The following is a 60948-nucleotide window of genomic DNA, read 5'->3' on the forward strand; positions in this document are numbered from 1 at the left end:
TCAGTGAGACTAGTCTGTATTTTGAGTTAAGCACGTTTTAAAATATTCTGCTGATTCAGGGCCATAAATCTGTTACTGTATGGATTAAGAGAAAACACTATCATTAATTATTCATTAGCCAAGCTAATGGGAGGGTGGTATATCCTGGATATTGGTTAAAGCTGGATAAACTGGCTCAGTGGGAAGTATTCAGAAGCACTTAATTGGCTCTTTACAGGCTCAGCCAAAGTTCATCAGGATTTATGACCTATCTTCAAGATACTAACAAAAAATGAACCACAACTTTAGGGGTGCTTCAGACCATAACCCTGTCCAAACCCCTAAAGCCCAGGCCTGGAGGCCCCCAAAGAGCTTGGAAGGGGCTTCACTATCTCCTGTCTGTCTGAGTTAAGAGTAATACAGAATTAATAAATTCTTTGGTACCAAAGTTTTTCAGCATGATGTTTCTCCCAGCAGCCAGTGTTTGCAGTTCTAGGTATACTGGTCAGAAATACACAGCTGCCTCAGCCTAGAAAGGCTTATTTGACAAGATCTAGAGTATAGTTAGCCCTGGTAGCTACTCATCTTTTATATCTGACTTGACTACAAAAGAGCTCTCTCATGCAGCTTAGACTAACAATTCTTTAGACAAAAAACATACATACATTTGGAAAAATATATATATATATTTCTGCATCTGCAACTTGGTTAATCTGCAACCAGATAATAAACAGGCAAATGAGGACTGTAGCGATCATTTGCAAACCCCACATATTATAGATCAAACACATTAATCCTGCTTTTAATTGAGTTGCATTTTAAATCTTCCTGTTTGTCTTTATTTCTTGTGCAGTGTTTCTTTTAACCTTCTATCCATACCCTTTCTCTCAATGATAGGTTCATACAGCTCAAGAACAAAGTAAGCACATTTTCCAGGGTGTTTAGCACCCTGCTTAAGGTTCTAAACTCAACATCAGTGAGCAATTAACTCTGTGTATGTGTTTATAGTTTATCACATGAATAATTTGCTAAATTCATCTGTTTTGCATGACTGGTATTTTAATAGGAAAAAAAAATAAAATAAAATCAAAGTTTCTCAGGCTTGCAAAATACTTGTGTAAGCACTACTCCTCTAACCCAAATTTCAGTGTCTGTTTAATGTAAGAGAAGATTCTAAATATATCCAGTGCTGCAACTGTGATGGAAGAGGAAAATTCAATATAGGTCATGACCCAGAAGAGCGTTTTAGCATATGCTCCACTTAAAGCATATAAGGAATTCTGTTTCAGTAATGCTCAACCACTTGATTTCCATGGGATCATTTTAACTTCTTGAAACAATGCTTTTATGTGCCCGGATGCTATAAAGGAGGGTGGTGTACAAGAATGGGACTGCAACACAAACAAGCATGTGTACCACAGATACACGTTAACTCTGGGTCCCTCTCCACTGTGGTTTCCATCTCTGGTCCTCCATGTCAGCTACTTCAGACTTCCTTAAGCCACCTGTTTTGCACCAGCAGAGTAGGTTATTGACCTTTCCAACCTTGAAAGTAATTCTGAGATACTGCACTTGTTGAAGGAATGCAGATAAGAGGAGGCTATTCAGTATTGCCTCAGTTGGATGAAATTTACCCTTTGCTGAGTGGTCCCAAAAGACAGCCCATGAACAAATGCAAATGCATAGCATGGGTGGTAGCTGTGTGGTAAAACCTCTCTGCCAGCTCTCTGCCAGCTATACAATACAATACACAGGTATTTTGTAGATGTAATACCTGTCAGATGTGTGATGTTCCTATTGGGGATGCTTCTTCCCTCTGGCTAAAGTCCAGCAAAGAGACTGTATGGGCAAAAAAAAAGCATTTGATTGTCAGTGTTGGTTAGATTTCACAAAGCACATAAAATGGCAGCTGCAGTAACGGTGCATGTCTGTGCATGAATCTCTGATCTACAATAAAGGGGTGCATGTGGGTATTTTCAGGAGCATGACTTCCATAACACAACAATACCTTTCAGTGGGGTAAACCCTTTGTAAATACCAAAAACATTGGAACATCTTTATCAGCAGTAAAGAAAAAAAGCAAAACTGAGATGAAATAATTTTATGTTACGGGGTTTAAGTCTTGTCAAATAAAAGAAACATCAAGAATTCAACAGAAGACGGAAAACATAATAGCTATTTAATTTTCATTGTAAGATCAAACAGTTTTAATCACTTACAAACATGGCTATTTTATTTCAGATACACATGAATAGCTACAATATTAAGCCTGAAAACAGAAATGACAGAAGTAGCAAGACTGCTGGGAGCGGGATATGTGAAATGATCTGCCATAATCAACTAGAGTTTAAAGAACATTTAAAAACAGACACTGGTGGTTTAAGTGGTATACAAAATGCTTTGAAGTCAGGAGGAAGAGAGAAAAATATATGGTTTTTTTCTATTTTCCATATTCATCTATATATCCCTAATGAGAACAAAAATCTCTGGAGACAAACTGCAGATTAGGTCTGTAATCTAATACATACTTATTATAGTCTTAAGGTGGGGAGAATAAATACACCTTTGTGTCAGAGAGAAAGAAGCTATTTTGGAAAATTAAGAAATAGGTCTTTAATTTTAAAGCGATCATTACTTGGTACATCTGCTATTTATATTCATTGAAACTGTCAAAGAAGATTAGTTAGAATGAATACAATAACCATTAAAAAACTCAGAACAACAGATACATTCTTTAGTTCTCTTCCCATTTGGATGTGTAGAACATTGTTCAGAACATTCTGATGGACTACAGTAGAAAAAAAAGAAAAAAAAAGTAGTTCCATCTTAATGCCACCTAGATACAAGGGTGTGCAAAAGTCTTGTCTGTGCTGCTGCAGTAGCTACCACACTTGAGAACAGGGAACAACACAGGGAAACTCTGGAAAGTCTGTTGATGAGTTTCACTACTCCAGCAGTCCTTAAGTGTTAGGAATTACTGCTCTTTCCCTCTGCCTCTTGACTTTCCAGCAAGGCTTTGGATGATGGTACTTCTCCACCTTCTGCTCCTTCATCTAGAAAAAACACAGAATCCAATGTTTATACTACACACACTCTCAGAGCTTTTTAATTGCAGCCAAATATTTGGGTTTACTGATCACCACTATTTAGATTGGCTCATTATTACCACATTCATGGGTGCTTTGGAAAAGAAGATTAACTCAAAAGATAAAGAAATTGCAAAGGCATCATCCAAAAGCAATTTCCTATTGATGCTGATTTCCCTGCTCCTTGCATCTGCTGATCAATGTGTAAGAAACAGATTGGAGATAACTTTTCATTATTATTATTTTTTCTGGTTTATTTCCAAAGTCAGGTTAGAATATTGCATTCCTCTCAGCACTGCTTGGTTTCAGGTAGATAACATTACAATTTATGAACATGCCAGTTATCTGGCTGACCTTCCTCACCAAGAAATACTATGGAAAATTCATCCGGTTTTCACAAGATGAGGGGATGTGTGTATATATATATATTTATTTATTTTATTTTTTCCCTTGTATTCTGGCTTGGAAGGTCATTCTTCCATACATTACAGTGGAATGATTACATGAGTAGTACAAGTAAACGTGCCCTAGCATAAGTGATTTATGGTCAAGGTCATCATTAGGACAACAGAATTCAGCTCCATCTCTTTTGATGCTTGATTTCTGTCACTGAGAAATGAGAACTCCTCCTGCCTTGATTTCGTTGCAAAGTGTAATTATTTTCACACTATCTTCAAGTCCCACATGGCATTAACAATGGTAACAAACAGTTTGTATACACAAATCTAAGACAGACCGTAGCTTTTGCAGGCAAGGAGGGATCTGCTCAGCAAATCTGGTTGTACCATCTTCCAAGTTCTATCCACTTTAATAGTCATAATCTAAGGGGTACATTTTCAGCTATTTGCCCTGAAGACTTGCCGTTAAATATCACAAAGAGACAAAAGAATTATATATCTTGGTCTCTACATACCACAACAACGTATCAGCTAAAGCTCTTGGCAGAAACTGCTTGATGGTCTCAGCCTGCTCAGTGGTTTGGAGGCTTTAGAGATTTACACTGGTAAATTAAGAAATGAGTTATTTGCCATCCTTCACTATTACATAGCACAGCACTGCTGTGGAAGGGGAGATAGAGCAATCTCCTCTATTGGCTGCTTCTATGTGGGGTTGGATGTCCAATACCAGTGGAGTCTTGCAAACAGGGTAGAGGAAAACATACTTTGCTCAAGGAAATCTAATCTTGTACTTGGCAGCATTTAGGTGTGCAACAAGTGCTAAGCTGCTGAGTGCATCAAGTCAGTCATACACAGTCACCTAGAAAAAAAAAATCAGCAAACAAGTTTTTTGCAGAATTTTCCCCTAAAGCAGATTACAGGTGGCCAGTGTGGCCTCTTTGCTCTCAAAATTCTTGCAGACTCCTCTTTAACCTTTGGATCACCAGTGACAACAATCAATTGTTTAACGTGGTTCCACTACAGCCTCCTACCAGACCACCTTTGGGAAGTATCAGCCCTCCAAAACTAACACATCACCAGAGGTAGTTAGGCTACAGATAGCCTTAATTTCAGAATTAGGCTCTGACAGAAGTAGCTGGTGCCAAAATCTCTCCCATCCGTGTCAATGAGAACATGAATTTGGTGCAGCCTTCAGGGTACACAGCAATTTGTATCACACAGACAGGATCCTTGTGTATTCATAAAGAATACATGCATCTTATCGCAACCAGACAAATGGTATTAGCACATTCTGTTCCTGACCTTTCTCTCTGACAGCAAGTAACAGCGTTTTAGAAGGAAAGGAAATGCATGATCCAATGAGCGTTAGCTAAATTTGAAGCAAGATGGAGAGTCCTCCTCACCATTTCCCACAATCTTCACTGAATCTTTCACAGCAGAAAAAAATAGGGCATGCTTTATATAGCCACATGTTCCATCTTCACTTTTCTCATTTATCCAGCCTTTTTGCTCTGAGCTGGAAGTGGCTTTCATTTTGTTAATAGCTTATTTTTAAAGCCAGAGACAGGCAAAAGAGTTCCTTGTGTTCCAAAATGTTTCCCAAGCAAACAATTTCCCAGTCATAGCATTTGAACTTACAAACAAACTTTCTCTCCATTTTGACGAGTTCCCCTCATTTTGCTTGCTGGCTGATTGGAAGTTTAACTGACAAGAAAATGAGGCTGTAATTCCCATTCGGTACTTGTAGAATTCCCAATTCCCAACCCCAAAAAGCACCCAAGCAGGGCCCACTTGTCACAGTGTGACTAACTGTGTCCTGTATTCACTTTCTATTATCATTACTGCAGAGTGCTGATAACAGCCGCTGCTCCTTCCGGGCATGCTCTGGTACAGCTATATGCCGACGACAAAAGCAAAGGATAATTCCGTGCTCTAAATTGTTCTCCAAATCCTGGCAGTGCTGGTCCTTGCATTTGTAAGAAAGCATTGGTACATTTTGCTAATACTAATGTAGCTGTGTCATTTCTTTTTCTTTATACATTGGATGAACACCAGAAGAGGATTATTCTGTCTAGCGTGCTTATTATATGTTGTGCTGTAACATTTCTTTTAACAAGGCATTCACTCTTTCATGTTTATTTTTATTCAGGGAAAAAAAAAAAAAAAGGATCAGAGAGAAATTTTCCATGTTTTAAAAAGTATATAATTTCCAACTACTAAGCTTTCCAGAGACCAAAATGAAACAAACATGAGGCACCACTTATCTACCACTGCTGTATGTTTTGAGCTTTGTTTAACATGGTTTTGTGCACGTCCCTCAAGGTTCACTGCTCTAAACAATACAAAGGTTAGTTATACGTAATGTAGGAATGAATATTTCAGTGGATTGGACTGGCCAGTCCAAGAGCTTTACTTCCACAGCTTCTGACACTAATAACAACAGCAATTCCCATCTGCATCCCCTTTGATAAGGGAAACAGTTCCCTCTTGCTTGAGCCTGCTCCCTGTTCACCACATGCAACCTGTGCCAGGTGGAAGAGCTTTTTGAAATTAAAACAAAAAAACAGACAAACAAACATCATATTTGAAAATTAAATCATTAAACATTAAGTGCCTGTCTATACTTCGGAATGGATTTTCAGTGCTGAAGTCACACACAATTGGGGGGATCTTCCAGATTCCCCCAATTCTTCTCAGTACTGCCCTTCAGCCTAAGTATATCTGACCATCCTTGTTGTTTCCGCCCCCCTTTTTTATGTCCACCCTCTCCCCTTTATAAGTCCTTATTCCCTTTTTCAAAGGTAATGCCTCTTTCCAGCAGATCCCATTCAGATCCTTATTTCTCTCTCCTTCCCACATTCAAAGCCAGGAGGTGGTGATCCAGTCCCTTTGCATTCCTCCTGGAAATGCTGTTTCTACCTGCCCACCAGCACCACCCTACCTACTGCCCACCCTGCCTTCACCACCAGCAGTCCTTTGATGTGCCCAAGATGGGTTTGGATTACAGAACCCCAAAGACATGAGTATAAATGCAATGTTCAGAGCAAAAACAAATTGTAATCAAAGAACCCCCAACAACTTCATGGTGTTTTAGGAGGCTGTAAATTCAACACCCTGCAATTGCTTTAAGCAATATACAAGCAGGACATACAGGACATACATCCTGGAAATCCTTCCCGTAACCTGCTCGGATTCATGGGCCCTCCATTCCTTAGCACAGGCTCACTGCACTGTCCCTGCACCACTGCAGCTGTTACAATTGAGACCACCAGCAGCAGGGGTGTTTGTAAGAGCTGCAAAAGTGACAGGAATGAGAAAGAAAAAATTATTCCAAATCAGGACCTAAAAAAGTAGGGGCTAGCCATGCTCAGAGACAACCTATAATTCTCTTTTCACAGGCATCAGAAATCAGGCTTTTCTTCAGTCCACTCTGAGCAGTGAAAAGAATCTGACAATCTCTCTGAAAGTAAAAAGACAAACAAAACGAAACAGAACAAAAACAAATCTTCAAATGCAAAGCCACCATCGATTAGACCCGTGTTCATTAACAGAGCACTTACCAACCTAAAGACAGTGGCAAAACACAACACTGCTGTCAGATAGCAATGTCCAAAGCTTAGTAGCAGGAGTAAATCAGTGCAAACCCTACTCTTAATCTAAACGTCTGAGTTAGGATGACAGCTGTAATCGGATCAGCAGCACAGCTTACTGTCTTGTGCTACGTTATCTCAGTGCAGGAGGAGACCCTAATTTATAGCTGGTGTGATGGTTTTCCACTCTACCCAGCAATGTATTGTTTCTTCCTTTCTTCAGTGGAACTGGAATTCAGTTTCCAGCACCCTTCCACAACCTACTGCACAGAGAATCTGTGGGTGGATGTGGCAGACTCAGTCTGGGTTAAAATTAACTTGTCTTGTTAGGAGGTACAAGCGGTAACTGCTTTAGAAGGTTGAACTTAATCCTGAATGAAGACAGAGAGATTAGTATTGACATCAAAATTGCATGATGGCAGAATGCATAGAAATGTCTGATTCTGAGATGTGCAGGCATTACCTTCTGAAACGGAGAGCTCGGCCAGTTTGTGTGGCAGGTCTGAAGTCCCAGCACCAGCAGGAGAGCCCAAGATATCTGGCAAGGCGTTCCGGCGGCCCGACCTTCCTGATGCTGCAAAATCTGTGACCAGGGGCTCCACATCAGTCATTGCTGACTCCTTTCCTCATAGCAACATCTGCTCAAAAACATAAGAAGAAAACAGCTACAGCCTGGCAAAACAAAACAAAACAATGATGAAATCAGTCTGCTTCTTCGGGATGGACACTCATCAAACCTGCCGCTCAACAAAATCACAGCCACAGGCTTTGCCCCAGTGAGTCTGTTGTTAGTAAAGCCACATACCTCAATGTTGGGTGCTGAAGCTGTATGTGCCTGTGCATTTCCTTATGTTGCCATTTGCACACCCGAGGAACACAATGCACAGCTCTTGACCTACAGAAAACCTGCAAATAAAGTCAGCAACAGACCTTTCTGCCAGCCACTTGTATGCATTTTTATGACCACTCTTTATAAGTGGTTTTGCCACACAGCCACTGGAAAGGGAACTGAAACTCTGTTTAGTCATACTGTCTCTACAAAGCAGAACATGCCTTCTTTATTAGGAATCTTGTTTGGACTATTATTTAGAATCTTGTTAGAACAAATTCCTTTTGCAAAGGAGTAAATTATATAAAAAGAACCCTCAAAAAAAAAAAAAAAAAACTGCACAAAATTTCTTTATCCTGTATATACCAAGTCACTTGCTTTCCTCTGCTCCTACAGAAATGACTTGTTTGCTTGGTTTAACCTCAGCTTGTGCATGTGACTTTTACCTAACAAATAACCAAACCCTGGACTGAATAAAGCCAACAGTGTTCTGTTCCCTCAAGCCTGTCTCAAAGCCAATTGAATTGAAAGTGAAAACTCCTGCTGACCACAATGGGCTTTGGATCAGGAATAGATGCGTTTGCAGCATCACACCCCAGGGCACCAGCTTCTGTGAGAACACCTGGAGCAGAAGGTGGTGATACTTAGCTGCCTGTCACACACAGGGATAGTGTGTGAAAGCTCCCATTAGCAACTGTTTCATTAAGAATCACAGAAGGCTATCACACCAGAATTTTACACAATAATTTCCAGTAATTAACAGCGCAAATTATAATAATTGGCCATGAACTGTTCAATTAAAAGCAATACTTGCTCTGTATGAGTGCGGTTCTGTGTGCAGTACAAGAACAGGAATATTGTCTCTGTGTCACTCTGCTCAGCATGTGACGTAGAAAGGATACAGATCGGGTTGGAGACCTGCCTGATGGAAGAATATCAGGTTTTGATTGACAACTGCCTGTATGTAGAATGAGAGTTAGATAAGCAAAGTCTCATTTTTACTGTTCTTCATATAAGAACATCTTCATCATAGTTACCACTCTAAAATTCTGCTAAGGTTGGGAAAAAGCAGTGCTCTCACTTTGTGGATAGAAAAACTGAGGGAGATCTGTAGGCTGAACATTGCCTGTTCTGATGTGCAGGAAGGGAGGGGCAGAGCTTTGATTACTGATGCTGACCTTGTTTCCACCACAAAGAACATTTCCCTCTTCTCCCTCAAACTTCCTTCAGCTGCGTCACTCCAATTATGAGAATAAATATACTTATTTTTTTTTTTTGTATCTCTGAATGTGTTGTAATAAAAGAAATGAATCCTCCTTGGCAAGAAATGAGGTTTAAGTAAAATCTGCAAGTCTGAAGGATGACTTGAACTGGTAAACAAACCACTTTCTTCAACCGAAGTCAGTGACTAAAGGTTCTGACCCTGAGATTTGAAAGTTCTGTCTTGCATGAAAACAGCCAGGACAAGTCCAAATGAATCTTTCCCATAAGCAGCAAAAATATAAAAGTGATAAAAGACACTCAAGAATATGACTTTGAGAAAACATACAAGGTATGTGTATCACAATTCTGGTTTAGATAAGGCAATATGGTATGTTCATTAAAATGGGTGAGCTCAGCCCTGAACAAGAAATAACAAAATAAGGAGAATGAATCCAAATTTACAGACAGTCTCATGGCTTTTTGTAGGTGTTCATATTTACTTGACTGTAGGTCTCCTAAATATATTTCTCCACATGCTCACCAGAACAAGTAAGGACTGTAAGTTACAGAACAGAAAATCCTCAGCATCTTCCTTTGCTTGGAAAAGGCATTAAGATTTGTTCCTGATGCCAAAATATTGTTGTGGCTGCAGTGCTGCCCATCTCACTTCGACCACACAGTTGGTGGGCCAACACTGTTGTGAGGTGGCTGCTGTTCATCAAAAGATCTCCAGACTGACATGAGTTAAAACACCAGAGACTTTCTCAAACCTGCCTTGTCCATTTATTTTTTCCTCTTTTCTCCCTTGCAATTACTTTGTAAATGGAGAAAATCCACTCTACAACTACAGCAGTATCAAACCACCCTCTCCTGTAGCAAAGTTTCATCCTAGCCACCTTGGGCGCTTATGTCAAATCCCTCCCTTTTCTCTCCAACCCTTTCTCCCTGATGTAATCTCCCTTCAGTGCATAATGCTAGGCAACCCAGGAAGATGATGAAGGGCAGTCTGCCATCCTTCCATGTACATGAATTTTGATTTATTTGATTTTAAAAGCGTGCAGGGGCAAATCTTAGAACAGCTGTTGGACATGAAATCAGCCCATCATTATCTGTCAGGTGGGTGGGCATAATTGAAATGTAGCTATATAAAAATACCAATATACTGTCCTTTGTGTAGCAGTTACCATTATGTTATTATCTTCATTTTTTCTGTATTAAATCCTGGGTAACAGAGGCTGAGGAGAAGGCTGAGTTCAAAAGTTAAGGGCTACTTACTGAGGTAGCACACTTCTAAGTTTGGAGAGAAATGACTGAATACGGGACACTCTCTAAGTATATTTTAAAGATGAGACTACTCCAGCAGGCTTATAATTTACAATATGAATCAAAATTTAGGACCATTTAGGTTCATATAAATCAAAACTTAAGTCTACCTACAAACATGGAACAGACCATATTTAAAATACCTTACTATGGCACTGCAGCTAAATGGCATTTCTTTCTTTAATGTTCTAAGGATTTTGTTCAGTTTCATTCTGCTGCTCCCTTACAATAGTATTTTCTAAGTCCTACATCTAGGTATGGATATAAAGCTCTTCTGTTCTTCATCTGTGTCTGGCCTTATTTTTTTCACCATTTTCATCAGGTACTATCTTCCTGAAGCTGGCGTCCTCTCACACATGTTATGTGTACCATTTTTCATGCTTTCTCACAGAGTAAATAATAATCACAGTGTGCACAACATCAATTTTCCCAATTCCACTCCTCCCACCAGCAACATCTCCTTCAGCTTCACTGAGCTCATTTTGTTATAGGCTTATCCTAGATAAAGATATGTACATCTCACCAATGCCAGCACGCAGTTGTCTTTCTTAGCTTCCAAATTATTGTTGTCAAGTTCCTCCCATGTCACTGCTCACCAGGCTAATGGTATACAGTTTAAAGGAAGAGTGACAGATTGCTGGAGCAGAAGATTCCCTACTTCGCTGCCTCTCTCTTTTCCGAAGCAAAAACCAGGCAGCCCAGAAGCAGAAGGGACAGGGTGGGACATGAGTTGAGTGGGGAAAGTGGCTGTTTGCAGCAGGTCAACAGTAGGAAGGCAGATGGACTGCCAGAAGAACTCTCCTACTGAAACTAGGCACAAGGGCTTTGGCTGTCATTAAAATAAAAAGTAACACAACAAGTACTCCATCAGTATTTCATGGTACCAGATTAATTTTGCTGCTCATTCATGGGCCATGACACAGCACTAAGGGATTTCAGGAGTATAAAGTTAATCTTCTTGGATAACCCTCTGAAATTCCTGCAGGACGACAAAGGACGCACAGCAAGACCTCTCTGGTGCACAACGGGGAAGGAAGAAGTCTGCTTGTGCAAACTGGCTACCACCAAAAGTAAAATTTGATTAGTGTACCCATCAGATTTTCAAGTGAGTGTCTTCAGAAAAAGGATGGCAGGCAAAATAACAACTTTTTTTTTTTCTTTTTTTTCCTAAGCAAGACAACTAGTTTGTTAATCTTTGAATCTTCTTTTGTCAGCAGCATAGCCAGCTTCTCCGGGGAAAATGAGTCACAGATTTATTTAAATAAATGACAAAGGAAAAGAACAAATAAGTCTCCCAAAACAACTTGTATCGAGGATCAAGGCAAAAATGCTTTACAGTGTGTAGCCGTAGTACATTAAATGTCAGTGCTGTCTCTTGCTCACCTTATCTACTAAAAAGTAGATAAGTCACCACCATACACATTTGTGATAGTTCTTTTTTCTTCTCATCTTTTTACTGTCTTATACAAAGACAAAATACTGTTTTTGTTCTGCTTATAAGGACAAACTATTCTTCAGGAAATGTCAAAATGTTCCTGACATCCATGTTGTTGCAACTCCACATAGGAAACCGAACAACCAAACGCATCACTTTTTGCCACTCAGACTCTTCTCTCCTTTTGAAAACTTTTCTCTTAGGCCTTTGTCTGCACTATTGAATTGAACGGTACACTTCCCAAACACCTTTCCAGTCCTTTTGAATGCTCATTAGTGAGACCAGACTGGAAAACATGAAATCCTCTTAGAAACCCTTGAGAAATAGAATAGCCAAGTAATACTGTTAGAGCCAGATTGATTGATTTTGTGTCTTGATGGTCTCCTGCTGTAAGATATACTTCAGCATCTTGTTTTATTTAAGAAGAACTTCAGTTGTTTTATTTTTTGTTTTACTTTTAAGTAAGAGGAGCGTTCTTCAAGCACCTTTTTCACAAAAGTCTGTAGGCTCAAAAGTGTTCAAGTAAGGAGAACAGAAAACTTATTGAATGCAGTACTTCCCACTGTGCAACTGAGATGAAAACCACATCTCCTTGCTACACACTTGCCATGCTTCCACATCCTCTTCTGCGGCTGTTGCACCCTTGTGGCTTTGCCTGCTCTTCCCAAAGATGTCAGACTAGGAACATTGTCATACATGCTAATATAGTCTTTACACTTTATCCTGAAGCAGTACAGGACCACAGAAAAGGAAAAAAAAAAAAGTTAGGAGCAGTCATGATTTTAATGAAGACTGTCCAGAGATTATGATCGTGACTAATAATAACCTGACATTTGCATAACAATTTTTGTGAGGTCTCTGTTTGGTGTTTTTCCCCACCAATGAAATTTGCAACACACTTATTTGCCTAGTGGTGGGCAGCACACAAATATAAGCAAGCAGTCTTTAGGATTTCTATAGCATACACAGACGTCTTGACTGTTTTGGGCTTAGAATAAGAGACCACACATTTCTTAATAATTGGCATGGCAAAACAATATAGACAGAATAGACATATATAGACATATATAACAATATAGACAAAATACACAGAAGTTAAAAATGAAGCACTCAGGAAAAGGAGTAAATTCTTTAGCTTTTTTATTATTATTATTTATTTATTTATTTTTATTATATCACTGAAGTTGAAATGAGTTTCTGTTATTTTTCATGGCAGAAAGATGATTTGGCTTTCCAGTACCTCCAGAGATGCTAACAGGGAAATTAAACTATTTCCAGTCTCAGTGAATCTATAATGCAGAAGCATGTTTGGGTCTACAGACTTCCTACATCTTATGTCTCAGCCTGGGCTATTACAGCTCATACATGACATTCTTAACATGACGTCTGAAAGTTTGCTATGTTGTTTACATGTTTTCAATTTGTTTTCTTTGCAAAGTGAAAAAAGCTGGACACACATCTATGTTCTTCTGCTCTGGATGTGACCTACTCTATCTTCATGTACCAGGGGCAATATCATTTCTGATAATCTGAAGCAATGGCGTCCAGATGTTATTTTCAAAACTTATTATCACTTAGTCTCAAACCAGTCAGGTCGAGATAGCAGGTTCACACCATCCCTTCATTTCCTGTATTGGTCTTCTCAGAAGAAGCACTGAGTCAAAATCCAAGATCTTGCTCCTACTGTTCAGGTGCTCATCAGTTTGGGGTGCAGAATCTGAAAGGCTGGCCAAAACTGTAGGATAATGACAGGAGCTGACGATTTTTGCTCCTTGGTGACATACAATTTCTAGATATATCTTGTCTGTGCTTTCATTAGAAATGGTTCAAGATGGGGAATTAACTTTGTTAAATGTTAAGGACTACCACAATGATCTTCTGTCCAAATACAAAATATATTTTTTCTTAACTTCTGCTTTCTCTTGTACACAGTACCTGGATTTTCTGTTCACTTCCACATAGCTTATGTTATATGAAAGAGCAGAGAAAAAAGCTATGTAATGTATTAGTCATAATGCTTTTGTACTTATGGAGAACGTGCAGATGCTATGGTGAAGTTCACCTTCTGCAAACCTACACAGGGTAGAACAGGTTTATTGTGAGCTTTTAGACACTGAGTACACAGTGCTCTGATGTACAGAAAAACACATTACAAGAATAATAATAGCACTAAGTAACGGTACAAATTTCCCGTTGTGAAAGAAAATAAGGAAGAGGGGAAAGGGTCATGATACTGACAACCTAATCAGAAGTTATTTGCAGTAAGTAATAAATGAAGTGACATTAGCTGAAGGCAGTCAATACCAGGCAAGAGAGCAAGTCACTTTCCAAATGTCTCTGAGTGACCAAAAGCAATGACAGACACAAGTTATAGTCAAAAATACAGTTCAACAGGGAAAAAAGGCTGATGCATCAGCTATGCTGGGGAAACAAAAAAAAAAAAAAAAAGTCAAATGCATCCCCTACTATGAAATAGGAAATGAAGCTTGAAGCTCAGTGTGGGGTAGGGGAACAACCTTATTCCTCCTCTTATATTTTGGCCATTCATCCTCACAGTCTTCATTACCCATTGCAAAATGTATACATATCCCCTGTCATACACATATACTTTCTGATCTCTGCCACAGAGCCTCATATCCTTCCTGAAGATTTACACCTGGCCTGAAATCCTAGAGAAGTTTGTCTACCCACAGGCACATACTTTAGAAGTAAGTTAGGAATTACTTAGACATCAGATTTAACTACCTCAGTTTCCAGAGGCACTGGTAACTAAGATTGCAGTTATGTTGTATTTTTCATGATTTTTCATATTGCCACAGGAACACAAGGAAGTGAGTATCTTTACTGTACTGCCTAGTCTTGTTACTATGGTCACATGTGCACCACACCTTTCCTCTGTCCTCTCCCATCAGCTTGTTCCTCAGACTTTGAACTATGAATTCTTTGAGGGAAAACCAAAGGAGCTTTTCCCTCTGCCTCCATAGCCATTACCCCAGAATCCCAGGAACATTTCCTGAAGCACACACAAATGAATAGCTGTGGAAGCCAGCATACGCATACATCAGTACTACATTCTTTATGTGAATCAGGGAGTGATTTGGTCTCCGCTTGCTCTCTCTGTGGAAGAAAATTACTCCGACAAATCCACTTGAAGAGGCTCAGGCAGCAAACGGCTTATGGTATGCTGTGGTCTGCCCGCATAATGCCCTCTGGTAAGGCAAGTAGTGCAGTGCAATATAAAAAGAACAGAGAGAAGATGAATTTATAATTCAGCAGATTATAGGATATATGGGAACAGGACAATCTTATGCACTAAACCAACACACATATATACCCAAATTTGGTTACTGAAGAAGGCCCAAGTCCCTTCTGATCTTACAGGCACGAATGAGGAACATTTCCAACTAGACCAGAGTGAATCAAGGGTAGTGATATTCACAGGGAGGTTGGTAACAACACAGATCCTTGTGGAAGTGCTTACAAAAGGGAATAGTAAGGAATAGTCTCTTTCCTTGAGAGGAAGAGAAGTTGTCTTGTAGGAACACGTGGGCACAAATTGCTGAAAGACAGGAGCACAAGCATGGCAGAGAAGTAAGAGACTATAGGTGTGCTTGTACATCAGGAGAAAGAATGACTAACTGAGGTCTATCTGAGGTAAAGAAATTACCTGGCAAACTAAAGAGACGAGAAAGGGTAATTCTGAAAAATGACTGAGGAAGAGGGATGAAATCATGTAATGAGGAGTTTATTTGGATGGCAAGTAGGATGTAGGCAGGGAGGAAGAGACATGGTAAAGTCTGGGGAGAAGCCAGACTTATTGGAGGATATATACATCCAGCAGAGCCTATGGATTAGCAGCAAATTAGGTAGCAGTAAAACAGGCATGTATGTGCTTAAAAGTTTGTGTGTACAATTACCACAATAGGCCCACATACAGAAAACCTGAAGAGTCTGCACATGAGAGTTTAAAACACTACTTCAACATGCCACATGCTATGTCTTCTTAACTGAAGATTCAGTATTTGCAATGACCCCTGATGTTGTGAGGACTCCTCAAAACAAGTAGCTACAATGCGAGCTTCTGCACAGCAGGTCCCTGGCAAAAAGTCCCTGTCTGCTTCACATTCAGACTTCCCCAGGACTCTCGGAGGCAGAAGTGGGTTTGGTGAAAGAGCTACATTGCTGTCATGAAACTCAGTGTTTCTCTCCAGCTAGGCAGTAGGTGGTAACAGCCTGGCAGCAGGACACCTGGTTAAAAGGCTTTGAAGTCCCTAAGCCTTCAAAACATGGGTCTATTTCACTGAAAAAGCAAGGAAAGCTCTCAGAAGCACTTTACTGTTTTGTTTACGCCAATGACAGATGACTTTTGTTTTATTATCTTTGTCATGGCTAGGTAACATTCCATAATTATACTGAAAAACATAATCATATCTTATTTGTATGATTCTTCCTCCTTCAAACTTACAAGCTATATCTTTTAGCTTTTTGATAAACAACAAAGATTTGAAGTACTGATTTGATTGGTTTATGAGCACTTTTAAAAGATTAGTGTAAGGCTACATTTTGTCCTTGTTTACTGTCATGAAACTCAGGCAAATTCCAATAAACAGATAGGTATACATTGTGTAAAAGATGTAGGCAGTGCTCATATGGGCAATGCTAGGCCAACCTCAGATTGGTCTGAATCACACCTGGAGAACTCTGTGTCCTACATGTGGGCTTCTTCCCTATTCAGGTTCAGTAGCACCTCACTGACATGGAAATACTTGTGTTTAGCCAGTTTTGCACCGCACACCTTTGTGCTTCCTTGCCTGAACACAGGAGAGCATCACTTTCTTGTGATGCTGTGGTTCTGTTGGACACTTTGAAAGAGCTGAAGTGTAACCAAATCCAAGCACCCACTCTTCTCTGACTGAAGTAAAACTTGCCTATTTCAATTTTTCATTTCTGTATTCTGGCTTCATTGTGCCAAACACACAGAAAGAGAAGTCACTATTTCGATACCAAGAATTACTCACAGCAGTCTGTTTAAGGAAGGAAAAAATAAAATACATATATATATATATATATATATATATATATATATATATATAAAGGAAAGAAAAAGAAAAGAAAATAAAAGAAAAAAAAAAAAGAAATCCTGAAGAGAAATTAACCATTTCATTGCTAATTACTCATATGGGTCTGAATACTACATTTAAAGCAAAGTCAGCTTAACCTTCAGCTCTTAATTGGGCAATCAAAGTACTGCTAAAGTACCAGAAGCTAATTTTATTTTCGTTACAGCTGCAACAAAGCCTGCTTGTCATTGTCATGAGGGTATTTCTAAATCTAGCATTTTTCAAGTTTTTATTATTTGTCTATTGTTTTTATTATTTGTCTATTATTTTTCTTTAAGAATGAAATCAAAGGCAAAGCTGTTGACAACTTCAAATAATTCACTAGTGCTTATTGTTGGTGCTAGCACCTATTCCACTGTGTTCACAAAGAGCAAATACCAGTCTGATAGCTGCTCAGATGTTTGAGTGAAGTGTTGGGGTGATAGCTACAAGACTAGGTTCTCAGGGTTTCTACTGACTCAAGTTCTTTGTTTTCACCATGAAGCTCCGCATAACTATTTTCCCCCATAATTTATTCTTACTCTCGCTTTGGTTACTTCTTCTACCCACAAATGGCCTGGGTTTCCTGAAATATTCTTCTATTTCACTCACAAATGCTGCTGGAAATCCAAACCAGAATAATTCTTTTAGCTTTCTTTAGTGGACAGGATTCTGGAAAGCAAAATGTTTTTGCTCAACTTCATAAATGTTTATTTAGGTAGTAAAATATTTTTTTATTAACTCAGTTCAAGGGTAGTAAAAGGTCCTTGATGTTGCAAATATAAGTGAGCTATTGTAGGATAATTCTATAAAGCCATCCCAGCTTGAAGGAGAGCTGCTATATCCAAAAGATTTTGCAAAGACATTTTCCTAATTAATAAAATATATTTTCTGTCCCTGTAAACTTTTTTGCAACCACATCCTTAGGCCAACACAGGTGCTGGAAAGCTCTACCAGATCACTTTGGTTCAGCCTGCCTTCGGAGGAAGATCACAGAATCACCTTCAAGATCACCGAGTCCAACCTCTGACTTAACACTAACAAGTCCTCCACTAAACCATATCACTAAGCTCTACATCTAAATGTCTTTCAAAGACTTCCAGGGATGGTGACTCCACCACTTCCCCGGGCAGCCCATTCCAATGCCTAACAACCCTTTTAGTAAAGAAGTTCTTCCTAATATCCAACCTAAACCTACCCTGGCGCAACTTTAGCCCCTTCCCCCTCGTATCTGTCACCAGGCACATGGGAGAATAGACCAATCCCCACCTCGCTACAGCTTCCTTTAAGGTACCTATAGAGAGCAAAGAGCTCTCCCCTGAGCCTCCTTTTCTCCAGACTAAACAAGTAGCTCCCTCAGCTGCTCCTCATAAGACTTGTTCTCCAGACCCCTCACCAGCTTTGTTTCCCTCCTCCGGACTCACTTGAGCACCTCAATGTCCTTCTTGTAGTGAGGGGCCCAAAACTGAACACAGTACTAGAGGTGCAGCCTAACTAGAGCAGAGACAATCACCTCCCTAGCCCTGCTGGTCACACTGTTTCTTATGCAAGCCAGGATGCTGTTGGCCTTCTTGGCCACCTGAGCACACTGCTGGCTCATATTCAGCCGACTGTCCACCATCACTCCCAGGTCCTTCCCTGCCTGGCAGCTCTCCAACCATTTCTCTCCCAGCCTGTAGCTCTGCTTGGGGTTATTGTGCCCCAGGTGCAGGACCCGGCACTTGGCCTTGTTGAACTTCATACATTTGACCTCAGCCCATCGGTGCAGCCTATCCAGATCCTCCTGCAGAGCCTTCCTACCCTCGAGCAGATCGACACACGCACCTAACTTGGTGTCATCTGCAAACTTACTGAGGCTGCACTCAATCCCCTCATCCAGATCATTAGTAAAGATATTAAAGAGGACTGGCCCCAGTTCCAAGACATGGGGAATGCCACTAGTGACCGGCCTCCAGCTGGATTTGACTCCATTCACCTCAACTCTTTGGGCCTGGCTATCCAGCCAGTTTTTAACCTATGAACCAATACTGGTTCATAGCTGTGCTTTTCACAGTAATCTGATGACTTCTAAGGAAGCCCCAGCAGAAAGAAACTGCTTGATATGTGAATTCTAATACAAAGAGAACAGAGCTCACCCTGGGCTACAAGTGACCATGGTGCACTGAAGCACCCCTTAATGAGTTATTGAAGTCTCTTACTGCTGTGCTTGACATCTCAGTGACTTTAACATTCACCAAAAATAAATAAATAAAAATCAATAGGACATAAGTTTGCAGTTTGAGAGTTTGTGTTGAACTGCTTTTCTTCACCCTCTTCTAAAATTGTATTTTAAAACTGGATCATCAGTTCCACTTCTTTCCCCAGCTCTGTATGTTGCATTCAATCTCTATTTATGACTTAGCACATATTTTACTTCATATATAATGTTTCTTCAATATCAAATGAATAATTTATCATTTTAATTTCACTTTTTCACACACATCATGTTTATTCTAATATAATTCCAATCAGTCATATATCTTCTACAGCATACCTGTTCAGTCTTGGTAGCAATCCTGTTTACTGATTTTAGTGAAATTTCTGATTGAAAAAATCTGCCTCATTCTATGGTAACTCACCAAGAAAATAGACTGAGATTTGAGAAATGTGTCTGCCTTTAGCCTTATAATTAAGTTAGACAATGACCCTGATTCATGAGACCTCCCAATTTCATTTACAGAATATTTTAATGTGCTGATTAAAAAAAAAAATCAATTATAATTCACTGAAATATATACCCTAATAGTATAAATTTACATTTTGATCCTGCAGTTAGTTATGCACGTGCTTAACTTTATCTAATCGGAAGTCTTCTGCTCTTTCCATTCAAATTTGACAGTACAAAAAGGGAAATGAACTAGGAATATGCTCCGTAACCTTCAGGAATGGATCACAGGGTCGGATTTGTCCATCTCAGATTGGGAGACAGCAGTCTTCTCCAGTGGATCAGACACCTAAACATTATCTAAACCTCCACAGAAAGGCTAGTATGGTGGCACAGATAATTGAGAACATCTTGTCCCTAAATTTTCTGGGAACGAGCCAGGTACAGCCTGCTGCCACTGAACAGCACTGCTGAAATTGAATTTCAAATAAATGAAGAAAATACCCCTGAACCAACAATCTCTTGAGGACTAAAGGTGGAAACAAGTAGGGTATATGATTAGCCACAGTACACACTAAAACCTTTTTCTTTGCAATTTATTTTAGATTAATTTTTTGCTCAGGTGAAGGGTTTTATCTGCAGCACTCTACTTGCTCCTGCCTCCCTATATTTAGATGACTCCTTTTTTTTTTTTTTTTCTTTGCATTTTTCCTGAAAGGATATGACTGATCACAGCGATTTATAAACTCCCTGACTTTCATGCTATTTCAGAGTGTCTCTTTTCCATAAGAGAATAGACCTAATAGGTGAAATTCATACTAGTTATAAGGCTAAACAAGTCAGTGGAATTACACCTGGGATTCATTTGGTTTAATTTCTTTAGCCTTTCAATATACTTCCATTTTATGAAAGCATGAATCATCTCTATTACCCTCCAATGCCCTTGCTCTAGGACATTAAACAGCCTTACTATCTTAGAGCTTCACAGTTATAGAGTAGCTCAAGAAAATAGACATATTTCAATCAAACTTCCAGTAAAATATACTAAGGAGAAGTTTTTATGGTCTGCCTGAGCTTATTCAGTAATTGAGGAGAATTATTGTCCCTTAAAAAAAAAAAAAAAAAAAAAAAAAGTAAACTCTAAAACCAGATCTCTACCTCCAAAGATTATTGCCTGTTGTTCAGGAACAAACACCAAACAGCCATTTCTACAGTATGTACTGAGCCAGTCAGATAATTTCCACATGGTTGAATTAATGTGTTTTAAATTAATTCAATTAAAATTACCTATAATTAAGACAGGTGGCTTTCAAAGAGTCATTTTCATTTTGGTAAATGATCCTTCAGTAAACATGCCCTTCTACCAAAACACCTGGATAAAATGCTTTAAATAAGAACCAAGAAAAACAAAACAAAACAAAACCCACCTATTTTTATATCCCAAATGATAACAAGGCTATGCAAACAACCAGTACAAATGGGACATCTTAAAAGATGAGAGGGGAGAAAGTAAAAAAAAAAAATGTGTTTTTATAAATTATATGAATCAAACGTGGCTAGATCCTTCAGATATTTTTAGCTGGAACATAACCAAGCACAGAACTTTTGTTTAACTTTCTTAATGTATGTGGGCCACGGATGCATAAGGGAAAGTCTTGCTCTTATCTGTCATACAAATAACTTTAGTTTGCAGGCCTGCATACCTATTTATCTGGATCTTTTGGTTATAAAAATTTAACAGTCAGCTTTTTCCCTTGTTTTTATTGTTATCAATTTAACATTTTTTGTCTGCTGTATTCTGAGTGAGAGATGGGCTTAATTTTGACATATTGGACCAGAGCTTTTCTCCCACAAGCAATAGCAAAATTAACAAGCAAGGCCAGTCTGAGCAAGTTTTTCACTCTTCAGAGCAGAATTGGGTGAGATTTCCTACTGAGAGGGAGGCAGCTCACCACAGACACTGTGCTTGCCATTTGACTCGCTAGCTGAAGGTGATCTGATGCTACAGAATGACTGCCTGAAAGAACCACTTTCAAGGTGGCTACAGATTGCTTGTCTGTGCTGACATTTTGTAGCCTTAACATTTTATGTTAAACTGGAATTACCACCCTTGTGAGCTACTTGGAAGCTTTTGCATCCTCCGCACAGCTGGCTGAAGTGCATACCTGTGTAACGTGTTGTGTGAGATCAGGAACTGCTGAATGCTCTCAAACAAAATTTTCCCATCTCCTAAGCTAATGACATCTTCTAAAATTTCTATGAGCTCTGAACATTTCCTTTTTTAGCTTTGCAAGCATGATCATATTACAGCCTGACACCCAGCAGTGTAAAATAATCTTTTTTTTTTTTTTACTTTTCTTTTTTTTTTAATGCAAATCCCTCAGAAGAGGATTGTTCCCCATTTTGTCTTATTAAGCAGACAGGGAAAGAGGAAAACAGATAGGCACAATCACCAAGCAAAATTTCTGTTTCTAGACAGATTGAAACCAAGACAAAGGCACTTTTGGAAGACACGTTCTACAAAGATGCATCTTTCCCAGAAACACACAGACCTAATTGCATTGCCTCACAGGAACTCCAAGGGAGTTTTGTTTGCAGAAGTATGGAGTTGAGCTTTTCAAAACAACCCCCTAGAAATTATAACTGTGTTAGTATAACTGGTGTTCTGTTTAACGTTGTTCTAGCACTCCAAACATTTACTTCTTGTTTTACATACTTCTGCATTTACTTTGTGTTAAGACCTTATCTGAGAAGTCAAAAATATGAAGGATGCTTGCCTTGCTTTCCCATTGAACATACGTCCTTAGAGATGGTGGATTTTGTTTTTCTAGATTCCAGTCAGCACTGGACATGAGTAGAAACCTACACTTCCCTCCTGGAGTCCTGTGTGAATCTGGGTAGAGAACTGTAGATGGTGGCATTTCAGGCAACTGGCTTTTCCCCACTTGTTCTTGAAGAGGCTACAAAAGGCTACAGGGGCCATGGGAGACATTTTTCTCTGACCTTCTTTGCCACATTTTATGTCTCAGTTTAGAATAAGCAGTTGCAAAGTTTATTTTATTCATGAATTTGAGTTTTTCCTCAAACCTTCCCCCCGTTCCCTTTTAAGAAATAATTCTGTATTTTATTGGTTGCAGACAAAGAGCCATGACCCTTCCACAGATCTGCATGCTGCACTTATTCTGAAACCACAGGTCACATTCTGTTCCTTATAGCGTCAACCAAACCAGTACAGATTTGTTCAACACAACAAAGGTTTAGGAGAGAGTTGATAGAAATCTCTGCAAATATCCCTCCAAGAAGTCTTGTTCATTCATTCATACTGAGGAAAAAAAATAAACTAAAATGGATTTGTTGTAACACCCATCCCAAACTGTAAAGAGTCCATCAAATTCATGAAGACTGTGTGGAGACCCGATAGGCCAGGTCCAAGCCCACACATTGCTTTGTGTTCAGAGCTGTTCATGGCCAGTGCTCCCTCTGTCACAGAGAGCTCCAAAAGCCTTGCAGTGATACAAGTGTCTCTACAGGACAGGCCTGACAGCCTCCATCTGGAGGGCCACATGGGCAGTGGCTCTCCCCCATTTCACTTCATGAAACGCTCTTCCTTTCTGAAGGAGGAAGAGCTGCTTCCACAGAAAAATTGTGGGTACCGTACTTCTGTACTGCTCAGCCAAGAACTCTGTAAGGCACTGACAGGCATAGCCAAAGAACAAAATCTGAATATAAATCTAGAAGTGATTTCTTTTTTTAATTTTATTTATTTATTTATTTATTTTTAATCTAACCACATTCATATACTAAAGAAGATTCTTACTCTGCTGTTTCAATGGAGGGGATAGAAAGACTAAAAAAACCTTCTTGATCACATGTATGTAAAACCCAGCAAGCAGAAGAACATCAGAAAGGCTAGGAAATTTTAAATAAAAGGGTTCTTTTCTGCTTGCTTATTTTTTTCAAAGTGATAAGGAGACAAGCACAACTCATTAGGAATGCTAGACACTTATGAAACCTCATAAAATATTATTAAAAAAAAAAACAAAACTTACAAGAGGTAGAGAACACAATGGTAGAATACAGCAGATGAGAGCATAACTACTCACAGGACAGCAAGAAGGGATATTGAGTATCAGAGAAACAACGAGAACATTATCTTAATTTCTGACTTTCAACTGACTGCAGCAGAATGCCAAGGGAAAGCTGAATTATGGCCAAGAGGGAAAGAAAACTTGAACACCTTTCAAATATATAACAACACATCCACATACAGGAATGTGTGCCTTACAGGTAGACTTCTGGGCTTCAGCATTTCCATTTAGGGCACTTCTGGTACAAAAATAAGCTTTCTACACTCAGTCCTTAATAACAGGGTCTTAGAATGAATTTTCCATTCTCCATCAAAAGAGGCAAACTCTCCTCACTTGCTGTGCTGCTACATTCACTTCAAAGGTAGTAATTACTGCCTAGATGCTAGTTAAGGAAACAAGCTGTGTCTATTCAATGGCATTCTGCTGTCAGAAGCGATAACTCAGAAGCTGTCAATAGCCAGTCACGACAACACTGTAGCATAAAAATTGCTTTCACATTTATGAGATAAATAATACTTTCCCACCCAATTGGCATCAAATGTCTACAACAACAGATATTCCAGCATCTACACATTGAGTTTCACAGCAGCCAAGAAAGCTACCTGGAAATAACCACATTGCTTAAGTTTGTATTAGCTGTCGGCTGATTTGCATGGTCAAATGGTCAGCATGGAAGAGGGTTACCTCAAGATCAGCCTGTTGGCTGATCTTGCCCAATTGTGTTCTCCAAAATGCAAAGTACCTTAAAGTTCATGGTTCATGTATGCCTTCAGCCCCATGGCACGGTCCTTCTGGAACAGGGACTGGGTATAAGCTAAAAAGAGGAGAGAGAGCCACCGGTAGAGCTGTATGCAGTCACTGTGAGGGACATTCAGGAAGGCAATAGTAGCTCTGGCTCCCACCACCCCTTTGAAAATAACCTGCCATCTCACAGCTACCGGAGAAGCAAATTGCCAATGGAAAAAACTCGCTGCTTTTAAAACTCAGGAGGGCTGAAACAACTTGATGTTGTACAAATAAAAAAGCTCTTGTGTGCAGAGTGTGTCAGCAGGGAAAAACAAGAAAAGGAACACTGAGGAAAAACAAACTTCTCAATCAAGGAAATGACTCAACCATTTGTACAACGGCAAGAGAGTCTCCACCTGACATTTTTCAAGGGTCAAATACACACAAGTGGAAGGGGTGATGGGATTTTATTAACCACTGGATAGGTTTCTTCTGACACAGAGGACCCAAGCTGAGTAAAACTCTACTGCTGTAAATCCAGAGCGATGCCACAGGAGTTAAGCTCCTCTGGATGTACACCAGGGCAACTGAGATCAGGATCATCCCACAAACTGTGCATATCAGCCAATTATTTAGTTACTAAAGTGAAAAGAGCTTGTTTATAATGGGATATTTTAGTGGATGTCTGTGGCACCATAGTCAGCAGAAACAGAAATAAATTTGCATAGATATATACTCCTTTTGTGCAGTCATCTCTATTTTGAATGTTTAATCTAGACATAAAGAGAAAAAAAATGAAACAATATGTTTAAATAGTTATATTAAATTAGCCTTCAAATCACTTGCATATTTATTTTAGCATACCATAAAACCACATTAAGTCTACATTGATCTACCCAAGAATTCAACGCTTCCCAATATAATGTTCTCTTCCTTATGTTCTCTCTGAGATGACCATTCTTCCCTCTGGACTTTCAGATTAAGTAGCATTACTTCATGGAACTCTGCACAAATCCAGCACAAAACCCTGACTGCAGGTACTAGTCATAAAAAATGACTCTCCAGGAAGTTACTAGAATAGTAATTCAAAGATCAGCATTTTGAAGTAGATAGGAGTTTGTTATGGAGAGAATATTGTATTTCAAAATGCTGCAAAATCAATTGTACCACTTCTCCACCACCACCTCAATTTCTTTGCAAGAGAAATTGATACAATAAAAAAGAATACATTTACAAGACAAATTGCAGTCCTCCCTGCAGCTTTTAGCACTCTGTTAAATTAGTTTTCTTCTTGTGCTTGTCAATTATGCCACGTTATTGGTTTTGCTTAATTAACATAATCCAGAAAACTTCAGTAACATAACTATTCTTGGACACTGGTTATGAGATATGCTTCATTTATTTTACTAGTATAGTTGTAGAACAGCAGGAATGGGGGTCTACCTAAGATCCAGGATCTGAAAGGATTAGCATTAGTCAAGGGAAACAGTAAATGGCATGTATGACAGTCACACCTACCTGTGCTGCAGGAGCAGAAAAGTACATGGTTGCCATCATGCTGATACACATATATAGCCCAGCTCTGGACATGTAATAGCTAGAGCTCTGTTAGTCCCCTTTTCAACCTATTTTCTTTCCTTATACCTTCCCTTACCACCTCCTTCAGTAAATCGTGCCTGGTGTCATTAGGGAACCACAGAACTGCAAATGTTTTCTCAGGGTAAAACATTCTCCCATTCCAAATTTGTTGTTTACCTAAAGCCTGAAAATCGTGTTTTTAACTCAGTTGCTATATTACTGGACAAACAGTTGGTACAGTCAGTGTTCTGAACCACATCCTCAGCCTGAAACACTTTCTTTGCACACATGCCCTTTCAAACTTGACATTTCATTTGTTGATTTTAGCTGCTTTATAGTTACCTAAGTGCTGAGGAGAGGAAGAAAACAACACGCACACATAAAAGGTCTGTTGATGGCTTCTCTCTTTTCTATTTTAAAGTTCAAAAGCATACATATAATACATCTTTTCAGCTCTACAGGGTTTTCACTAGCTAAAGGATAGTTTTTTTCTGAGCTGTTACTGCAGTTGCTGAAACTGTGACTCAGCAACCAGTCTCACACTTAGAAGTTTGACAAATGGCTTGATGCCAGATAAACTATTATCCATCTAACAGCTTCCTCATAAACAGCAGGATGTTCTAATGCAAGCTTGCATACTACCTGTATAAGGACAGATTTTATTTGCTGTAAATCCAGGTAAACTTCACTGGTCTTGCAATGCTGAAAGCATTCAGAATCTCCCAAGCAACATGATTTTTGGGCTGTGGAAAATCTATTCTGACATACCATCACTAATTAAGGAAGAATTTTACAATTTTCATTTCAAGAAACTTATTTTCCAAGTAATACTTCTGATACTTTTCCTTGCTGGCTTTTTCCATAGTAAGAAGTTGTACTTAGTCATTTTTTAAACAGATGAAGTTCTCAACTTAAGTTGCTCAAGCTCAGTTAAGTCTGTACTACTATATGCCAACCAAGCTATCTTGTACAAAGTCTGTAAAGAAATTAAAGTTAGACTATGAGATACATAATTGATGTCCAGAATGCTCTTATTTTTATAGATGAAATGCTAACCTATGCATATAAAGACCTTTTCAGGTTATCTGTAATTAGCATTTATTTTGTATTATTAGGTATGGATACTGCTGTTGATGTACAGCTCCTACACCAGTATCTGAAGACATATGTCATCCAAATTCTTTTTCCTCCAAATGCCATTCCAATGGCTATTAAGGTAAGGTGACTAAAGATGAAAAGAAATCCCTCTAAATTTGTCTGGATATGGAACTGTTCAGGCTCATACTACAGCTGATGAAAAAATCCAGCCAAACAAAAGAAACGGCTTCTCTCTAAAGTGAATAAAGATGGGTGTAAAGCTCACTGTTAGCCATAAGCAAAATGAAGCTTTTTGTGGACTGTCACTATGAAGGTCCAGTACAGTCCCTGACCCCATCTTGCCTCATTTCTTGTTCCACAGACCACATTTCTTTGCAACATCTGGGACTGGATTCTTTCTCCTTCTTCAGCAAAGAGCATGTGTACACATTAGATGGGTGCCACAATACTTGAGGTACCCGTCCTGCAAGGTAGAAAGAAACCAAACCACATAAGTAGATGCTGAAGCATCTACAAAGACTTGATGCTTCAGAAAACCACTTCAACCTACAAAGCTCACACATGAAAGGAAAGGCACCTGGAACTAAACAACTGATAATAGCTGGGAGAAGGGCATGCCTAAAGATCCTACCCATTGCAAGGAAGTTGGGTTGCCAGGAAATACCTCCATCTACTCACCAGCAACTTCATCAGATGAAGAAATAATCACCTCTGCAATGACTCCTTCAAATCACCAAGCAGAGCTCTGTCCTGTTGAAAAGGTGCCCAGACGAGGAGACCTAGGGCTCTGAAGGAAAACTGGCTTCATCTTCTGTTTCCTAGGTGAATGCTTTACTCACTAGGGAAAAAAATAAGCTGAGCAACAGCACTTTCCACTGTGCAGAAGATAATGGACGTATTCTAAATTAAATTCTGTCTTTTCGAAGTCAACTAAGTTTTGCCACCATCTTCACACTTTAACATCTAACACAACGCTTCTTTTAAGGGAAAAAAAGAAATATGTCACAGAATCTGGGGTCAGGGCTCTCACTGGTCAGGCTACCACTTGAAACACAGAGGGAAAATATTATGCTTGAAGCCTAAAGACTGCTTCTGTAATTTATGCAGCGACTGATTCTTATACAAGAAGAGCAAGCCCGTGGTGTCAGTGCAAGGTTCACAATCCCCAAATTTCCAACAGAGTCCTTTAATGACTGTACTCATTTTGTCCCCACAAATCATGGATTCTTACATGTCTTCTTTTCCAATTATCTCTCAAATGGATGGGGAAAAAAGTGTTCACAGCAATGAGCTGTTAGTAAAACCAAAACAAAATTAAAGTAAAACCACTGTGTGTTTATTTAAGTAAGACTTGACACTAAAAGCATTGACCATGCTCCAAGGAACTGCTGAGTATTTCTCTGAAACAGTATTTGCTTTGCATTGCCAATGTTATATTGGCAAAGTAGGAAAAAGAAAAAAGTATTAAAAAAGTATAGAAACAGAAAGCACTAAGAGGACCACATCCTCTCAGTCACATCCCAAGTTAATCACTGAATTTGAACTCAGCAACTGCTAAGAAAACAGTGGTGACAAGATGTCAAGGCATGTATAACTAGATGATATGAAGCAACTTTCAATAGACAAACTCATGAACCTACCTCCCTGTCTACTTGAGGCCCTATGTTTTCTGGGAGAGACTCTTTGCTCTCCTTACTGTCAGCCAGTCTAGCAAATTTCAGTTTCAGAAGTAACATTTGGGGGGAAAAGATGCATTATCAGAGATTCAAGAATGTCCCAAAGTGTCTATTATATACTTCATCATAATTTTAGAAGCACTACGTGTCATTAATCAAAATTAGAAATCTGACTTTTGAGTCCTTTCATTTTAGGAAAGAAAATAAATTCTGCAATTTTCCTAACTATATTTCACATTTATTATCAAGTCATTATTTCAGGCTATTCCTGGGTACATTTTAGATGATGTCTTCATCTCTTCCCATTCTGTATGGTTTCTGAATATCAAACAAACAAATTTCAGGATATCCTAAAAAGTCAGTCTCCTGGGGAAGAAAAAGGAGCAATCATTTCAAACCAAAGAGTTTCCTATTTGGTCAACCACTTACATGTCCTGGTTAAACACCTCTTTTATGGAGACAAGGTAGGGTTTTTCTCAAAGAAAAAGTCTGTCAACATCTCAAAAACAGCACATCTTTTATCATGCCTAGGCTCAGCTGGAGGAGATCAGCAATGATATTTTGCATTAGTGGTAGATCTCTAAGAGTGGCATAGGATATGCAGCCAGGAGGAGATATCTGGGACAGAGCCAGAAGCATAGGATAAAGCATGGCTAAAAACTTGGTGATATATAGTAACAGAAAAACTAAAGTTGGAAGAGACCTCACGTCATTGCTTCAATCAGAGCAGGGTCAACTATTCAGAGCAGTTTGCTCAGGGATTTGTACAGTCATGTTTTGAATATGTCCCAGAATGGAGACACCTTTCCAAGGATGGAGACTCCACAACCTTTCCGGGCTATCTGTGCCAGGGCTTAACTGCCCACATGGTGAAAAGTTTTTCCTTACCTCCAGTCAGAAGCTGCCCAGTTCTAGTTTATAACTGTGGTTTCTTATCCTCCCTGCTGTGCAACTCTGTAAAGAGCCTGGTTCCATCTTCTCAGTAATCCTTTGTACGTACAGGAAAGCCAGTCTGAGATCCCCCTAAAGTCTTCTACAGGCTGTTCCTGCCCCAGACCTTCAGCTTCTCTCCATAGGGTAAATGTTCCTCAACTTGACGGTCTCCTGCTCCAGTTTATCAACATCCTGTTTGTAAGGTAAGGACAAAGCTGGACACATTCTTTCCAGACATAGTCTAACAAGTGCAGCCTGGTATTTCATTACACCTTCCTTGCCACCAGCATGCTCTGCTGAGTATGTTTATCTCCTTGTAGCCAACACACAAAGCAGGATCAGGATGGTCACAGTCAAAAAGAGTTTTCAGGTTGAACTGCTCACCTCCACAGGTGTGCAAAAGCCAGGGAGCTATCAACCAAAGCAGCGTGACTTTGCATTCTAAGAGCCTCCATCTTTCCGAAACTGGGCATGGCACCAGATTTTCTGTTAGGCAGAGCATTTGATACTCCAAATCAGGCATCAAAAATCAGCTTTGTTCTTCTGAATGGGGCTGGCACTGAGACTAGTTTCCAGATGGTTTTCTGTTGTGTGTTTCTATTGCATAGAGGAACACAGCAAAATCAGAGGAAAAAGCCTTTTCCAGATAGAAGCAAGAAATCAGGGAAACTGAAGTAAAAATGTGAGGGCTAAGGCAATAATTAGTAAATTAAGTCACTTCCTGTGTCGCTCTTTTCTCAAGTAAGGAAACAGCTGTGGAAGCTCTCACTTTCATGCCAAACAAATCAGTGCTTGACTCTCCGATCTGTAGTAGCCTTGGCTGGCATTTTCCAGTCTCATTTATACAGTTATATGCAAAGCAGCCAATTACCGTGCTTATTATATCTTTATTGACAAAAATGGTCTTTGAAAGGACAGATGCTCTTGTTTACCATCCCCTTAGATTTCAGTCTCCATACCAGTGTTTGTACTCTATGCTACACCAAGTCTGCCTTCTTTTGCTCTTTATCTGCTTTTGATATTTAATTTTTCAAACAGCTTGATGCCTGTATTAGGGACTGGTTTGAGTGTTTCCACCTTTGAATGTGTTTCTTACAGCTCACTGATCTCAAATTCATTGATGAATATCATTAAAACTCAATGGGAGAGATCAGTTTAAGAATTTGACCCCTGTACTAATTCTGGCTTCTAACAGAAGCTGAGTATGGCTGAAGGGCACACACCTAATAATACAGAAGTGACAGAACAAAGCTGAGTTAAAGGACTGCTGACATCACTCACCTTTAGCTATTTAACTATGTTCCATCTATTTATTGTGTTAGAGACCACTTTCTACTTGGCAAAACACAATAAGGGATAATGTCAAATCAATGAACTGAACTGCAGTGCAATATCAAATCAAATGCCATTTTTACTCCAAAGTTGTAGCACTATTCTTCACTGTACCACATAGCTCCAATCCATCAGGGCAGTCAGTGAAATGATTAATTCTTGTAGTTGGATGCTTAAAACCACATACTTAAGCCCTCTGTACAGCTGGGGCCATAATTGCTTATTTGATCATATTTTCTGATTTTATCTTTCAAAATAGCAGTCATAGGCTTAAGAGAGACCACCAGAGACAAGAGGTCCAAATATTCACCTTTCTCCTCTTATCTCTAAAAAATCCTGACTACTTTTGACTTCTACAGACATTGGAGAGAGATGAAGTTACTTAACAAAAGTAGCAGTTAAGTTATTAAAAGCAAGGATCAAGCCTTACTAAAACTGCAGGAATTTTCAAGCTTTCATCAGAAAAGTTTCTGTCATTATCAAACTCTAGGAAAATGTTTTCTAACAGTGGACCTTTCCCTGACATCTGAACTCCTGTACCAAGCTGGTACGCTGACAGACATGCAGTCATGGCTTACAGCCCAAACCCTCTGAGGAGACCACAAGGGCAATGAAATCCCAAGTCATGAAAAACAGGATTCACCTTGCAGTTCATCCCATCCTGCCTATGGGCAACCACGGGAGACCAAGCCCAGAGCTCCTTGCAGCTACCGAGAAGCAGAGTGGGGTAGAGGAATTGGGGCAGAAAGGCATGGTACTGTCTGGATGCCACGGCTTCTTCACCTTATGCCTCTTGACCACAAAGCCATGTCATGGTTTCCTCACTTCTTACCAACTTGCCTCATTTCCTTCCATCTTACTGATGCAGAATTCAAGCTAATAAGCTATTATTCTTCAAGTGCAGAAGTCCAGGATCTACAGGCTGTGGAATCCAAAAGATCAAGCCAGAAGACAAGCACTGTGCAGACAGAGGGCCAATTGCAGGGTTAGGGGCACAAGTTAAAAGTTTATGAACAAGAGTAACATTACTGCTGGCTGAACTGTGAAAAGGCAAATGTGTGGCTGCAATGCTAGGGCCTATGAAATACAAAGTGTTAGCAAGAAGCATTTTGAAGAGCAAGGTAATTTAATTTTAATCACCGGTTAGAGATTTGGGGAAGGCTTGAGGAGGGGGAGTTTTGGGCTTTTCATGTCCACAGTGCAACCATGGAGATGCTAGCATGGAAGTAAACACTTTTATTGTCAGGACCTTGCACAAGGTGGACATAAGTAAAGCCACATAGATGTCACCAGAGCACCTCTGGGGCAGATCTGGTAGCCTGAGACACAGAGAAAGACACAGACTCAAAAGGGGCTGGAGGAATGTCAGTCAAAATGAAAGTCTTGTCTTTCCTCTTAGGCTGGTGGAGCTGATCCTGCCTGTCTGTCACACAGAAAGGGAGAGGGGACAGCAATCTCCTCCAGACACCGGTATGTAATCTTGGTGACTCACAGTCAGCAAAGTCACACAGACAGACCTCAGTCTGAGTGAGGCTGTAGACTATTTCCGCACAGGTTATCATACTGTGCACAGGATTTTTTTAAGTGCAATTATAGTCTCTGACATCCTATCTAAAAAGAGTTATCACCATAGTAACACCGAAATCAGACGGCTCGGCACACCTGATACCAATCAATCTTGAAAACATCTTTTTAAAGAAACAGGCTCCTGGAAAACTGCAGATAGAGGGTTCTTTTCGCTACCAAGAAGATGCTCTCTTATAACAAAAATGGAAACTGTACATTATAATCTTCTCATTCCTTCATTCAATCCTAATACTTATTTATCAGTTTAAAAAATGGGTATAATATAAAAAGGGCAGAAGGGCAGTGGTTCTGTACTGGAAACAGTGACAAACAATGAAGTACAGCTGGCATGTAAATGGTATGTTGCACTTTGTCCCTTGAGCATTAACCGTGACTTCTGAGAATAAAATTTTTGCTGAAACAAAACACGAACATTCCCACCATAATGCCTTTCAGATTTCCAGGATCCCAGCTTTCCCCTCAAGTGTTAAAAAAGCAGAAATTTTGTCAGCTCTTCCTTTTTTCTTTCACAGCTCGCAATTTACTTCGGTTGATTGGAGTTGCGTTCCTCTGCATGGGTAAAAAATCCTGAAGCAAAGCATGTTTAAGGAAATGATTTTTGCAGTCAGTTTGCAGAGCAGGCTGCTGGGCACCACAGCTTCCTGAAGTGCCTTCTGCCATGGGCCCTCCGGACACATCCAGCATCCAATGCACCGATGAAGCTGCTGATGTCTGTGTGGTTTTGTTTGTTATTGGTTTGTTTTTATCTCTGCCCTAGCAGCCTGCTGCTGTGTCTGTTTCCACAGCCTGCTGCCTTTCATTATTCTAGCAAAGCCGCTGCTAAAGGCAGATGGAAATAATTCCAGCATATAACCCATGCACAACGTTCAACCAGCCTCAGCAAGTTAGCCCTGCTATTTCTTATTTGATCCTATCCCAATTATCACTTCATTTTGAAAGCCTACCACTTCTTAATTTTCCTTCAAAAAAGACTTTCTGTTCAGATGGTTTCCATCTTTGTCACCTTCCATTCATCTATATTTTATTTTTCAAGTAAGTCACTGCTGTAATCACTTACTGTGACAGTGCCTCTCTTTTATTAGGCATGATTTCAGAACAGAAGAGCCATTGAATTTGCCAATGCCATTGATTGACAATAGCTGGATATCTATCTACCGTAATGCTAGTAACAAATTTGCTTAGAAATTCTTCCTCCTACATTCATCCTGGAGATGAGTGTAAGAACATCATGAGTAGACAATGTATCAGCCTAAGGAGGTAAGGAGACATCCTTTACTAAGCCTGCTGAAGCCTGTCTCCCCTTTGCCATTCTCTCAGTGCTGACCCACCAGAACAGATAATGTGCACACGAAGTATTTGAGCTCCTCTGGGTGACTGTGCACTGAAATAGATTTGAAAAATGCTTCCACAACTCATTCCCAGAGAGACAATCGTATCCAGGACTGATTAACTTCCTAAATCATTAGATGACCACTTTTCACTTTTAAGAATGTTACCAAGATTTTTATAAGAAATAAAGTAGTTTGGTACTTAGGATAAATAAATATATATAAGGCAGCTATTAAGATAAGCACTTCTTTATATCACTTTGCACATATCACAACTGAAATGTGAAACCATAAAAAGGTATTTGTTTTGCTTAGATAGGAAAAAATTTCAGTTGCCTCCAGTTTTAGCACACTGTTGGCCTCTTTCCTACAGGTGTGCTCCAAGTCCAAAACAAGGAACAGAGATAGAACTAAGCTGCTGGCTGTTTTGAAGCTAGAAAAATAAAGGGAATTACTGATATGTAAACATTTGCAGCAGAATGTTAACACACATCATTAAAGTTAAAGTGCCAATTTGGTGAAAAGCAATCATCTTTGTAGTTCACTTGTACAAATGAAGTTCTGCAGTAATTCCCCCAAGATGTTGCCATGCAATACCTGAAAGCTGTATGAGGTATTTGTGCTATCTGCAGCACTTCAGAAACCAGTACAGGTGGTCATGAAGCTCTCTTATGCAGAAGGAAGCTGGGCTACACATCTGCTCTCATAGAGCATGGATGTTAAATTTATTCAGCTGCACTTCTGACTCGTCTTGTGGCACGATGCATTATTCTTCATCAGAACAATGGATCCCAACAGGCAGAAACATTAGTTCTGAAATCAAAATTAAGAAGCCACTAACAGTTAACTGAGTTTCAAGCTATGGCATGGCCCAAATACAGTTTTCAAACTGCACTGGAATCAACTGCAGAAGAGAAGCACTGATTTTGGTGAGGATCAAAGACCATAATTTGATTAGATCAGTTACCTTTTGTAAAGATAAGTGGCAAGGGAAATTCAGGAAAGTGCAAATGAGCAGTTACAGCAAGTGATAAAGCTGCATATAGCCTCCTGGGCTTTATCAGCTTATTGGAAAGAACTAAAGCCCCATCCTTCCCAAATCCTTAGTTTAAAGGCAACAATGTAATCTATACAGTGAAACACACAGAAAAAGTCTACCCTGGACCTTAAAGAGTTTAGCTGTAAATAACCATTTACCATGCATTTCAGCCTGGGAGGACTTCCTACTCCAGCACCAAGGAAAAAAAACAGTTAGGGAACAGGGTACCACATTATATGTTGATTCATTTGTTTCCCATATTCACTTATAAATCAGGGATCATCACAAAGAAAGGTGAAGGTCAAAACACCTCATGAATATTTCCATCACCTGCTCTAGCAGATCATTGTATGCTTTTGCTGACTTCAAGATCACAAACTCCACTCCTATGCAGCTGACTCAGGAACACTGTAGAAGTCGACAGTACTGTAGTTTTGCAATGCATGCTAAACTGATACTTTCTGATAAGGCTGTCTTTCTTACATACTGTCCTTATGCATATGAGCTTCAAATATCAAATATCAGACTGTGGACATGACTTGCACCTTTTATTTATTTATTTATTTATTAATTTTTTCCCAGTGCTGTCTTAGAAATACAATTTTTATGTAAGTACTTCTACTCTGTGACTTTTTTATCCCCTGATGTTCTGAAGTATAAATAACTATAATAAATTGCTTGCTAAAGATTTATTTGTACAAGTACAGACATCAAACTACTATCTGATAACATATTTTCCTTTTGTACTAGTGTAAAATTGCAGTGAAATGATATTGGCATGATACAAATTTGGCCCATAAAAAGCAAACAAAACTAGAACTGTGGAACAAACAAAGTCAGTCAGTTCCCCTTTCAAATTCAGAATTGCCTCCCTGGCACCTATGTCAAAGACTCTATTCTCCTAGCCCAATTTTAATTTCTGAGCCTCAGTACTATCCCCTAGAAGCAGTTGCTCACTTTTTTCCCCTTCGCTTTCTGTGCCTCAGAGAAGAGCAAAAAGCAAAGAAGGAGCTTGGCTTCTCTGACAGGATTTGCCTTCATCCTGTGATAGATGATGCTGATGTTGTACTGGGATTTGGTTGTTGGTTGTTTTCTTTTTTTTGACTTAAACTTGAAAAACATCAAAAACAACAACATCCCTCTAAAGCATTGAGGAAGAAGGGCACCAGCTCAGCCCACTGCTGTAACTCAGCCTGAAGCTGTCTGAATAGCCTCAAGAACATTTGAGGACAGAGACATGCCTCCTAACAGAGGATTTATGGTTTTCATTTACCCGGGATTTAGAAGGAGCAACCACTACTTACTTACCAACTGTGAAATGTCAGAGGAATTGCTGCTACCAGCCAGAGCCCACATTCCTCTTCTCCAGCCATACCATTGAAGGGCTGCAGCAATATTAGGGTGTGACAGCCACCAGTCCCTGACAACAGGAGCAGACAACCAGGAGCAGCACAGATGTGCCCTGCCAGCCCATGCAAGGCTCCCTCTGGCAGCAGGGACTTGCATCTCGGGCACGTGTGTGCCCCCCACTTGCATTCGCAGGACAGCTAAAAGCAGCACTGTGCAGAGCTCTGGAGCCAGCTGGCAGGTGTAAGGAGGGGTAATGTCCAGGCCACCTGGTTAGCCCTCCCCAAAGTACGGGGGCATCCCTTTTTTTTGTGTCGTTCTTTAGATCTTTGGTGTGCATGGTTTAGGACTCCTTCTCCACTCCCACCCCCTTCACTTCTGTCTTTTCACAAATAATTTGACCTGTTCAGAGTAAAATGGAACTTTCAGGGGATTTGAATGTGCTAAATGACAAATACTCGGAGCGTAGCTTTGAGGACCCAGATGTCTGATTCACGCATCATGGAAAGTCATGACAAATGTCAGTGCATTCTCCAGACACTAACCTGCCACTGTTTTCCCGAGATAGCCTGGCCTTTCACAGTCATTCTCAAGATAAAATGTAAAAGGTTACTGACATGGCAACAAAAGAAGACATGTCATATTATAGCTGCTCCTATGATTTTAGAGCATTCTCTGTTTTCAGAATGAATCAGAACCAAACTAGGCCAGCAAAAGCATCTCCACTCCTAACTCCGGCTTCTTTTGGAACCAGGGGTGAAAGAAACTCCGAACACTTACCTCTCACATGCATCCACTCCTTGTCCAGACTGTAGACTGGAGAAAAGTAACCCAGAGGAGACATGTCTGTCCCATCACACATGAAAAGAGCTAGCTGATAGACAACAGGTTAATGAAGTGCTTGTTAGAGAGGCCCCCACAGTTCAGCTCTCGACATACCTACCATTTGGCTCATTATGCCTTTGGGTTAGTTTGCATCCTTATTAGGAGCCAGCCTCCAAAGTGCTGGTCTCTGCCAAAAGGCATTTTATGCCAGCTAAGGAAGGCCACAGTCTTGCTGGCCAGGTAAAGCCCTGCAGCAGGTTAGGGACCAACACTTCAGCCTAGGGACAGAGCTTTCGCAGGCTTCCTGCCTGCTCACATGAGAGCAAGCACAGCATCTCTTCGGCCACAAGAGAGGACAACTTGTTCTTTCCTCTAAAGTATGTAAATATGGTGTGGGTTCAGTCTGTGCAGTGCTTTTACAGAACATCTTTAACATGCAGGCAGAGCAGTTTTAGAGATTCCACCATCCTTTTTGTGAGAAGTTGCTACATGGTCTCTCCAATGCAAAAAAATCCTTTATCACAGTTCCCACCTGACCCAGTATAATTACGTTGATCTGGATGTCAGTGTTGCAAGCTTCAGTGGTGTACCTACATAGTCCCTGGAGGCTTTGAAGAAAAAAAAAATAGAGGTTTCTATATTAAAGAAATAAAGATATGAAGTTAACATGGGTTGAGTACCAGATCCAACTTACACTGAAATCTGAAGGCAGAGACTTTCCAGGATCTCAGAGTCAGGACAGGACTCAAGGAGAGGGCTGTTGTATAGGCTTGTACCAGCATCAGAGAGTTCTGCCTTTAGGACATCTCTGAATCTTAAGAAGAAGCACAACTACTTATTTCTCCTCATTCAGCCTATGCTGAACATGAAGGATATTGGCAGGCCTGATTTGCACACTGCAAACCCACATTTTAGAAGTTTATCTTTCAAAAATGTATGCAGCTTATCAATTTCCACATTTTTACCATTTCCAGACAGAAATATGCAGGCTTTACATCAGAACAGATAAAAGAGGTTAATTCAATTTCTGATCTCATGTTGTAAACTATTAAGCTACACAATTTGTGTCATGAGCATTATCTACAGTGAAATAAGGGGAAAAAATGGAAAAAATGTATTTCATGAGTTCTGCTTTTATCAAGTCTTAACAAAGATGTCTACAGCTGATAGGTAGGTTAATCTTATGCTTAAGCCACATCCACTTACAGTTGTGGCTCCTTCCTCTACCAGTTACTTGTGTAACCAAAGAGCACTCTACTGCTTCAAAGCAAATTTCACAGCTGCAGAGAGAAAAAAACTTAATACCTTGTGTTACTACTACTTACTCATAAGTATTTCAGACTCTTGAGATATTTAAAATCTGTTTGCAGTATTCAGGAATGAGCACTCTGAAAAAGGTTGTTTTCAGAAACAGAAAACTAATTTTCAAAAACAAGTCACTCTATAGCAAGAGGCCTCAGTAAGCATCCTTCCTTTAAAAACTCCGACTGTAAGCACTTACTGAATTACTGACTGCAGACCTGCTGAGTTATCTGCATTTCTCATGTGGGGGCTATACAAACATAGGCTGAATGACACAATGTAAAAATCATCTACTCTAGTCAGGCTTGATTTTAATGATGTAAGTTTAGAATATTTTGTTAAACCTATATTTTCTTCTCATCTTCAAATGCAACATTAAGGAGCTCTACGCTCCTGCTCAATAAGATCTTAGGAATCATCAGGATCATTTTGGTTTCTTCCAGAGCTGTGATGAATTCCTATGTTACTTTTCTCCTTTGAGATGTCTGAATGCACACCTTCTGAAATCAAAAGAGCAGCTAGAAGACCTGAACGGTGGTCGCTGTGCATAACAGCCCACCTCACCTCAGTACTTCTTTGTGTGCTGAGAGGCAATCCTCCTGCCTCCAAAACTGCTTACCCTCTTAAGTACCAGCCATGTACCTGCATACCTGGAGTAGATAAGAAAGCAGTGGTGATAGCTGGGCTAGTGACAACGAAATAATTATAACAGCTGGCAGATGGCATTGAGGAGGTAGCAGTGCCATGAAAAGAAATATGAATCTGGCAGCAGTGAGGCTTGGCTTTGAAAAGACAGGCTATCATTCTCAATCTCTTGATCCTTGGCCAGGACCTCTGTCAAAAACCAACACTGCAAATTCCCACACCTCCACAGATGCATGGTTTGGTTTCCATTGCACATGATCTTAGCATTTCAGATATCCACAGGAACAATAAGCAACAAATCATGATTGTTTCCAGGACCAAACATGCTTGATGTCATGCAGGTGTCACTATGGAGCCACGTCTGGATGTCTGAGGCAAATCTATCCTGGACCTGAAAACTGGATTCAATCTAAAGAGATGATTGAGGGGTCCAGGAGGTAATTAATAATGTTGAGAAGGTCAATAGAAAGAGAGCAAAAATCTATCAACAGCTACTAAACACAAAGATACTGCAACTGGCTCAAGTAAGCATGAGCTGCTGAGCACTGGACAAATGGAGAATATACAGAGGGAAGTACTGTTGTGTGTTGATAGTCTTTTTCCAATCCATTTGTTTTTGACTTCTGTCAGAAGCAAGACACTGTACACTACATAGCCTTTTAATCTGATCCAGTACAACTGTTCTCATACTCTACAGGAAAACATGAAAATTAAAAAACAAACAAACAAAAACAACTTACAAATGAAATCCCCATTCTGTCACTTCAAATAGAAAACTTTCCTCCCCTTCCACACCGGAGACATCCAAATCATCCAGTCAACATTAATTTAGGTAAATCCATTTCTTTTTGGACACCCAAGTACTGGCACAGCACAGCACGGCACACAGAGGTTTCTAGTTTGGTGTTGGCAGCCTGGTGCTGTGGCAAGGCAAAACATCACATTTTTAATGAAGAGAAGATCACCAAAAATATTTTCAATTTTGATTTCCACCTCCAGAAGCTGGTATACAAGACCTTCCCCAACCAGCCTTAGAGCAGTCCCCTCCAGATGGGAAGTCCTTTCTGTGGCAAGGAAAAGTCAAATGGGTCTGCTGATTTTGGAGAGGCATAAAGGAGAATCTGGAAATGGAAAATTACAAGGGTATTTTGGGCTAATAAGGGATTTTGTTTTCAAATGAAAATGGGAAAAGACCCCATTAACTGTTCATTCAGTTTAGTTTCAGATTTCAAAGAAACTGAGAGAATGAGAAAGAGCTCTAAAGACTGAAAAAGCTCAATAAGAAAAGGACATTAAGATTATCAATTTTGTCTTCCTATTGAAGTTGTGTGACCCCTCCACTTGTGCTGAACTCTACTCAAATGTTAAAATGGAAGTTTTGCAGCATACAGAGAGATGAACACACAGGTTTTTCCATTTTGATCATCCCTGAAACCCTGCCACTCTCCGCTGGTGGCTGCAGAGGCAGCCCTGCAGTGCTGCAGGTTGCCCTTCTGAAAGGGCAGCAACTGGAGAAATCAATTCCTAAAGCAGTGCTCTTTCAAGCAAGGTGATACCGAGGAAATTTAAAAGTCAAATGCCTCAAAGAAATAACACCTGCTCTCCTGTCTACAGAGACATCCCTGACACTGGGCAGTCAGGACATGACAATTTATGTGCTGCATCTGCATAAATAAAGCTATCAGCATAGATGTGAGTGCCGAAGTCAGCAGTTCCAAAATTAAATCCCTCTTTAAAAAAACATGATTAGAAGGAAAAGGATGACAGAAGCCCAGAGCCACCTTAGCCACAGCTTGTGTGGTTGCTTATCAACGTTCAGCTGAAGCAATCTGCTGCCCCACTAGGGCTTGCCAAAGGCTGAATGAATGGCTTTTAGAGGTGAGGTGCAGGGAGCCCCAGGGAAATACCATAAATCACATCCAATCCCTAAGGAGGCAGAGAAGAACAACAGAAGAAGGTTTTCTTCAGGTTTTGTTCTTGCAATATGCAGACCATACAAAGCTGCAGCTCAAGGTGTTTCCTGAGGGTTAGGGCTGCGCTTCTTAGCTCTCCCCTGAACAACAGCATCTCTGCGAAGAGCACGAGAAAGAAAGCAGAAATCATTAAATCCCAGCCCTACCCCCTGCATACCCCATCCACAGAACAGATTGCTTTGCAATCCCCCAGCAAGAACTCTTGCTGCTGTCAGTAGGAGAATTCAATTTTACCCATCATGAAAACACAGTATTTGTATTTTCAAGTAGCGATAACAACAACAACAACAAAAGCATAGCTGATGTTAGCAGCAGGAGATGACAAGCCTAAAGAGAAGCAAGTGTGTTTGAAAGCTACCATCCTGTGTCCAGAATGACCACGGCATGCACCATACTGCCTCACCTCAGACAGACAGATTTTCCCTCCCCAGTTTCATGCCATTTTACCAGTGCTCATCCTCCTCCCTTTCTCCCACCAATGCTGTTCTGCACAAAACTTGACTATGTTTATTAGCATGAGGGTCTCTGTCATGCTGGCTCTAGGACCATGTCTGCCAGCATTTCTTTAATCAGAGCAGGCTGACTGACAGCACATTACTCTGCATCAGGTATCACTGAGATCAAACCTCAGATAAAACAAGGGAAGGAAGCCTTGGCACACTGTATATCCAAGGATATCACATTGATTATAACTAAAGGTCACCTCTGGATTCAGTGTGCTATGAAACCAAACCTCAGGCATCTTAATGGTATTCTTGCTTTTCCATCCTCTGTGTATATGGTTTATGTATGACAGGAGACTAGTTATTCAGCTTTTAGCAGCCTGTAAGTGAACATAATTCTGACTTTAATTCACTAGCTTATTATTCCTGGTCCATCTCTCAAGTATGCAGAGCAACAGAAAGAATATATTCAATATATTCAGAATATATTCATATATTCATGTTTATGCACAGTCCACTTTGCTCTTAATAGGGCACTTATAGCAGACATGATTTAAGAAGATATCTCATAAGTCAGCACTAGTGAGGCATCCAGCTGCAGCCCCAGCACCACCACACTGCAGAAGAGAGGGGCCTGCTGGGGGGCCATGGAGTGAATTAAGGAGCTGCAGCACACAGGGTGTGACGGGAGGCTGGGGGAAGCGGCACCATTCAGCCTGGAGATGACAAGACCAAGGTGGGACTGCCATGGCAGCCCTCCACCACCTCCACGGGCCTACTAAAAAGAGATCCAGGCTCTTCTCAGAGTAGGTCAGTTACAACAAGGAAACTTGCTTTGGGCAGAGGAAGAAAACATTTATAGTGAGAGTGGCCAAGTCCTGGAGATGGAGCTCAAATCTTCTGTGGAAGATCTGTCCTTAGATTTTCAGGGCTCGAACAGGAATCCCTGAGGAACCTGTCCTCACTTTAACGCCAGCTGCAATGGGTAGGATAGATCTCACAGAAATGATGGAGCATGGCCCAGTTCTCAAGAGTCTGTGTATTCAGCCAACTTCCTTTTGGGGTTATTTGAGGTGAAAACTATTCATGCATAGCAATGCAGGCATACCCATAAACTTTTTCACAAGCAATGATTTTCCATTATCATCTGCTTGGCACAACTGAATCCAGAGGACATCACTCATTTACCTCATTAAAGAAAACAAACTTCTTTGTCTTTCAAGAAACTTTCCTGGTGACACTGCTGTCTACTCTGCATTTTGAAGGCTTTGTCTTACAACTCAAAGTAATGTTTATTATCAGGATTATTATACATTAGAGGACAACTTGAAACTTTGCAGTGAGCATGCACATCTTCCTGTATTCTGCTTTACGCTATCTCAGGCCTGCACACGCATTGCCAATGCTCTTCCTTGAGACTAAACACATACTGATGGCCTCTCTTTTCCTTCTCCGTCATTTAAAAACAGAAAAAAAAAAATATTGTTTTGAGGCAAACAGGTAAATGCAAAAGATCTGTCTGTGCATGTCCAGGTATAGTGGTGGAGCCAGTGAGGATAAGCTGGAGATCTATGAGGAAATGTACTCCTTCTTCACAGCTCCCCCAGCTGAATGTTGACCTCCGGGTGGGAGGGCTGCTTCCTATGCAGTATGCCCCATAACCACCAGAGGGGCCCCACTGCCAAACCACAGCGTGGGGCCATCTGTGAGGTGCTACAGCCTAAATCCTGAGAAGCTCTTTTCATCTGTTTTGTTGCTAGTGGTTTGTGGTTGTGGTTATTTAAAGCCTGAGCTACCCATGAATATAAAGTCCTGTACAATTCCTCCATGATCTGAAAAGGCATTGCTGGTTCAAGGCAAAGACTCATAACAAATCTCTGACTCCCTAGATCCAGTAAAACAACAAGTTAGTAGATTGGAAAAGGCAGGTACATCTTCTAACTAAAAATCACCTTTTCTATAGATTTCCATGTTTGATTATGGATTTATTTCCTGCTCATGCAGACCCAGTCTTCAATACATATTTCATTATATTTCCTGTCCAAAAAAAAAAAAAAGAAAAAAAAGGTACATTTTAACACCAGAGTTGTTCTTGAGCTATGGAGAAGAAAATAAGGTAATGTTTGCTACCAAAACTGAAGCCTAATTCAGAAGTACAATTACAGTGCAAGAATAAGAAAATCAGTACAATTTCAGCCAGCCTTTTTTAATAAACCTTATTAAACTCAAGCTTCAGCACCAGACCCAGCATGAAGTTAAAGATGGAGTGATCTTTCTGTGGGAAATTTATAACCAGAGGAAACATCCTAGCCTCGGCATTTTTATAGCACCAATCCATTTTTAAATGGAGGACAGAGAGATACAAGACATCAAAAATGTCTTCTACCTTGAAGGAGGAAAATAATCTGAATCAGGACACCTGCCACCTACATGTTTACAACTGAGTGCAACTGCTGTTGCCACCACACCTTCGTTTTGTCAGCCAGCACCCTTGTCAGTGGAGGAGGAAAGCATTTGCAAGGTCTCGCTGGATTCACCCTACCCACCCTGGCTATAAAACAAGCAGTTACTGCTGCTCCTGTTCCAGTGCTCGTGCTTGCTGTTTGTCCTTCTCAGATGAGTGTGTTGACAGAATAAACACGAGGAAAACAAACCATCTACAAGAGTGATGCAGACAGTACACATAACTCTCCTCAGAGGGGGCAACATTCTACACTCGGGGCAGCTGAAGGCCTTGCCCTGCTCTGCCCCTGCACCTGCACCAGGCCACAGTGCCCCCAGCAGCCAGCGGCAGAGGTGTCCCCAGGGCTCCCTGGACAGGAACGGTGCCAGGACCTTGTGCAAAGCCACCACAGCACTAAAGCAGGCGTCCACCCACGCTTCACTGTGATGAGCAGTCACCTTCATAGGCCTCAGAGAACCAGCCAAGGTTTCGGGGGAGTTTGGTTCCTGCAAAACGCTCCCACCACATTACACAAAGCCAACATTTCCTCACTTCTCTGCTCTACATAATTGATGGCTGTTGTCACCGTACACAGAAAACCACAAGGCCACACAGCACAAAGCAAATGTTCCTCACGCCTTTTCCGTGCTTTGCACACCTCGTTTTCCAAGTCACCAGCTGGCCAGTCGCCCCAGCTCTGCGTCCTACTCCTACATGCTCTGCCCCCAGCTGCTTTCCTTCAAGTGCATGTCCCACAGATTCAGTGCCCCAAATGAGAAGTGCAGGAAAATTATGTGCTATTTTCATGCAATTTATGACCAAATATTTTTGTTCCACTAATTTAAAAAATGAGGGAACAATTTCCTCTAGAAAGTACATGTAAACGTGACAAAATTCATTCCCCCAACAACCTGCTATTTTGTTTAGTTTAAACATTAAAATAGGAGTCTCAATAAGTGTTTTGTGGCCATTTAGCACAGTTAAGCTCTATTTTTGTATAGAGCAGTATCATTTCAGATGCCACAGTTCACCAACAAATACTAAGCACCATGTTCATGCAGGCTGGAGCTCCAGTTCCAGAGTTGTTACTGGAAATGCCTCTTTCTCCTGAGTCTCATCTTTTCCACTGAAACATAATTAACAATATAACACATCACTGCAGCTCTTCTGCACTTCCATTTGCAAACAAACTGGTGCTAATCTCCATCAGAACCCAACATTGCTTGTCTCCTCAGCTTCCCTCCCTCCCTAAATTCAGAGACATAAATATACAAGAAAATGTGTGAAGACACTTTCTGAAGAAATGGAAAATGGAAGAGGGTTGTCTGCTATGTTCCTCACTCAAAAAAGCCTATGTGCCTTTTAGACATTGCAGTCCATATGCTTATTTTCTTAACAAGTTTTGAAACTCATACACACTGACACCAGACATAGCCATGCCTTAATATTCCTTACTCAGCTTAAGGGTTTTTGTTTATTTGTTTGTTTTGTTTTTGTTTTTTTCCCTCCCTACAGAATTTGCTTCTCTGAACAATCCCAGAACAACTCCAACTGATCACAACTTAGGTGCTTGCTGCGCTATCTGCTGGAACTGTGCAAGTGCAGATCCCAAAACATCGAGCTGTTTTTAGCTCCCACACCACTACCTTAGGCTTAGCATCTGCCCCCTCATCACATCCCATTTAGTGATCATCCATCTATCCTCATGTTTCTGAACACGAGGATACATGCCCTACACTCTCTATTGCAAGATCAAACCTTAAAAAGGTCTCCAACAAAGAGCATGTGTCTCCATCTGCTCCTATCAAGGCCTCTGACGAAAAACATAGGACAAGACAATATGAATACCAGAAAAATCAGCACTAGGTCTTACTCTGCACATTTATTATTTTTTTTTCAGCTGTCTAGATTGGCCCATTTTCTGATGGAGCAGCTCAGAATGGCATGGGGAGGAGCAGAGCCAGATGCACCTGCCAGCTCAGCTTCTGTGTGGTTTGGAATTGTTGCCTTGGAATTTGAACCCCTCTTCTACACTGTGAAATGTGGTTCAAATACAAAGTCACGGCCTTATCAACCTGCTTACAAGCTTCTCATCAAGAGATTGGGTGTCTTGCACCTCAGCAACACAATTCTTCCTCTCATAAGGTCAATGTGATTAAATATCTTTCCTCTGTGTTCAACCTTCTTTTAACAACACTTGTACCTTCTAATTCAGCATCAGACCTATTCCATTGAACTCTTGCCTGAGCTTTCCACAAGCTCTGGAAAGCACCGAGTATATTGGCATTTATTTGCTATTAGGCAAGAGTTTTTTTGACCTCGCAGCTCCTGGTAAGACACCTGAACAAATAAGAGAAGTTTAATTTCAAATGGTAATTATACTTCATCTTTGCTGGGCTCTCCTTGTCTTCTAAGCCTAAATTGCTGGGCTGCCTCATTCATCACAGACACAACAGATCAGCTGCCATTTATACATACACTTTGACTCACATCAGATGGTAGCTAAACCTGTCAGCCCCACTTTCCTTCTTTTAAGAAATACTGCCACTGGAAAGCCTTAACAAGAAAACTGAGATCGCAGGAAATGTCCTTCACTACAGAGACTACAGTACCAGCTGTTAGCTCTGTTCTCCAGTTCTCAACCAGGTATAGTGCAGGAAAAAATGCATTCATTCCTACCCTGACAGAGGCAGGTCTGCAGAAAAGCCTGGACTCAAAGTTCTATCTTTTTGGTGGCTTTAATCAAATACAACCAAAACCAAATCAGAGGATGGAGAGGGGGTGGGGAGAGTACCTGCATGGCCCAAAATCAGAATTTACTTTTTCTAATATATATATATATATATATGCTTTGATTCAGCTCTAATCTTACATACTTTCTAAGTTCTAGGCAAGAAAATTATATATATTTTTAAAAGTACTGAAATAAGGAAGATATACAAAGTTAAAGAATGACCATTTCATAATGAGTGCTTAGGAAACTTTCACAGCAAAATAGTTACAGCAAGAGCTGAGTAAACAATTATGTTTTGGAAGTTCCCTTTTTTTTAAAAAAAAGTACATCTCTGCATCTCATCTTTCACTTTTTTTCCAGAATATAAACTTGCATTTAATTTTAAGCAGTAGAACTTAAAAGTTATATGTTTTTATACAAGTTTAAAGAACAAGCAACTTTCCATATCATTATGGTGCAAAGTTTTAATTGATATTGTTTGGATGTGAAAAGAGGTAAATATCACTTCATGTGAAGTTGCAAAATAGGTCAGCTGGGTACATTCATTCAGCTTCCTTCTACACTCTGTAGATGCTTTACCAATTACTAATTCTTTCTAAAGAAGTCTCCAAATGAGTTTGTTCCTTCTTTGCATGACATAATTTAACTCTCTACAAAGGCCGGCTTATTAACCAGTCACTTAATTAACACAGTGACTATACAGCTGAAGGTTGTATTATTTCCATCAAAATAGATGAGTTTCTATAATAGCATTCAATTTCCATGGCAAGATGCATGAATTGTTACAGTTCAATCAAAACAAGCAATTGTTTCTACTTAAATATGATTACAGCAAGTAAGCTTCCATTTGGCATTATTTTTTATAACGAGTAAAGTTTAATTAATTAGTATTTATTTATTTTTCTTTCAAAACTTGGTAGAACAGAAACAATACACTAGCTCTATTGGTAAATCTGTTTAAGAAAAACAACATCCCATTTATTCTATTTTAAGTGCTACTTCCAGCTAGCTTTAAGTAATGACAGTCCGGAAGGAGCAAAGGTACACAAAAGTGAGATAATTCATTAATAAAAGGAACTTCATGGAGAGCAAGTATACTCTCTTCAAGCTATCACAGATAAAACTACCAAATTCAGAACAGCAAAAGCTACTGTCATCCTCTCATCATCCTCTTCCTCATAAAGGCATCAAACCCTGGCTCTGTGCTATGAGACTTCCATATTCAAGTGGAGAGTTTACAACCACATCAATAAAAGGACTATCCATTAATAATCAGGAGAGATTTTTCTTCAGTTCAATTCCTTTCACAATTCTAGCTGTTCCAGCAAACAAATGAAAGTTCAAGGGGAAAGAAAAAAAATATTGCTCATGCTCTCATCTTCTTAAGCTTTTTTTAAGCTCTCCACTGTAAACAGCAAGCACCATTAGTGACAATTTCTGAGTAATGATGGGGAAAAGTGAGGAGGTGGTTGAAAGCACCGCTGGCTTGTTAATGCAAACAACTTTATACTACTCAGGGAACATATGTGCAATCACTGTTTATGAAGCAACTTTGACAACACTGAAAGGAGCTTTTTGCTTTATGTTTGTTTAAGTGAGACTACGTCTGTTTTAGAAACAATTGCTTTTATTTTGCCATGTGCGCACCTGCATGTGTTAAACAGAAGCAAGCCACAGTCTTAATAACAGCCTAGCGAGTGGCTGTCTTCTCTGGAGACTTCATTATCACGAGATTTCACTGCACTCCAGCTCCTCTGAGAAGACACTTAAAGAGAACACAAGAATGGTGGTGTAGAATTTCTAATATTTGAGGTTTCCAAGAAGAAAAACAGGAAATATATTTCAAAGGACCTAACCCCACTGAGGGACCTTTTTCTTCAAAGCCTCAAAATCACGCCATTACAAGCGATGCTGTCTTCTAAGAAAGCAATAGGATTAGTGTTTCATTTCTGATTGCAGACCATAAGTATCACATGCTAACACTTAAGCAAAACATGTTTACAGAAATTCCTGCCTATTCATAATACCACATTGTGCCTTGGAGAAAGCTTCTCTTAGGTCAACAAAGGCAGAAGCTAACTGAATTAGACTTGAAGCCTGAAACAGAGCACGTGCAGCACGCTTACAAATGATTTTACATAACTGAATTTAGCCATATTAAATATATTGATAATGTAATCTCTTAAAGACAGGGACTGTGAAACTCTATGCTGTTTAAGTGCCTATTTGTTATTTCTTATTACAGGTAATTGTCACTGGCTTTCTTTTAGTCTGGGAAATTAGGGTTCCTGTTCCCCGTTACATTTTTTTTTCATGCACAGATGGTAATATAAACTTAACAGCAACTTCTCAAAGGCTCAGCTTTGAACTTCAGATGATGGGATCCCTGACAGCTGTGCCTGGCTGGGCACTCAGTATGTCCCTGTCCCAACAGGCAGCAGGCTCAGCACTGAAGCCAGGCAGGGGCTACTCCGGGCTGTGTGAGACTGGGGGTAGAAACTGTGAGAACTGTGCCAGTGGCCTTCCCTAGCAGCCTGTCCCATGGGGAGTTTCTCCCTGAATCCGCTCTGAGCCTCCCTGGGTTCAGCCAAGGCCCTTCGTCTCCCCAGCTACTTCTTATATGCCACGTCTCCCAGGCTGGGCCAGTCCCTGTCCCCCAGCATCTCCTCACAGGGCAGCTGCTACAGCCCTAACCCATCATGTTCTTGATGTCCTATGAGCTCTAGGTACTCTTGTTTCTCCCCCAGGGGAAGTGCATCCTATTTAATCACATTGACAGCCCCAACAAACTGGGCTACAGAACCATGACTCCTTGCTTCAGGGGTGGAGCTGTGTTCCTGCATGCAAGCAAGGCTCTGCTATAGGCAGGACTGCAGGCAAATCGCTGTGCCTGTCCTGTCATCTCATCATCCAACTACAGTTTTTCTCTGTAAGAGCATCCCATTTGCTCTGGAAAAGTGGCAACAGAAACACAGAGCTCTATTCTGCTCCTCAATGCCAGAACGCTTTCCCTTTTTTCCAAGGACAGTATATAAAGCCAATCCTCCAGATTTTTATTCATTCAGCAGCGGAAAAGCTCCAGCACTCCCACTATACCCTAGATTTAAATTTAAATGAAGTGCCATATGATTGCCCAACATCTTGTCACACCATCTGCCAAATCTAACAGTGCTATTCAAAACTGCCTAAGCCCTGAGAAATATAGATATACTTCAGGTATTGTGCATCTCTTTGCATGGTACCATGGGGGAAACTCTAGTTACATTTCAAATACTATCTTCAGAACAGCTTGTCCACTCAGAGACAGAATTTCTAGACACCATCTTCCCAACTTCTGTTCCCTTTATCATTCATATCTAACCAAACCATGTCCATAACAGACAGAAGAGATCAAGTTCTCCACATAAAAATACATGTACCTACACAGCAAATCTTGCCAACACTATTTAATGGACACTCTCTTAATTAAAGACTCTAACATCTAACTTTATAGTTAGTAATTACATATGAACAAAGCATACCACATATTGCCCAAGAATTATAGCAGTTTTTGATGAGGAAGAAGGAGGACATATATACTCACCTTAACAATAATCTCCTTAGCATCACACAGAGGTATGTGACAGAGCACTTTCATTAGTCTGTATGAAATACGTACCAGCTGCCAACACTGCTGATTCTAAGAAAATACCTTGTAATGAAGACATCATACTTATCAATGGGTGAGGTTTTTAGCTAGAGAATACAAATAGCACAGGACTCAAAGCTAGGCAAAACAGACTTGAAAGGAGAAGTCAAGTCTGAGTAGAAAGGAATATATTACCCAGACAGAATACAGAGTTGCATGAGGTTTATTAATGCTTGTCTAGTATCTCAGTCACCAAATGATGGTATAGACATCATGAAATACACTTCAGGTATTTTCTATAGCATATATGAAAATACTGATATCAACAGAGCTTCTAAGACAACACCAAGAGGTTTCAGGATGTGTTATGTCATGGTGAAGATTTACAAGCTTTAATGCAATAAAGTCCTGAAACTATAAATAATCAGTACTACTAGGGTTCTGGACATATAAACTGAAATTTCCTCCTTCATTTTCCTTATTTTAAGTTTTTGTGTTTTCTTTGTCTTTTAAGACTTATCACACAAGTACTGCTAAATATTTTGTATTTAGAACTGCCTCAAAGTAATGGGGAAGGTATCCTCCAAGTTGTCTTGCTCCATTAAGAATAATAATGATAAAGACCAAACCCAGAGATCTGAAGGCATTTGGTTTTGTCTTATAAAAATGGTTTGCGTGCTACAGTGATATTCACTTCTATACTTATTTCTGTTGACCTACTAGCTTCTTTTCACAGAAAGAGAGGTGCCTAATGGCAATCCCATCCAATGCCAACAGTAGGGATCTGGGGTTCAAATGGAGGAAGCTGCCTCTACCCAAGAGGTGCTGAATTTAACATGTTTTCCAAGGACATTTCAACAACTCTGCAGTGGCATTACTGAACACAGTTTCAGGTTGCTCAGGGGCCGATTGACAAGCTTGTGATTTCTCAATGTTGTAAACCAGTTCTAAAGGTTCATAAAAAGGCTCATAAAAGGTGGCCTATTTGCCCACTAAGTCTAGAAATTAGCTGATGTTATTCGTTCCCCTGTCCTACATCAGTGTGTTTAGATCTGCAGACATAAACATGGGCTACAAACCCACTTCACCTTCCTCTTTCGGATGCATTATGTGGACAGGAAGGGGAAAGCAAACAGAGAGGAAGACAGCATGTTGCTAACTTTACATACACAGCAAATACTGCTTAATCCGGATTACAGAAGGAAAAAATAAAAAAGAAAAATAAATGCTTTCTGATCAGTTATTGCTTCCCTGGGATCCTCCTAAGGAGTGCACAGCAAAATTGTAGATTTTTAATTAAGAACTGCATCCTTGCAGCACAGTCTAGTACAGAATTGCCATTATCTCTCAAATCAGCAAGGAAAGCTATGTATCAAAGAAAGCACATGCAGAAGAGCTTCTACTGCAGATATTCAGCAATAATGGTGTTGTGGCAAGTTAGCTGCAACACCTCCTGTCCAAACACCCTAGCCTGGGTACATCTGACACAGCTCCACGTTCAAAGATTGCTCAAGGTACACATCTTCCTACATGCAACAGAAATACAACCAATTTAACAGAACCATCACCTCCCCTCACTGACACTGGGGGATTTTTTTTAGGCTGAAGTCAGCTGAGCTGCTTTGGCTGCAGCTGACCAAGCTAAAAGGCTGCTCTGAGCCCAGCCGCTGGCTTTCACACCACAACCCACTTTCCTGGCCTCCAAACCCAGGCCAATGCCCTCAGGATGTTTCCCTTTCTCTGCAGGATGTCACTGCCCTTCCTTCCTAGACCTGCCAACATAACCCCAGGTGTTTCCACACCCTAACAGATCTGCCAAAGAGATTTAGGTTAAGCACTTTCACTGGCAAGGTTTTTTAAGATCCTCCAGATCCAGTTTAACTGAAACAGACCGGGTAACACCTACATATGCTGCTACATCCTGTGCTTCTGAGAGAGCAGCAACTTCTGGTGATGGGTGGGTGTGAGAAGCAGCTGTGGGAGAAGCCTCTTCAACCAACTGGGACAAGACCAGAATAGAGTGGTTGTGCCTGGCCTTGCCTCAGGAGGTGAGCAGGCAGTGCCATGTGGCTTGGCCAGGCAAGAGCCAGGAGATCCTGATCCTTGAAAAGGGTTTAGATAAGGCTGTTTGTCTCCATGCAAGTATGAGAAGATGGGGTAGGGCAAGATGTTACACCAGCATACGTTCTTGCTCCCATAGAAAAAGGTATTTTTATGTGCCTCTTTCCTCCTAAGCTGGTAGAATAGAGTTAAATTTAATCACTATATGAACATGATGCTCTGTACCAAGTGTGGAATGCAGATTTTAATAATATTTAAATGTTTTCTGAAATATGTAAAGGAGAGCTTGGTGCACCTGCATTGAATGCAGATGAATACTTGACAAAAAATTGACACCACTAAGTGCTCTACTCAGTTGATTTACTTTATGTATGTTCATGCACAGGCAGTAAGTCCAGGTGATACGATTTTTACAATAGAAGACTAACAAATCAACTATATCAAAACTTTCTAAAAAAGCACCCAAAGGAATTTTCTAGAGAGGTAACAAAAGAGAGACAAAAGGCAAGTATTGTGACGGTATTGATGTTGGAAAGGCAATAAAGGAGAAAATGGGCAATTGTGCAGAAATATAGCTCTTAACTATAATTATATATCAGAACATAAGTCCCTGCTAGATAAACTTATGATGCATTTTAATAATTATCCTGTTATCCTCCTCTTGTCATGACACACACATTGTTATGACACCATGCTATGAAGAGAAAGCAGAACAGAAAGTTTGGATTCAGCTGTAAGCAGAAGAAACAGCAGTGACGGAAGGAAACAAATTACAACCTAATCAAAAACTTGTAAGCAATTCAGAGAAACTGACTGGAAGAAAGTACATTTTATTGTGACCACAGCAATCAAGTGTTTGCACTGAGGCAAGATAAGAAAAGAAAATTACTGCACAGTCAGCTATTGACCTGCATTGAGAAGTATTAAATTATGGGTTAGGAAAGCAACAGGTCAGTTTATAAAGTCAAGGAACAACAGCAGCACTTACATATATCTCATTACCAGAAACATCGCAGGCTAAGAGTTTATTTTGAACCAACTATGGAGGAGAAAAGGCATGATCAAAACCTCCTAGAGACTGTGCACTCCCAAGGAGCAGAGAAATTGAAAACTATAATCACCAACCTTGTGAGTAGCAAAAGCTAGGATGTTCAGCATCCTATGGAGTACCCACATGAATTTTCTAATGTCTAATAAGCTGAATGCTTGCTACTGCTCTCCCCTCAGTAGGGGCATCAACATCATCTCTCTTATCTCCCTGGTCACCAGCAGTCTTGAGGTTTGTAAGAATGTCATCACTTTGAAATCTCTACTCTTCTATTTATATTGGTTGAAATTTATCCCCAGGGGTAAAAAAAAGTTTCTGGTGGACAATGAGAGGAGCTATCAGTTGGACAGCATTATTATTTCAGCTTCATCTCTGTAGGAAACCGGGTCAAAAACTATATTCAGGACAGAAGGGAAGAAATAACATAGAGAAACCTCAAATTGAGAAAACTCTAGAATTATCAAGTTTAGTATACAATATATTATTTTATGTATGAAAAGCCAGATTTTATAGTTTTTCACAAATAGATCAGTATTCCTGACTTCTTAGAATTTCTGCTAAGCAATACTCTTAAGTTGCAATGAAAATCTGGATGATCTCCATATCTCCATATCCATAAAAAAAATAATGCCAGAATAGTCATTCATTCTAAAGCAGATATTTGACCATTCAAATACTTCTATCAGAAAAGATCACTTTCACTTATTTTTGTAATTTTCTCCTTTCAATGCTGGTAGTTAGTCCTGGAGCAAAACAAACCCATGGGTCTGAGAGGCCAGCCTGGATGCCAAACAGTGTAATAAATCAGGCCATCAGCAAGCTCTGAGAATCCCAGACTTCTGAATGACAAATGCACCTTTGGGATATGGCTAGACTTGTTGTCTTCCTGGCACATTTGATACTCACGTGTGCTGCCTTGTTCTCCAGAAGGCGATGACTTCATTACATATCTTCTGAAGAAAATTTACTGCCTGACATTACTCAAATAAGAGTTGAATCAACATGACACAGTAGCAAGTGTCAAATCAAAAGCACTACATTAATAATTCATGCTGCTGTAAGCTATTGCTCAATTCTAAATACTCAATTGTTTAACTGCTCACAAAACTGTTTGAGAACAAGGAAGATGCTAGGAAGACATTGCAGTGAATGAAGGCTCTTTGGTGCTCAAGATATGGAGAGAGCACAGAAATTTCCTTCACTGCTCCCCCAAAGACTCACTTTTCCCCAAAAGAGAGGTCAGCAAGGTCCTGGAGCATCTTCACCAGAAGAAGAAATCAATAAAGTCCAGGAAAAGGCCTGGCAGGAGTTCAGAGAGTGTACAGTTACCCAGGAGAACTATCTTTAGCTTATGAAGTAAAGTACACATATGATTCCTCACAGACTGATCCCAGGTTTTAGAAACAAAAGAACAGAGGTACATTCTGAATGATGCACTAAAAACATTCATTGTTATACTATCAATAAACCTTATTTGAACAGAATAGATCAATAAATGGACACAAAGCAACAATTTTGCTCTTCCAGACATTAACAATATACTAAGAGATTTTCTATTTCATGATTTGCATTAATATTTTTACATTTGTCATGATTTTTAACTCCATGGATATTTTCATAGCATTCCCAAGCATGTTTTGTTGCTTTGCTTAAATTTGTTACTGTCTTGACATATTCCGACAGGTCTCTATTCCAACAGGACTTATTTCAAAACACCTATGGAACCAAACTTTCTAATGGTGAAGTGATTGCTTTTAGAAGTTATTTGGATATCCCTAGTGACATTCCAATTTATTTTACCTCCATATAAGCATTTTTTATCAACCACAATGTAACATTTCACAAACATCGTAACAGAGACATTTATCATTTCAAAGGGAATATTGGCGATTGAAGCTAAAACCTAAAACAAAACCCAAAACACCAGACCATCATCATCCTTATGACTTCTTCAGTGAGGAAAGGTAAACAAAGAGTCATGGCCTTTATTTCAGATGTTTTCAGGTCTCTGTTCTGATGTGTTTTGTTTTTTGTTTTTTTTGCTAGGTACAAAAAGTGGTTAAGTTACAATGGATAAGTCAACACACCCTATATATTTTCACATTCACAATTCCTCCCTATGCTGCCAACAAAGTCAGCTCAGATTTTCTTGTAAAAGTTTCACTACTTTCAAAAACTCAACCATTTAAGAATCTGGTATACCTGTACCAACCAAACAGCATGATGTAGGATACATCAGCACTTTGTGTATCGCTGCAGGAATATATTTCTACTTCTTCCTTCCCTAAAAGCCCTTGCCTGCTCTTCAGAGCCCACAAAGGACTTTTTAATATATGGAGAAGAGCATCCACAGGAACTGAATTAAGAAAACCTGCCTTACTGACAACACTGTTGCAAACAGAAAGAAAAACTCCTGTCTTGTGAGTGGTCAAAATCCTGTCCCCGTAAGGACTTTGTTACAATCACAGAAAGATGAAAGTCAAGGATGTATTTTAACTAATTTTCCAGGACTGTCTTTTGTATCAACAAATTAAAGCCACGTTACTTCGTTCTCTTGCCCGTGCGACTTTGAGCATGAAGCTTTTGAGCATGAAACCTGACTTGTCAGAAATGTACTTTAACATCAGTGAGCAGTGCGGCTATGTGAATAACGCCGCTTATTCCCACTCGCTACTTTCCCGTGTCCTTAGCGCTGCTTAACTCGGCCGCCCGAGCAGAGTAGGAGAGAGGAGGGCGAAGAACTGCGGCCGGAGCACCCCTGCTTGCCTGCCTGCCCCGGGAGCCCCTCAACTCAGCTCCCCCCCGACGAGACGCAGCCCAGCGATGCCTCCTCTTCGCAGCCTCTCCAGGCGCTCCCGGAGCGTTACCACTCCCATAAACACCACTAAACACCAAAAAGCCGCCCCCCAGCATTCCCCAGTAGCCTCCAGCGTCCCCCAATAGCCCCCAGTAGCCCCCGGTCTCCCCGCGCTGCCCCTGATGGCGGCGGGAGGGGACGGCGCCTACCTGGAGCCGGCCGCCGTCTGTCTGCCGTTCTGTCGTTCCTCTGCCTTCCTCCTCCCTTTTCCCTTTTCTTTCTTTCCTTTTTTTTTTTTTTTTTTGGCTTCGCCAGCAGAGGAGCTTGGGCCGCCCTCCCGCTCTTGCCCGAGGCGAGCAGCCGGCGGCTGCCAACTTGCGCTGCTGCTGCTGCCGCCGCTGAGAAGTTGGTGGCGACCGCGGGCGGCCCTCGGTGGCCGCGGTAAGGCGACGGGGCTCGTGGTGGCCGCGGTCCCCCCGCGCCCGGCCCCACCGCTCCTGTCCCGGGCCGGTCCCGGGCCCCGCCGTGGCGCGGCGCTGGAAACACTCGGGTTAAGGGGAGGCTCCGCCGCAGCCGGGGCCACCGGGAAAATGTTTCATGCACACAGGCTCTGAAGGCTTTTAAAATAACCTCGACATCTTAGGAGCTGATTTTGACATAGTTTGTACATTGTACCAAAGGGCTCTGGACTATTCGTCTGGAAATCCTTTTTCATTTTTTATTTCGAAATCTCATTACAGCCGATACAGATTTATCTGAGCCTTAATCCTGTCATCTACCTAGATCCAGTCATAGCAAAATGATGAGGGAACCCCAGTAGTCCCAAAGTCCCAAATGGACAACACCCCAGAGTTATCTTCCATTCATACCCATTTCTCAGAACTGCACAGATTCAGCTAAGGATGGGTATCACACCTGTTTGTTTTTTCTTTTTCAGTGGATACCCTACAAAGTAGGTCAAGCTTTTCATCATAATTATCTATGATAATAAATAAAGACAATATAAAGTTTAGAATTCTATTTATCTCAAAACTAAAATTGGTATTCCTGAACCTAAAATCCCTCCCTACTTGCATTTTTCTGGTGTGAGTTAGCACACTTGGGGTCCATTGTCACAACTCTTTATGCCTTATTATTATAGTAATTCAATTTACAGTGGAAACTTTAAACACCTAATAACTCAGTGCATGGCTTAGAATTGGTTGTTCATCTTGCATTTTTGTTAGACCTTTTAAATCCCTCTTAAAGAGCTCTAATTTGGAGTCATGCCTCTACACTCCAAAATATTTTTCCTTATAACATACTACACATAACTGTTAATGATTAGTCCATTTGTCATTTATTTTATTATTTGTGCGTTTGGTTTGATTTCTCAAAACAAAACAAAACAAAAAACACCCTCATGACTACTATTTTTAGTTAAATGACTAAAATAAGTGTCAGATATTTTTCATTTTCTGGATTATAGGAAAGATTTATTCAGATAAGGGGAAACTGCAGTTACTTGCCCATGAGGGCAGTATTTATATGATTGATTTGCACTCAGGAACTCAATTTTTTGCTGCAGGAACTGGAATTCATGTTATCCTGTGGTAAATCATTTACTTGAGGATGCATGAGGAAAGAAGAATACACCCAACTGTTGTACACACCCCCGTTACAGATATTAGTGCCAAAATGCTGTACTAATGGATTTAGCTTGCTAATATTAATGTAAATCTGTGTACTGCTTCAGACTGATGCAGTGGTAGAACTTACTTCTGAGGTAGTCCAAGATGCTGCTCACCTTTCCCTTTGCAGCCAGTGTCTGCTGCATACAGGCTGGATTTGGCATGTGTTGTTTGGCCTAGGGCCCTTCAGACACCTGATCAGGCCCAGACGCACCACAGATGGTTACTATAGGTAAGAAGTTCTTAAGGGATGTGCATATTCCTACTGCAGCACTGAGAGAAGAAACCTTTCTGCAAAGGAGCAAATCAGTTGCCTCAGTGATATTCAGTCGTGGAAAGCTGTTTTCAAGGCAGCTGAGATCGACTGCTGTGGGCATGCCTTGACATGGAGCAGTCCACTTAGAACCACAACAGGGATTCTTTTCCCTTTCTTCATTATAAACTGCTATTTCTTTCATTTAGTTTCATTTTCTTCCTCTTTATAGCAAAATCAATGTCACTTGAAAAACAGATTTTATATCTGAAAGCCTTGCTAAGAGACTTGTGATGTAACTCTGTGCAGTCTCTGTATTTTTAGACATCTGGAAGATTAGGAAAAAAATCCTAGTGTACTTTAATAATATTCATTCCAAGCCTTTCTTTATAATGTTGAATATTTTTGATAGAATGCAATAAAAGATTAAATCCCAATGAAGCTTCTAATGAAATTGTGAGGACCCAGTGAAGAAAATATTGTAGATTAATATTTTTGAATTCTAGTTGAGAAATTTATGAAGATTATGTTTTACTGTAGTGCCTAGAAGCAGGGGAATTAATTCAGTATTCCACATCCTTGCTTGTCCTGTGATCCTAATGTTTTCCACCTGACAGCTACAATTTCTGAAATGAACAGGGTATCAATAAAGTCAAAATGAGACAAAAGCAAAACACAGGACTGTTACAGCCTCGGGGCTGCATATCACTCTGACCACCTTAATTTTAGTGCAAGAATTACTAAGGATACATTCGTCTGAGGAAGCAAGGGAGGGTACGGTTTTACAGCATGGTTGTAAAAAAAAGGCTGTCTCCCTTCACCCATCTTCAGTGAGCCAGCACGGGAGTTTGAACCGGTGGATGAATATGCCCATCACCTGCAGGCAGACCCTAAAACTCCCTTGCTCCAGGCACAGTGTCTCTGCTGCAGTGGACGTAGGCAGGAGAGGACAGGTACTGCAGCAGGAGAGCAGAGGGGCTGCGGGACCACTGTCCTGCTACTCAGCCTTCTCATGAAGCAAACCTCTTGCAAAGTGCCCTTCCTGGAGCTGTGGGTAGAGCTGCGCTCAGCTGGGATTTCACGGGAGCTGAGCAGCCATGGTTGTGGTTGCATCAATATATCAGAGGCTCAGGAGGTCTTTTAAGCTGCAGGCAGAGTCTTGCTTCAGTAAAGGCTTCTGAAATCTCTTTTCTTCTAGAGATTTGGTTTTAGAAAACTGACATTTTGCCCTTATATGAAGCATCATCTTAAGAGATTCAGAATAAATGAATATTCATTGTAAAAAAAAAAATAGAAAAAATATTCTTGGAGGACTATAAATAAACTGGCAGGGTTAGAAGGAGTAAAAGGCATTATGTGAAGCTAAAAATCATTTTTCAAAAAGTGGAAGTTGTGTGCAAACAAGGGAGCTTACACAGAACATAAACCCAGACAAATTAGGCTTAAAACTATAAACAAAGATTTTGAAGAACATCTAGCTAAAGACAGGTATTAAAATTACTAATAAAACCTTTTCTCTGGCCATAAGAACTTTGAGGCCGTAAGAGCTTTGTACAGCTGGTAGATAATCAAGGAACAGAAAGATCACAAAAGTCATGGCAGAAGTGCTAACTAAAATCTTAGTTGCAGTGTTCACTACCAAGGAGTTTGTAGAGGTCCACACACACTCTTTCTTTACAAAAATCAGGACTGAGGAATTATCTCACATCGAATGGTTGGAAGAAAAAGAATAGCTCACATAAATAAAATCAATAATGAAATCAACTGGCCTAAGTCCTGCCCACCCAGAAGATCCTATAGAGGTCAGATATTGAATAGCTTGTCAACTAACCAAAGTGTAAACTTACCATTCAAACAGTTTTAGAAGTCAGACAACTAGAAGGTACCAGATCTTGAAAAGGGCTCCAAGAGGGTATTTGTAGTTGAGGTGATCCATTTAAAAATACTATATTGGATATCTTAGATTTGTTGGCATGCAAGTAAATCTGAATTAGTGGAGAAGCATTGACCTGCCATTTGTGGAAGGAAGCCTCACAATCTGCAAACGCTTCAAGTTTCTTCTTACGTAAACGATCCGGTCATCTTGGTGTCTTTTAAATATTATTAATACTTACGTCAGGGTCTTTTACGTAAGACCTATGAAAACCTTTATAAAGAAGCTCAGGTATCTTGAGATTAAAAGAATTAATAACTACGTAAAAATATGTTAAAGAAATATTAAAGGATGTCAAGGGGTATTAAAGAAAATGCTCCAGATGCAACTTCTGCCCCAACACAGGAAAAGAGGCAGTAAATGAAATCCTCAAAAAGTGTGTTTGAAACAAGTAAAAGGAAGAACTCTTTCCACATAGCACATTATTAAATGACATTTTACCACATAGTCAGAGAAAGATGTAGAGGGGAAAAAACAAGAACAAAAACAAACAAACAAAAAACAGGTAATAAAGTGTAAATTATGGAAGAAATACCCATAAGGTACAATTAAACATACAAAGACACACACACACACAAAATATATTTTTTCCATTCTTTATAAGTATGAGGCCTCTAATAAAAGGCCAAAAGCAACAAGCCGAATGATAGGCTTCAGAAAAAGAAAAGAAAGTTCAAGAGCATCATCAGTGTCACAGCTTTATGGCCTGAAATTTGCTTGCTTGCCTGGGGAAAGCACAGACTCTGAGCACATTCAGGAATATTCTTGGGGAGGCTGTTATTTGGAAAAGACGTTTCAGTATGAATACTGAATTTTTATTTATTATGTACCAACATTTTCATTACAATACTGACAGAATGAGCACCGTGTGGAGC

The 60948-nt window shown here is 40.2% G+C and overlaps 1 protein-coding gene across 5 annotated transcripts; it reads right to left on the reverse strand.

Annotated features, from left to right (window-relative positions):
• Positions 1-2127: 2127 nt before the first annotated feature.
• On the reverse strand, positions 2128-56757 carry PKIB (cAMP-dependent protein kinase inhibitor beta). Of its 5 annotated transcripts, XM_038177432.2 has the most exons (4): positions 56427-56757; positions 7859-7959; positions 7517-7691; positions 2128-3032 (listed from the first exon to the last, which is right to left on the reverse strand). In XM_038177432.2, exons 3-4 carry the CDS (start codon positions 7662-7664, stop codon positions 2947-2949), a joined length of 234 nt encoding a protein of 77 aa, XP_038033360.2. In that variant the 5' UTR covers positions 7665-7691; positions 7859-7959; positions 56427-56757; the 3' UTR covers positions 2128-2946. The 5 variants fall into 5 exon arrangements, with proteins under 5 accessions (XP_038033360.2, XP_038033359.2, XP_071892160.1 ...); XM_038177431.2 differs by lacking the exon at positions 7859-7959 and having other exon boundaries at positions 56427-56753; XM_072036059.1 differs by lacking the exons at positions 7859-7959; positions 56427-56757 and adding an exon at positions 29641-29918.
• Between the last annotated feature and the right edge of the window lie 4191 nt (positions 56758-60948).

The sequence above is a fragment of the Anas platyrhynchos genome, chromosome 3, assembly GCF_047663525.1.
Source record: "Anas platyrhynchos isolate ZD024472 breed Pekin duck chromosome 3, IASCAAS_PekinDuck_T2T, whole genome shotgun sequence".
Classification (NCBI taxonomy): Eukaryota; Metazoa; Chordata; class Aves; order Anseriformes; family Anatidae; genus Anas; species Anas platyrhynchos.

Bases quoted from the DNA above. Each gene is read 5' to 3' on its own strand.
- PKIB (XM_038177432.2), bottom strand. From the start codon at position 7,664: ATGACTGATGTGGAGCCCCTGGTCACAGATTTTGCAGCATCAGGAAGG. The intron at 3,033-7,516 runs GTAATGCCTGCA...TGTTTTTTCTAG, and splicing joins CGAGCTCTCCGTTTCAGAAG to ATGAAGGAGCAGAAGGTGGA.